This window comes from Schistocerca nitens, chromosome 2 (assembly GCF_023898315.1).
Source record: "Schistocerca nitens isolate TAMUIC-IGC-003100 chromosome 2, iqSchNite1.1, whole genome shotgun sequence".
In the NCBI taxonomy this organism is placed as follows: domain Eukaryota; kingdom Metazoa; phylum Arthropoda; class Insecta; order Orthoptera; family Acrididae; genus Schistocerca; species Schistocerca nitens.
The window spans coordinates 616,870,597-616,942,685 of NC_064615.1; positions in this window are offsets into that span (position 1 = coordinate 616,870,597).

The following is a 72,089-nucleotide window of genomic DNA, read 5'->3' on the forward strand; positions in this document are numbered from 1 at the left end:
GGACACTACGATAACGATTGCTCTGAAGGCAAGGCGAATCAGGACAGCGGTTTGGTGACCGATGCAGCTGGGTTTAAAGAAATATTTTTGACTGGTCTGACTGTTCAAAAAATGGTTCAAATGGCTCTAAGCACTATGGGACTTAACATCTGAGGTCATCAGTCTCCTAGACTTAGAACTACTTAAACCTAACTAACCTAAGGACATCACACTCATTCATGCTCGAGGCAGGATTCGAACCTGCGACCGTAGCAGCAGCGCGGTTCTGGACTGAAGCTCCTAGAACCGCTCGGCCACAGCGGCCGGCGGTCTGACTGTTAGTAAATGGTATTTTCAACATGCTGTAGCAAGAACGGAAGGTATGGCGAGAAAATGTTCTGAAAGCAGACGTCACGGAAATGAACTTTCTCGATGTCGGGCTCATGTTTGGATATTGTTGCCACAGTCCATGAACATTCCTACTACATACTTACATGGGGTCTGAGTGGACGGAGTCTGATTGAAATGCTTCCAATCTGCCAATCGAACTACAACGCTGTTCGTCCGGTAAGTGATGCCTCGACGCCATTCGCGCTCGGGATCTGAGGGCCACACTCGACTATCCATATCTGGATTTTCCTGCAGCCCCCGCAATGATTTCTTTGAGAAGAGCACGGCCAACACTCTTCCTCATCTCTGTTATACCCAAGTCACGCTCTGTATGCAATGACGTCATCATCAATCATACCCCAAACCTTCTACCTTCCTTTTGATGCTACTGCACGAAATTGACTTTCCCAGCTGCTTATTCCACTAGTTATATAGTTAATTATCTGTATACTCCACAGATTATAATTACAATCTCTCATTATAAACTGTCTATTGGTGTACAAATATAACAGATATTGCAAATACGCTGCTCCGGTTTGTCGCCGGATAACGTTGTGTAAGTGCCACAAGCCTTTAGCGAAGCAACTGTTCGATATCTGATTTTCCACTGGATGAGATCGCGTCAGTCGCCCATCTTGACAAGTCGAACAGATGCACCGATGAAATATTGTGGGACTTACACAATGTTCTTAGACGGCAAACCTAAGATGTGAATTTGCTATACATCCACAAGAAAAGCCCGGAAAGTCATATCACATAATGCAAAATCTTCGTGACAACTATTTCTACATGCTGACCATTTTCATCTTTGTGTTTTACAGCAACTTTAATCCTATTCTGAAAATGATCAACGTGCTGCAAGAAAACTGCAACGTTATTGTGGTCGTAACATGTCCAGCTTTGGTGTGAAAAGCTTTACTTTTCACTAATTTTCATTATTTTTGTGAGTTTCCCAACTATGTGCGCAAACCAGCATGTTTGAAAGAATATTCTGATACAGTGATATGGCTTCAATGTAAAGAGCAGTGGGACCACGGGTTACGATATTCAGTGCAGCCTTCTCGGACTTCCTTGTTCTACAAAAGTTAAGCCAATATCGTGAAAGCATATATAGACGAGGATAACATTGTGATGGGCCATCACTCGCTGAAGATTGTCTTCTTCGAAACTCAGGTTCTATTTGATCTTAAGCGATTGTGAAGGCCAATACTGGAGTTGCACCGTTTTTGTGGTCTTTCAACTTTTGTTTGACCATCTTTTAGCTGCGAATACAAAATTTGTTTTGGTAGACGGGATTCAGGCGTACTAACCATATGACCCGCCTAACGGAGTTGATGCTTGATGATCATGGCTGCTAGAGTTTACTTCTTCATGAACACTGACGTTAGTGAACCGATGTTGTCGTTTCATCCTTGGGATCTTCCGAGATTGTCCTAAATGCTTTCTCCGAAAATTATTTCGAGCATTTAGTCCACGAACCCACGCGAATTGTAAATGGTTGCGAAAACACCCTTGACCTCTTAGCCACTAACAACCAAGAGCTAATAGAGAGCATCATGACTGATACAGGGATTAGTGATCACAGGGTCGTTGTAGCTAGGCTCAATACCGTTTCTTCCAAATCCACCAAAAACAAACGCAAAACAATTTTATTTAAAAAAGCGGATAAAGTGTCACTAGAAGCCTTCCTAAGAGACAATCTCCATTCCTTCCGAATTGACTATGCAAATGTAGACGAGATGTGGCTCAAATTCAAAGATATAGTAGCAACAGCAATTGAGAGATTCATACCTCATGAATTGGTAAGAGATGGAACTGATCCCCCATGGTACACAAATCAGGTCCGAACGCTGTTGCAGAGGCAACGGAAAAAGCATGCGAAGTTCAGAAGAACACGAAATCCCGAAGATTGGCTAAAATTTACAGACGCGCGAAATTTGGCACGGACTTCAATGCGAGATGCCTTTAATAGGTTCCACAACGAAACTTTGTCTCGAAATTTGGTAGGAAATCCGAAGAAATTCTGGTCGTATGTAAAGTACACAAGCGGCAAGACGCAGTCAATACCTTCACTGCGCAGTGCCGATATTACTGTTATAGACAACTGTGCCGCTAAAGCGGAGTTATTGAACGCAGTTTTCCGAAATTCCTTCACCGGGGAAGACGAATGGAATATTCCAGAATTTGAAACACGAACAGCTGCTAGCATGAGTTTCTTAGAAGTAGATACCTTAGGGGTTGCGAAGCAACTCAAATCGCTTGATACGGGCAAGTCTTCAGGTCCAGATTGTATACCGATTAGGTTCCTTTCAGATTACGCTGATACAATAGCTCCCTACTTACCAATTATATACAACCGCTCGCTCACCGATAGATCTGTACCTACAGATTGGAAAATTGCGCAGGTCGCACCAGTGTTTAACAAGGGTAATAGGAGTAATCCATCGAACTACAGACCTATATCATTGACGTCGGTTTGCAGTAGGGTTTTGGAGCATATACTGTAGTCAAACATTATGAATCACCTCGAAGGGAACGATCTATTGATACGTAATCAGCATGGTTTCAGAAAACATCGTTCTTGTGCAACGCAGCTAGCTCTTTATTCGCACGAAGTAATGGCCGCTATCGACAGGGGATCTCAACTTGATTCCGTATTTCTAGATTTCCGGAAAGCTTTTGACACCGTTCCTCACAAGCGACTTCTAATCAAGCTGCGGGCCTGTGGGGTATCGCCTCAGTTGTGCGACTGGATTCGTGATCTCCTGTCAGGAAGGTCGCAGTTCGTAGTAATAGACGGCAAATCATCGAATAAAACTGAAGTGATATGAGGTGTTCCCCAGGGAAGCGTCCTGGGACCTCTGCTGTTCCTGATCTATATAAATGACCTGGGTGACAATCTGAGCAGTTCTCTTAGGTTGTTCGCAGATGATGCTGTAATTTACCGTCTAGTAAGGTCATCTGAAGACCAGTATCAGTTGCAAAGCGATTTAGAAAAGATTGCTGTATGATGTGGCAGGTGGCAGTTGACGCTAAATAACGAAAAGTGTGAGGTGATCCACATGAGTTCCAAAAGAAATCCGTTGGAATTCGATTACTTGATAAATAGTACAATTCTCAAGGCTGTCAATTCAACTAAGTACCTGGGTGTTAAAATTACGAACAACTTCAGTTGGAAAGACCACACAGATAATATTGTGGGGAAGGCGAGCCAAAGGTTGCGTTTCATTGGCAGGACACTTAGAAGATGCAACAAGTCCACTAAAGAGACAACTTACACTACACTCGTTCGTCCTCTGTTAGAATATTGCTGCGCGGTGTGGGACCCTTATCAGGTGGGATTGACGGAAGACATCCAAAGGGTGCAAAAAAGGGCAGCTCGTTTTGTATTATCACGTAATAGGGGAGAGAGTGTGGCAAATATGATACGCGAGTTGGGATGGAAGTCATTAAAACAAAGACGTTTTTCGTCGCGGCGAGATCTATTTACGGAATTTCAGTTACCAACTTTCTCTTCCGAATGCGAAAATATTTTGTTGAGCCCAACCTACATAGGTAGGAATGATCATCAAAATAAAATAAGAGAAATCAGAGCTCGAATAGAAAGGTTTAGGTGTTCGTTTTTCCCACGCGCTGTTCGGCAGTGGAATGGTAGAGAGATAGTATGATTGTGGTTCGATGAACCCTCTGCCAAGCACTTAAATGTGAATTGCAGAGTAGTCATGTAAATGTAGATGTAGATCCTTCTCGGGCAGTGCTGAAGGTAATTTACCAGACATCGTATGTGCCTTCTGCAAGTGGTCCATTCTTCACACCCATGTGAAATAAATGGTGTAAGAGTAGCTTGGTGTACAGAAAGCTTGGTGTTAATGCTGATGTTATGTTTATTAACGATCCTTACCCGAAGATGACCAAAAGTAGCACGTGTGACGCGATGTTGGGTTTCAGCATCAATACTTGTATTCGCTGAAAGATGGCTACCAAGGTACGGGAAGTTTTCTATATTCTACAGGACTTTGCCTTGGACTGTGACTGTTGAGCGTGTGGCGAGAGGATCTACGTCTTCTGGATGTTAAGGCACAGTCTGATGCTCGTATACGCTTCCTCAAATGCAGTTAGGATTGCTTCTACATCTTCTTCTGAGTTGTCAAGAATGACATTATCACATGAATATTAACGTTCAATTCAATCTTTTTAGTCTTGGTCCGCAGTCAAACTGAGAGGAGTAAACCATCAGAGTCGTGTATTATACTGAAAAAGAAAAGTGGGAGAAGAACCATGCCATTCCTGTTACTGTGCAGCAGTCTGGCAATGTTAATGTACACAAATAGCATATTTTAGGTGAGATCTTCCATCTCTTTTGACTGAGTCGAAGTTCTTGACATGATCTATGAAACGACATACAGAGGATGTTGTTGTTCTTTGCAGTTCTCCTGCATTTGTCTGGCAGGGAAATTCATATTTGTGGTGCTGCAATTAGGTGAAAATCCTCACTGTGTTTCAACCAATTTTCAGCGACAGGTATCAGGCGGTTGGACAGAATTCGAGAAAGCATTAAAACGCTCATAACATTCTTCCGCATAAGAAATACGAATCCCCGGCCTTACAGTAGATTTCGGCAGCTCTGATACACACACACAATTTAGGGTAACGTGGCGTACTTCAAAGGAGGCACATCCCACGTTCTCCGAGTATGACAAGAATAGATCTCCAGCTCGCCGTGGCTTCTCGTTTATTCCGTGTGCCTTTCCCGGAGCGCGCATATTCGTTACGCTAAGCCCGCCTGATGTACGATTTCATTCAGTTTTAACTGGTTCCATTACGGCCGGCTGAGCGACGCGGCAAGCCCGCGAGTTTGATTTATTCGGTTAATTCAGTCCAGAATATAAATTTCTCGGGTACGCGGCGACTGTGATATACTGCGAGAGTTACGTCCGAGGCGGCCGCCGGGGCGAAGACAGCCGAGTTTATCCGAGGAAGGCGGCAGAGCCGCCCGCTCGAGTCGGTGAGGGCAGAGTGTATTTCCCATGCACAGTGTCGCCCGCCGGCGGACGCGGCTGTATCAAATGAAAGGTGAAACGTGATTTCGACCGCCTGACATGGCGGCGGGCACCCCGCTTAGAATTCCGTTAGCGCCGTGCCGGCTCCGGAATAAATAAGCCTGCCGGCGTGTGGCGAGCGACGGAGAGAGAGGTAGGCCAGACGGAGAAAGAGGAAGGAAGAGGGAGAGCGCGAGGCGACTGGAGTGGTGTTAGCCTTGGCCCGGCCAGTCCGGAGTCAGTGGACCACGGCCGGGAGATGGGATGCTGCCTCACCTGCGCAGGTGGCAACACTGCGGGCGCGGCGTGAGCCAGTCGCGGGCTGGCACACGTCCCGTACAGGGCCCCTCGCCAGTGTTTCCACGGCGCGGCGACTCATGGAACACACTGTTGGAGCGGCCCTCCGCCTACAGACTCATCTAAGGCCGAGCACAACCGCAGTGCGGCCCGTGTCACTTCTGAGATTGCAGCTGGAGATGGTGGACTATGTTTACACAGAACTGGAACTTAACTCTGCGCACAAACTTCTCGGTATCTAACGACCGTCGTTGTTTGATTACTCCGTCCGTCAACAGTAGGTTGAGTAGACTATGTTCTGCAGGGTGACGCAATCCAGTACCAGTAATACACGTTGAATGACGACCCATGAAAACTAATTCTCTATAGCGTGACGCACTTTGAAGGAAAGGAAGAAGGAACGAAGATCAGGTTTACTGTTAGTCGGTGATGATATTATTAGAGGGAATACACGCTGGGATTGGGAGGAGATAGAAAAGGAACTTGGTCGTGTCCTTTTCAAAATAACCATCCCAGGGACTGTGGAAAACCGTGGTGAACCTAACTCTGGGCCGACCGGTGTGACCGTGCTGTTCTAGGCGCTTCAGTCTGGCACCGCGTGACCGCTACGGTCGCAGGTTCGAATCCTGCCTCGGACATGGATGTGTGTGATGTCCTTAGGTTAGTTAGGTTTAAGTAGTTCTAAGTTCTAGGGGACTGATGACCACAGATGTTAAGTCCCATAGTGCTCGGAGCCATTTGAACCATTTGAACCTAACTCTGGACGTCCAGAGGGCGATTTCAAGCACCGTCCTCGTGAATGGGAGGACAGTGTTTCATCTCCTCGCTATCTCACTCAAAGTTCTTTTGTGCGATCGCTTCATGGATCTTGTCTATCCAGAAAACGTGCAATATCAACATTATTACGTAACTACGTTTACGAGTTTTCCGACGAATAACGTAAGGGAAATTCTTATCTGATGCTCAGACAGTTCAGTCCCATTGTTCGTAATACTATTACTGTAACGGAACTAGTTGGCATCTTGCGGTGACTCCTGATGGCTCTTGGTTGTTACAGATGGATGAAGTTGTCATAGAGGTTGTAAGAGGTCCATGACTAAGGAATTTCTTGCTAGCGCACTCGAGCAGATGTAATTTCGATGTATTGCTCACCCGCTGCCTGCGGTACGTGAGCTATAAGAGAATCTCAGACCTGAGAGCAGTGTTGGCTGCAGTAAGAGCAGTGTCAGTAGTAGTGGTAGTAGCTAGCAGTCGTGTTTATGGAGTTGGTGGGGCCGGTCGTGGGTAGCGATGACGGTGCCTGAGCGATGTAATAAGAGGTAAAAGCAGCTGCGCGCATATGTAGTTTGTTACAAGAAAATTTGTATTATTGTTATATCAAGTCCCATGCAAATGTTTCAAAAAATCTTTTAATAATAATCCTTTTTATAAAATTAAATTTTTGACAATCATTCATCTGAATTTAAAGAATTTATTAATTTCTGCAATCCATGTTCATCTCGATTATCGTAAAGAAAAATCAGTCGTTTCCTTTTGTATATGACACATCTAGCGGCCAGCATTGCACTGGGCTGTGTCAGAAAAATGTATTATAGGAGCCGATATATACGCGTTATCCGGCGACTTCATTCAGGTAAGAATTTTCAGTTTATTCAGAATGATCTTTCAGGGCCATGACGCAGCACTCCTGACGTCGAAATTTACCAATTTAGATTCACAGTCAGTTAATTATTGAAAGGTTATATGTGAGCCACAGTTTTATTGAGAGATAAGTCACAGTTTATTATTGGTAGTTTACGGAATTTATCTGCGGGGAGGTTACTCTGAATGTGAATGCTATACATATTATTTTATCTGTTGGGAGGTTACAAGGTGGTCGAAGTCCGGCTTCATACGAACTTCATGGACAAAGATGCAGGACTGACCCCAGGATTGGTATACTGAGGCTACAGAAAGGAGCTTCATTGTGGCAACAGGCGGCATTTGCCAGCAGATGCAATGTACCACACGCGAGCATCAGTCCACCACCACCCAGGCAGCGTATGTGGAGACTGGAATACTTTATTGGTATCTCTCAGTGCAGAACTGTTACCCACTAGAGGATACAGAGGCAGCAGATAAGAAATAAAAACCATGAACACTAAACGAAAGGTCACAATCACTATGGTCCCTATTGAGGTTTAGGCATATTTCACTGAGTACTAGGGTGAAAGGTAGAGTCGTCAATCTGAATTCTGGCTCCAGACAGAAAAATAAGGATACAGTATTAAATTTCAAGAAGTTTACACAGTGTTCCAAATAAAAAGAACGAAATCGGCATTCCGCAGGTTTAGTTAAGATGTCAAGGGCATTTAGAACGTCCCCTTCCTTGAGTGAGAACGAAGTACGAGAAAACTAGATAAGAATATTCTGCACAACACAGTACTCGACTTCGAAAGATAAATCAGTTATTACTGACAGTTAACAATAACAGTGAAGTGAGATATCTTTTACATGTACATTTTCCAGACGTATACTCCTGATGGCAAACTTGCTCATTTCCAGCCTGGAGCTTTTAATCTAATGCGATGTTTTTCTACAGGCGACATATTCGCTTTTTTCCTACAAGTAAAACTGTCTATTGGACCTGGATACCAGAAATATGTAGTTGGAAGTTGTTTTGTTTAGAGTAAAGTGCAATTAATATGCAGGCGATGAAGTACCAATTATGATTTTCAGTACATGGGAAATATAATCGTAATGAGTGGTTTATGTTCCTGAAGTTATGTTGGTATAATTGTGAGAAACTAAGAGATGGCTGTGATGTAGACCAAATGAAGCTGCTGGCGGTTTTGCTGATGCCAAATTTTGCTAGATACTGTCTACTTGTGACTTGCAGTTTTATCATTTAGAGATGAATGAGGTACTTCATTCCCAAATTGTGTAGTCGCTGAACCTAGAGGCCGTTGTGACGTGCCGTCGTATGTCTTCGCTGCGAAGTACAAAAACCAGCAGCCCACACGAGCACCTCTTTCATCCACACATAATGGGGCGCACAGATTACGACGTTCCCTGTAACAGACAGTAGGACGTCATAAATACGAGCAAAGTATCCAACACTGTTGAATACGGCTGTCGGATAGTGTATATTCATACCATATGACAACCGTATCGGAAAACAGGGTGGAGCTAAACCCTATTGTAGCACTGTAGTAGAAGTATCGCCCTTGCACGAATGTAAGGAATTTTAGAACGTCCTAGACAGCACTTTCACTAAATGACAGCTCTCCTTAAATGTCGACAAATTCGAAATTACATTTATAAAAATGGATAAAAAACCTCGATTTATTTTTAAGAGGCGGCGACCCATAGCTCGCAAGTATTTGAAAAATGTCATGATTACCGCTTCGAGTTGCTGATGAAATTCTTTATTTATCAAACAGTTCCAGTCGACAGACTATCATCAGGTTCTTAAAAGCGTTTACAACGTCATATTAGCCAAATATATAATCACTGACGTCAGATAACAAAACCATGAATTTGTCACTGTTGTCTCGTGATATAAATGAAATCGTCGGTATACGAACTGTGCTATCAAATAGCGCACTGCCTAGCAGTTTATATATAGATAAAAGTAATTCATAGTGATTCCTCCGAAGGACTTCAGTGATTTCATACTCGCCTAATAAAGAACCTGATGATGGTCTGTCGACCGACACTGGTTGTTAAATAGAGAATTTCATCGGCAGCTCGCGGTGGTAATCACGACATTTTTCGAAACATCTCGACTTCATCAGATTAGAGCATTAATGGTAAACTCGCGAGACACGTATTTCCGCTCAAATTACTTGGCGTACCACTTCGAAGCAACAGGAAATGGGAAGAACACGCAAAACTCCCGGGAGATTTGTGTATTAAAAAAGAGGAAGAAGAAAACCCAGAAACGTCTTTAAAGGAAACCTCTTAGAGACTTTAGTACTGCTATTCTAAAACACTGTACATATATGTAGAGCTCTTATTAAACTCACAACACGACGGATATTAGGGCGCATTGATGGAATCGCGACAGGTCGATATAGCTCACACGAAAGTGTAACAGCAAGGATTGTGCAACTGAAATATGGAATCATTAGGAAGAGCAGCACTGTTTTCTCGTCGGGCACATTTAGTAGACCGCTGTTCCACGGGAACTGTGCGACCGTTCTGTTGATTTCATTGCATAACCTCGCGTAGGGATGAAGAGACCAAGACAGGCAAGGGCGTGTGACAGACAGTAATTTCACCCTCGCTCAGCGAGCGAGTGGTATTTGGGGGTGGTTTTGGAATAGTAGCTTTGCAATCTATAACAAAAGTTTGTACCTAGTAATGATGAGCACTACACCTCAGCTTGCGGAGACACGTGATCTCCAAATCATTTGTGTCGCTTATGGAAGTGAAACATAGTTTAGACAAGAAGAGAATATAAGATTTCGGGATGTGGTGCTACAGAAGAATTCTGAAGATTAGATGGGTTGATCACGTAACTAATTAGGAGGTACTGTACAGAATTGGGGAGAAGAGGAATTTGTGGCACATCTTGACTAGAAGAAGGGATCGGTTGGTAGGACACGTTTTGAGGCATCAAGGGATCATCAATTTCGTACTGGAGGGAAGTGCGGAGGGTAAAAATCATAGAGGAAGACCAAAGAATGGGTACACTAAATAGATTCAGAAGGATGCAGGTTGCAGTAGTTACTCGGAGATAAAGAAGCTTGCACAGGATAGAGTAGCATGGAGAGCTGCATCAAACCAGTCTCTGGACTGAGGACCACAACAACAACAGCAACAACATGGCGACTAGCAGTCTCTTCCGTGCTGCTCCATTGCTTTCTCTTCCGAAGGACTTCCTCCTCATGTTGACTGCAGCGACTTTTGGAAACACTCTGGCGCGAATGTTTTCACGGCCCATGTTTTCGTGTTCTTAAAGGCGTTTCTATTGGTACGGGAGTCAGATCAGTTGCATGTTGAAAACAGCACTGCCCCTGGTTATCGTACTTTATTTTTTCTTTTTGAGTCATCAGTCCTTCTGAATGAGTCCTCTCCTGTGTCAAGTTCTTTACCTCCGAGTAGCACATGCACCCGTCTTCAGTAATTTTTTGGATGCATTCTAATCTCTTACAGTTTTTACTGCCTACTGCTCCGTCTAGTACCACCAAAGTTATTGCATGATGTAATACATGTCCTATATGTCCTATCACTGGTGTTATGTTTACCACTAATCTCGTATCTGATGCAACTCACAACTTTCATCTTTCTTCGGTTTACTGTCAGTCCATGTCTTGTATTGATTAGACTGTACAATTCATTGAACAAGTCCAGTAACTATTCTTCACTTTCTCTGAGAATAGCATTGTCAGCAGGGGTTCTGATTGCTGATATGCATTCACACTCAAATTGGGTCACACTGTTGAATCTTTCTTTTATTTCCGTCACAGCTTCTTCGACAAATAAATTGAATAGTAGGGGCGGAAGACTACATGACTGTCTCACACATTTTGTAATCCGAACACTTCGTCGATGGTCTTCCATTATTCTTATTCCTCTTCTTTACCTACAACTTACTCCCATTTTTCTAAGAATTTCTAAGTTATTGCACCATTTAACATTGTCGAATGCGTTTTACCTTAATATTAACACAAGTTCAGCTATCTGAAAACCCATGTGTAACTAAAGCCATAACGCGATGCTCTAACAGTTGATTTATTCAGTGAAACAATAATGTCATCCGTCCAAGATTTTTTGTGTGCGATGAGCTGTACGATGATCAGAGGTTATTAGGTGATTCCCATTTAATGGCGAAGCAGGGACCGGCATCGATGACGGTCGAAACCTGAGGTTGTTAGCCTGGCGAGATAAATAAGTGCAGTCTCTCCCACGGGCGGTAAGGGACGCGGGACCCTGAGAAAGTGCAAGGGGAGAGCGCGGGCTGGCCGTCTCGCACGGAGATCGCTTACACCTGCTGCCGCAAGTCGCCGCACCGCCGGCGTTGGGAACGCGACCTGTTTCAGGAGGCGATGCTTTCCTCTCGTGCACTTTTCACGAGAAATTACCAAATAATGTTATTTATGAACGGCAAGCAGTTGAAAAGTGTGCAAAAGTGGCGTGCAGAACTTAAGGACATAGGTAACTTTCGCATGATATGTCACTTCCAAGTAGCACAGCTCGATTGAAACTTGGACCACACGTAAAAAGAGATGCTACGCTATAGTACAGAAGGTAACTGGAAGAAATACGCAATGAGACCGACAGAAATGACACTTTAATTAAAAGACAATAATACATGGCAGTGCCCCGGAGATAGCTTGCTTATTCGCCTGCCGGTGTGGCCGAGCGGTTCTAGAAGCTTCAGTGTGGAACCACGTGACCGCTACGGTCGCAGGTTCGAATCCTGCCTCGGGCATGGATGTGTGTGATGTCCTTAGGTTAGTCAGGTTTAAGTAGTTATAAGTTCTAGGGGGCTGATGACCACAGATGTTAAGTCCCATAGAGCTCAGAGCCATTTGAACCATTTGAACAAATAGCTTGCTTATTACGAGTAGCGTAACATTCCCACCAGTCCGACGAACCGACAATGACAGTGTCACGGGACTTCACTACATGAGATACTGATAGAAGAGGATTGGAATTTAATACGGAACACTGGCTTAGGGTTTGGTAGTCAGAAGCTTCGTGCATCACCATTCTTCCGTTTCCAGCAACCATTGGAGATCCAAATTTCTTCCAGCACCACGATCACATCCGGAAAACTCTGGGTTAGGCGTTACCAAATGACGTGTATTATAGATCGCCGCTATTTACAAAGTCTATTAGAAGTTACACTCCTGGAAATTGAAATAAGAACACCGTGAATTCATTGTCCCAGGAAGGGGAAACTTTATTGACACATTCCTGGGGTCAGATACATCACATGATCACACTGACAGAACCACAGGCACATAGACACAGGCAACAGAGCATGCACAATGTCGGCACTAGTACAGTGTATATCCACCTTTCGCAGCAATGCAGGCTGCTATTCTCCCATGGAGACGATCGTAGAGATGCTGGATGTAGTCCTGTGGAACGGCTTGCCATGCCATTTCCACCTGGCGCCTCAGTTGGACCAGCGTTCGTGCTGGACGTGCAGACCGCGTGAGACGACGCTTCATCCAGTCCCAAACATGCTCAATGGGGGACAGATCCGGAGATCTTGCTGGCCAGGGTAGTTGACTTACACCTTCTAGAGCACGTTGGGTGGCACGGGATACATGCGGACGTGCATTGTCCTGTTGGAACAGCAAGTTCCCTTGCCGGTCTAGGAATGGTAGAACGATGGGTTCGATGACGGTTTGGATGTACCGTGCACTATTCAGTGTCCCCTCGACGATCACCAGTGGTGTACGGCCAGTGTAGGAGATCGCTCCCCACACCATGATGCCGGGTGTTGGCCCTGTGTGCCTCGGTCGTATGCAGTCCTGATTGTGGCGCTCACCTGCACGGCGCCAAACACGCATACGACCATCATTGGCACCAAGGCAGAAGCGACTCTCATCGCTGAAGACGACACGTCTCCATTCGTCCCTCCATTCACGCCTGTCGCGACACCACTGGAGGCGGGCTGCACGATGTTGGGGCGTGAGCGGAAGACGGCCTAACGGTGTGCGGGACCGTAGCCCAGCTTCATGGAGACGGTTGCGAATGGTCCTCGCCGATACCCCAGGAGCAACAGTGTCCCTAATTTGCTGGGAAGTGGCGGTGCGGTCCCCTACGGCACTGCGTAGGATCCTACGGTCTTGGCGTGCATCCGTGCGTCGCTGCGGTCCGGTCCCAGGTCGACGGGCACGTGCACTTTCCGCCGACCACTGGCGACAACATCGATGTACTGTGGAGACCTCACGCCCCATGTGTTGAGCAATTCGGCGGTACGTTCACCCGGCCTCCCGCATGCCCACTATACGCCCTCAAGTCCGTCAACTGCACATACGGTTCACGTCCACGCTGTCGCGGCATGCTACCAGTGTTAAAGACTGCGATGGAGCTCCGTATGCCACGGCAAACTGGCTGACACTGACGGCGGCGGTGCACAAATGCTGCGCAGCTAGCGCCATTTGACGGCCAACACCGCGGTTCCTGGTGTGTCCGCTGTGCCGTGCGTGTGATCATTGCTTGTACAGCCCTCTCGCAGTGTCCGGAGCAAGTATGGTGGGTCTGACACACCGGTGTCAATGTGTTCTTTTTTCCATTTCCAGGAGTGTATATTCTTGGTGAACATTCTGTGACCCTTCAGTGGTAGTACTGCACTACATTCTAGACATGCCTCATTGTTGTGGCTCACATTCAACGACACCAGCCGATGACAGATACCTCCAAATGAGGATGAGCAACGCAACGGAACAGCGCACTGCCGTTTTAGAGGCAACTGAGAGTGCTGTGTAGGCACAGACAGTAATCAACTGTGTCCGCGCGATGAATTTGACTTATAGGCGTCCATTACGAACAACAAACAGTATAAACGTCCAGAATCGTGATCTGTGAGTGGTGTAAACAAGAGAGCGTCTGAAATGGTGCTTAGATCAATGACGTTGGATTCTGTACACAGACGAGTGCACGATTTCTCTAACTCCGAACGTCACGGAAGAGTGTGGAAGTGGCAAGCTACCCACGCACTCATCAGGGACACAGCCCCGCGTGTTTCAGAAGCGATGGGTTCAGTTCTGTTTTGAGATGGCATCAGGTACGGGTTTCGGTAGCTCAAAAAATGGTTCAAATGGCTCTGAGCGCTATGGAACTTAACATCGGAGGTCATCAGTCCCATAGAACTTAGAACTACTTAAACCTAACTAACCTAAGGACATCACACACATCCATGCCCGAGGCAGGATTCGAACCTGCGACCGTAGCAGTCGCGCGGTTCCAGACTGAAGCGCCTAGAACGGCTCAGCCACCGCGGCCGGCGTTTCGGTAGCGTCTCATCGTTATCGAGGATAACTTGAGGGCTGCGTATTATCTGGATAGGAGCCTCCAGGACTCTCCAAAACTTTAGTCAAGTAATGGGTCCTTCTTGTAATAGAAAAATGCTCAAGCATAGCTGCTCATCGTCTGAATACATTACTCTACTAGAAAGAAGTCAACCAAACGGATTGGTCTGCCATATCTGTTGACAACAACAAGCACGAACATGCTTCAGACGAGATAAAACACACAGGGCGAGTCACGCGAACCATCTTCAGACACTGGCTAACCTCAGGAGGACCACCGTCGAAGAACGGGACAGGCGTGAACAGCTACGTCTCCATCATCGTCTGAACAGCAGGTCAAAGGGTATCCAATAACGTCAATAAGGGGGGGGGGGCGTTCAGTACGTAATGCAACACTCTTTTCTGACGCAATTTCGGTTGAAAAAATGTGGAATTTGCTGTGGAACATCGTGGAATATTCCCGCTTCAGACTCTATAGTTTCATGAAGTTCTGATATGAGGCGACTCTATATGTAGCCTTCAAAATGACGTCTGTAACGGAGGTGTTTTCCAAGCACAGAGATGTCACTGAGTTTCTTTTGGCAGAAAACCAGAGCATCGCAGATACGTAAAGCCCAAAGCAACGCAGATACTCATAGCCACTTCCAGAACGTCTACGGAGAACTGGCATTGAAGAAAAGCAAGGTGAGTCATAGGGCGAGCCGTCCGTCATAATCGCACCAAAGTCGTGCAAACCTGTCCGATGTCGCGTGTGTCGACCGACTGCACACTGCTGTGAGTACGGTACTCTCATTCGAGGTGATCGACAGATCACAATCAAACAAACGGCTTCACAGCTAGAGTTCCCGTTGCTGGTGCTGACACACTTGTCCACCAGGGGGGATGCTCAAAGGCGTGTGCCCGCTGGTTTCCTTGTCGCCTACCAGAAGTCATAAAGAGCACCGGACCATCTGTACGGAAATGCTTGCGAGTTACGTAGGTTATCGTGACAATTTTTTGTCGAACATCTTTACAGGCGATGAAACTTGGATTCATCACTTCAAAGTGGAAACAAAACGGCAATCCATGGAGTGGCGCCTCACTGCCTCTCCCCCTCAGCCATGGTGACAGTCTTCTGGGATACTGAAGGGGTTATTCTGTTTGATATCCTTCCTCATCACGCAACGATCAACTCGGAAGTGTATTGCGCTATCCTCAGGAAACTGAAGACATGACTTCAGCGTGTTCGTCGCCACAAAAGTGCAAACGAACTTCTCCTTCTACATGACAACGCAAGGTTTCATACAAACCAGCGCAACCGAGAGGAGCTCACAAAACTTATTGGACTTTTCTTCCTCATCCACCCTGCAGCCCGCTCTGGCATATTCCGACTTCCACCTCTTTGGCCTAATGAAGGACGCACTTCGCGGGAAGCAGGACGCGGATTATGGAGGGATTACTGATGCAGCAAGAAGTTGGCTCTGGCGTCGAACATTATACAGGTCCTCCCAGAAAGGTCGTCGCACTGAACGGAGATTATGCTGAATAATGGGGTTTTGAAGCCAGGAAAGTGGGGAATAATATAGTAGGTGTAATACTGAATAAAACCAACCTGCTTCCAGAAAAAAGTGTTGCATCACTAACTGAAACCCATCGTACCTAGTAACAAACATTTGCACTTTTTAATATAGTCCCTTTATTTTGGTTCTTGTTTTGTTTTTATTTCACAGTAAAGGTATTTATTTACTTTCGTAAGTCTTGTTCTTTTATTTCCTGCTCCCCTTGATCCTAGCTGACACATTCAAATAATGTGTGATGCATTCACATGGGATGATTTGAGGACTGGCTCGTTACCGTGATGAGGGTTTACGTGAGTACGGGGCTTGACATTGAGCGTGCATGCTGGTGGGAATTTTAGTGTCCGTGAACCGTGTGTCAATTACGAAACGTACGATTGTGACAGAAGCGTATTACAAAAACTCAGATGGTTTGGTTGGAGGTGAACGTGCTTTCTGTCGAGAGGTTGCTGTATTCCCGTGGACTGCGGCGCAATCTTCCACCGCTATCAAATTTTGATTGAGAAACATTGAACCCACTGGTAGTACTACAAAGAAGACAACTGGCAGTGTCATACCCTACAGAATAAAGATCGTGTGGGTGGAGCCTTACAAAGTCCAGTGCAGAACACGATAACAGGTGACGTTAAAGCGGTGACGGTAAACGCTAAACTCGTACTATATGCTAACATGTTAAGATTATCTCTCCCTTATCTCAATCCCTATGATCCAGATGAACAGACACTCTTCAAGCAGGATGAGGCAACAAGCCGTACTGCTTCAGTGTCAATCGATTTCTTTAGACTCAGATTTACTCGTTGTCTCATCCGTAGAAATGGTGATATTACGTGGCCTCTCCGTTCACCACCCGGGTCGGCTCTAGACTTTTATCTTTCCTGTTACCTCAACTCCAGAGTTTTCCACTGAACAGCCAGAAATGATTTAAAAGAAAGATTTATCCAAGAAATAAACAACATTTCGCTGCAGATACTAAGCAACGTCATGGCCAGATTCACCCTGAGACACGGTTTGTGCGAAACCAAGGACGCCATCAGAGTGATACCTTATTCAAAAAACGGAACAATTGCGATTAAAAATGTCGCGGTGCAAGTCTTTCTACTGCACGCCATTTCGATGACTTTTGTGTTCCTAACCTATCTCAATTATCTAACCAACGAAAGGGGACCTACAGTTTAATGTTTAGTCCGAACCACGTGTTGTTTCTGATGACTCTTATCATCGTTGAGAGGAGAAAGTAAAGTTTAACTAAAAACTGAGAGTTCCTTCTTTCGACCGACATTTGATCCCGCAGCCTCTCGTTTTCTAGGTAAGCGGTTTACCGCTGTTCCACCAGAACCCAGAAGTATGTAGATAACTGATCTATAGGTTTTGATGAGTAAGTTTGCGAGTATGAAATAGGTGACATAAATGGCGATATCTTTGGATTGTACTGACCTAGACGCTCAAATATTGCACATCACCAAGGGACCGCAGATCTTAGAATGCAACATACATTCGAACTTGATACCTCCACACGCTCCTGAGCAACAGAGGTCTCGACAGTCGGACGGAAAACAGGCAGGCAGACAGACAAACGGGCAACAGAGTGATCCTATGGTGGCGTGTTTTCACTGATTGAGATAGTGAACAGTAAAAATTATTACTTCCAGGGTGTGGTATTAATTTCCACTCATGTACAGTAGATTCGCGTCAAAAAATATAATGTGTTGAAATCTCCACTTTGCGGGAATTTTTTTAAAGTTCCTGTATCACTGCCTCATCCTGTATCAGCAAGTGGCGCAAGAAGGTTATACAAACTGAAGAGGCAAAGAAACTTGAATATCCGTCTAATATTGTGTAGGGCCACTGCGAGCACGCAGAAGTGCCGCAACACGATGTGGCCTGGCATCGACTAATGTCTGAAGTAGTGTTAGAGGGAATTGACACCATGAGTCCTGCAGGGCTGTCCGCATATCCGTAAGAGTACGAAGGAGTGGAGATCTCTTCTCAACAGACGTTGCAAGGCATCTCAGATACGCTCAATAATATTCATGTCTGGGGAGTTTGATGGCCAGAGGAAGTGTTTAATCTCAGAAGAGTGTTCCTGGAGCCATTCTGTAGCAATTCTGGACGTATGGGGGTCCTGCTGCAACTGTTTTAAGTTCGTCGGAATGCACAATGGACATGAATGGATGCAGGTGATCAGAGAGGATGCTTACGTACGTGTCACCTGTCAAGAGGCGTACCTAAACGTATCGAGGGTCCTATATCACGCCAACTGCACACCCCCACACCATCACAGAGCCTCCACCATCTTGAACAGTAGCCTGCTGTCATACAGGGTCCATGGATTCATGAGGTTGTCTCCACACCCGTAAATGTCCATCCGCTCGATACAATTTGAAACGACTTTCGTCCGACTGGGCAACATGTTTTCAGTCATTAACAGTTCACGGTCGGAGTTGACGGGATTAGGAAAGGCGTAAGATTTCGTGTCGTGCAGTCATCAAAGGTACGTGAGTCAGCCTTCGCGCTGCACCATGGATAAAGCGGCTGGTCCTGGCGGAGGTTCGAGTCCTCCTTCGGGCATGGGTGTGTGTGTTTGTCCTTAGGATAATTTAGGTTAGGTAGTGTGTAAAGCTTAGGGACAGATAACTTGGTAGTTAAGTCCCGTAAGATTAAAAAAAAAAAAAAAGTCGGCCTTCGGCTTCGAAAGCCCATATCGATGATGTTTCGTTGAATGGTTCACACGCAGACACTTGTTGACGGCCCAACATTAAAATCTGCAGCAGTTTGCGGAAGGGCTGAACTTCTGTCACGTTGAACGATTCTCTTCATTCGTCGTTGGTCCCGTTCTCGTAGGATCTTTTTCCGGCCGCAGCGATGTCGAAGATTGTTTTACCGGATTCCTGATATTCACGGTACACTCGTGAAATGGTCGCACGGGAAAATCCCTGTTTACATGTCTCTGTATTTGAATACGCGTGCCTATACTGGCTTTTATTTCTTTGGCGCTTCAGTGTAGCTTGTAAATACTTACATTCGAGATGCCTTGAGCCTTAACCCTTGGTATGGAATCTGCCTTTACTCGTGCTGATACTCGCCAGTGCTTGTGCGAAGCAAGCGCAGCTGCGCGGTGCTGGCAGGTAGCCGCTACGTCCAGCCGCTTGTCCCATCGGTGGCTCTTCTGGAGCGTCAAAACGTGGCCCTCCCGTGTCCGGTGGCGGCCAAAGCGAGGGTGCCACGTAAGCTAGAGGTGGTCGGCGCCGGTCCACCGCGTGCAGACGAGGAGGGCGCGGCGCGGCGCGGCGTCGTGTGTCCGGCTCGGGTTCTCGGGCGGCCCCTCACACACGGCTAGCGTTACACAGGCGCGGCCGCCGGCCGGGATCGCTTCCAGGGGACAGCGCCGCTGGCCCAGCACCGCGCGGCGCACGCCGAGGCACCTACTCTACAGGCTGCAGCCGCCTTTGTGTGGAGTAGACCGCGCACCATTTGATCCACGCGAGCGTCTGCTGCCACTCTTTAGTGGAGGGAAGGGACAGCTCCGCCTCGAATACCGGGAAAGAGCAGTCAGTTATTCCGCCTATATAGGATCATCCTCCTACGGCGCAATGTTCGTCACAGCTGTTTTCCTGATGTACACCGTGTTTCAAAGTCATTGCATCAAACGTTTAGGTATAATAGATATCATCAGGGGAACAACTACTGTCAGAGACAAAATGCTCTCTGACACTTACCGCCATTTTGTCATGGTTATGCCCTGAGAGGATCATCACGGCTTACCGTGCATACGTATGCCTTGTGTGTTGCCTACAATCCAGTCATCTAACACTCATTCCTCACGTTTTCTTTTTGAAAATCACTCTAGCAATCACCGGCTTAGATTGTACGCAGCATCCCTGGTTAATCAGCCCTGCTAGTTCGAAGATATCTCGTCGTCCGTATTTTTTTTTTTTTTTAATATTGGTTGTAAAGAGTAAGGTAAGTAAATGTGCGAAAGGACGATTATAACTTTGACAGGAGAAATCAAAGTCGACGAAGCCTGTATTGGCAGCCTATGTTTAACACGATGATGTGTGGTCGTGAACAGTTAACTTAAAAATTTTGTTTCCGTATTGAATTTGTAGTAAAATAATTTTCTAAAGCGGAATTGACTACGTAATGGGACTTTTGAGTGAAGATGCGTCGTAGCAATAATGGTGCTATATGCACTTACACACGCGACAATGGCAGGTAATCAATTGCATAATCATATTAACTCTTTCAAAACATCAGATTAGGACAACGAATGAACCAAATGACAAACGATTAAATTAAACATTCATAACAATGTAATTTAAGTCAACACTGTAATCAAAGTCGTAAACTGACACAATCTTTTATGATCAACCCGATCAGCAGGAACGCTACGATGCAGGAGTGTAGAAGACGATGCTGAGGCACTAGCATTTGTCTTTAAAAGAAGAAACTAATGGTATACAGTCAGAGGGCATACTCTTATAAAATTCATGCTATCTTTGAGATCGGGAAGCTGTGTGGATGATAATAAAATGTCGGATTAAACAAGGTTACCGAAATCTAAAAGACGCGTAGCGTCGCCTGGAAGAGTCAGCGAACATTTTTGTCCTTGCGAAAGGTGTTCCAAATGACGTAATCTATCACCCCTACGAGTTAGATGCAAAGTATGTGAAACATCCTGTATATAAACCCTTCGAAGTGCCTTTACATTATAGCTCACCCGAAACATTACGTAATGTTTAGCGCCACTGAAGCCGAGATGTCAAAACAAAGGATTTTACACTCAGTGATGTCGTGCCTAATAAATGACTTTCGGTTCACTCGCGTCATGACCATGTAATGATATTTACCCTATGTGATCAAAAGTATACGGACACCCTCAAAAACATACGTTTTTCATATTTGGTGCATTGTGCTGCCACCTACTGCCAGGTACTCCATATCAGTGACCTCGGCAGTCATTATACATCGTGAGGGAGCAGAATGAGTCGGGTGATTGGGTGGCGCTTGTGTCATACGTCTGTACGCGAGTTTTCCACACTCGTAAACATCCCTAGGTCCACTGTTTCCTGCCGGCCACTGTTCGCCGAGCGGTTCTAGGTGCTTCAGTCTGGAACGGCGCGACCGCTACGGTCGCAGGTTCGAATCCTGCCTCGGGTATGGATGTGTGTGACGTCCTTAGGTTAGTTAGGTTTAAGTAATTCTAAGTTATAGGGGACTGATGACCTCAGATGTTAAGTCCCATAGTGCTCAGAGCCATTTGAACTATTCCACTGTTTCCAATGTGATAGTGAAGTGGAAACATGAAGGGACACGTACAGCACAAAAGCGTACAGGCCGACCTCGTCTGTTGACTGAAAGAGACCGCCGACATTTGAAGAGAGTCGTAATGTGTAATAGGCAGACATCCATCCAGACCAACACATAGGAATTTTCCAAACTGCATTAGGATCCACTGCAAGTACTATGACAGTTAGGCGGGACGTGAGAAAACTTTGATTTCATGGTCGAGCGGCTGCTCATAACCCATACATCACGCCGGTAAATGCCAAACGCATCGCTTGGTGTAAGGAGCGCAAACATTGGACAATTGATCATTGGAAGAACGTTGTTTGGAGTGATGAATCACGATACACATTGTGGCGATCCGATGGCAATGTGTGGGTATGACAAATGCCCGGTGAACGTCATCTGCCACCGTGTGTAGTGCCAACAGTAAAATTCTGAGGCAGTGGTGTTATGGTGTGGTCATGTTTTTCATGGAGGGGGCTTGCACCCCTTGTTGTTTTGCATGGCACTATCACAGCACAAGCCTACAGTGATGTTTTAAGCACCTTCTTGCTTCTCAGTGTTGAAGAGCAATTCGAGGATGGCGATTGCATCTTTCCGAACACTCTACCACCTGTTCTTAATGCACGGCCTGTGGCAGAGTGGTTACTCGACAATAACATCACTGTAATGGACTGACCTGCCCAGAGTCCTGACCTGAATCCTTTGGGACGTTTTGTAACGCCGACTGCGTGCTAGGACTCACCGACCGACATCGATATCTCTCCTCTCCCCAGGAAACCTCCCAGCACCTGACTGAACGTATGCCTGCGAGAGTGGAAGCTGTTACCAAGGCTAAGGGTGGGCCAACACCATACTGAATTACAGCATTACCGATGGAGGGCGCCACGAACTTGTAAGCCATTTTCAGCCACGTGGCCGGATACTTTTGATCACATAGTGTTTGTCATTGAACAGCGGCACCTGTAGCTGCAGAAAGCGGAACTGTGGAAACATTAGAAAGTGGAGAATTAGAGCAGACCAGTGAAAATTTTTTTACTAAGTTTGAAAATTATTAAATTTTGACTCTTGCAGGTGGTCTTCTCAATTCCAGAAATACCGTCCTATCCAACTGCTCGAAACCGTAAACCAGGAGTGTTGGTAATTCGTACGTAATAGATAGCAAGAAGTGCGGTCTTATAAATTTCTCAAAGAAGTGTTTCCAATAGATAGTTAACTATTCAGTGTCTCATGATTAAATATTATTATTGTGATACTTATTATTAATCGTAGCATATGTGCTAAATTATGAGAGTGTACACACCAGTAGTAATTACTCCTATCTTACACTATAAAAAGAAAAAAAAAGAGGAAGAAAAAAGGTAGTAAACCCATCTTGCATTCACCTACATTAGTATAGGGAGGCTACGAAAAACCGACGTCTGGGTGGACACACAGTGTATGTTTTGTATTCAACAGTGATTCGGATTCCCCACCTGACACGGGCGTGGACAAGTCAGAGGTACTGAGGCTGCGAGCAGCGGCTGCGGGCCGCCTTCGTGAAAGGAGATACCGCCGAGATATGCATGTCACGTGGCGCCACCCGCAGGCGGCTGTTTGCAACGAAGCCTGTGACCAGGGCTCGCGGCGCTGCTGATAGCTCGCTGTACTTGTAGCTATACTTATGGCGCCGTTGCACAGCCACGCTGACTTAGCTTGTTTACCGGGCTCGAGTGGTTATTGATTTTGGAACTGTTGTATTTCTACGCCGACTTTGCTACGTTCTGGACTTGTTAGTGCTTCGTGAACTCGAGCTGTTGCTGGTTTCCCTGTGGTCTGGTTAACGCAACGGAGAAAATGCCGATAAACAGTTTACCTACGCCACTCAGCACAGAAAAATTTGGGCCCCTCCTTCCGAATGCAAGTCCAGAGCCGTAACTACCTCACTCGGTTTCCGATTCAAGTTAGATGACGTATGTAATTACGTATCAGCAACAAGCAAATAAGATAAAATTAAAATACATATGTTACCTATCTTCATGGAGCCCAATGCATGATCGAAACGCTTGTTGGAGTTAAACTAAAATTTGTAGGCTGATAACCTACGCGAAATTATCACAACCTGGAATCACTTGCAAGGGACGGGACGCACCAATAACAGATCTGTTATCAAGCTTGGTGAAACTTCAGAATTTCGGTAATGAGATTTGTACTAGTGTTCACTGAATATAAAGCAAAAGTGAAAACTGTTTCATCAGTTGTGGTGCAAAAGAGTTTAGCAAATGTGGAAAGTTTAATAAACACCCGTTTTAACCCACATTAACGAATACCCTCAGTCGTAACGAGAGAGAGAGAGAGAGAGAGAGAGAGAGAGAGAGAGAGAGAGAAATATAAAGAGAGACAGACAGGAACGAGGACCCCGTTCATAATGACATAGCAGATGTGTTTCACGTCGAATACGTGCGAAAAAAAAATTGTATTAACAAATAACGAAAAATTACAGCAGAGAAATATCGGTCAATGGAACTTGTCGATTTATGCCGTTTTCCTCTCAACTGATAGGGTGTTAAGTTGCCACGAAATACAGTGTATACCAGTATTACAGCGTGATAACTGTGTAGCTTTGCCACTACCGTCCACTCCTGTTTGCAGCAATTACACGATTCGCGAAAAGGATAAAAAAGGCTGGGATGGTAATAATTATTTTATGGTACTTGATTGACAGCTCTCTACCCGTGAAACGTTACCAATCCATAACAAGTCCTCAATTACACTGGCCTGAGCCCTCTCTGGCCACGCTCCCCAGTTTTTTGATGCAGCACATTGAAATAAAAAGCTGAGTCATCACTGGCCCCGTGACGCGAAAGCGCAGAGCGACAGCTCCTTGCGATTTCCAAGCAGGCACCGCCTAGCGACACACGGCCACGCGGCGCCGGCTGACACAAAACTCGGCCGCCCGCTCAGCGGGTTGTCTGACGAGTGCGGCTGCCGCAATTGCTGTGGCCGCGCAGCACGCATCGCTGCCCACGGCCAGGCCCGCAAGAAGGAGCAGGAAAAAAGTCACACTTCCAGGCCGCGGGATGCGGCGCGGCTGCGAGTAACCTCCTGCTATTGTGCGATAACAAAAGAAACTTCTGCGAAGTCAATGTGTCGTCACAGTCGGCGATCACAGTCCCAACAGAAGGAAACCGACGAAGGCGAGACTGGCATCGCGAAGGGAGACGTGAGCAAAGAGCTGCAGATCGGTCTTATCCTTTTCATTTGGCACTGAAGCTCAGTGCGTCAGTCGCTCTTCATATGGAGCAAACGAAAATCTTGCAAGTTTATAAATAAATAGCATTATTTGTCGCTAAATTACCAGGGCCGTTCGATAGTCAAAACTACACATCTTTTCTCGGCTGCATTCGGCTGAAAAAATGCGGAATTCGTTGCAAGGCATAGCGAAATATTCCAGCTTCAGCTCTTACAGTTCCAATAAAGTTATAGGTGGTGACGCTACACGTAGGCTTCAAAATGGTTTCTGTAACGGAGGTGCGTTCCAAGTTTAGAGTTGTCACTGAGTTTCTTTTGGAGGAAAACCAGAGCATCGCAGATATTCCTAGGCACTTGCAGTGTGTCTAAGGCGACCTAGCAGCTAAGAAAAGCACGGTGAGTCGTTGGGCGAGCCGTCTGTCACCACCACAACAAGGTCACGCAAACCTGCCCGCGTGCCGGGAGGCCGCACACAGCTGTGACTCCTGCAGTGTTGGAACATGCCGAGACTTTCATTCGAAGTCATAGACGAATAACAACCGAAGCCGCACACAGCTGTGACTCCTGCAGTGTTGGAACATGCCGAGACTTTCATTCGAAGTCATAGACGAATAACAACCGAACACCTCGCTGCACAACTGGACGCCTACGTTGATAATGCTAACACAGTCGTCCACCAGTTGGGGTACTTGTGCGCGGTGGATTCGTCGCCTAACAGAAGATCATAAAGAGCAACGAAGGACCATCTATGCGGAACTGCTTGCAGGTTACGAGGTTGATCACGACAATTTTTTTGTTGAACATCGTCACAGGCGATGGAATGTAGGTTCATCACTTAGAAACAGAAAAAAAAGTGGCGCCGCATCACCTCTCCTCCGAAGAAAAACTTCAAAGTCGCACCTTGGTTTCCGAGTAAACTGAAAAAGACATATATAAGCTACATTCGAAAAGAAACGAACCGCTGGATGTAAAATGAAAAACCGCTAGAGGAACATGGGCGCATTCCCACGTAACGACAGAGGGAGCACTTGCACACGTTGACAGCCCAAAGCACTCAGTGGCATTGAAAACAGAGAAATGGAAGCTTCAAAAGGAAATCAAAGGGGTGTAGTGCGGTTCTTACAGCGGATGGAGTGTGGGGAACAACTCATCACTGAATTGCGCAAGTGTAGAAGTGCACTACACGCCTATTGCAAGGGTCTAGGCGTACCACGAGCAATTCAAGGAAGGATGGATGTCGTTGGCCGATGACGCACGATCTGGAAAGCCAAAGCGCATTAGCCATAGCATTGAACAGCAGGTGGGTGCCTTCATTACCGAGTGTTACCGTAGTATGGTGGCAGGCTATTGCGTCGGAATTGCAGTGGACGTACAGTGCTCTCCGTACAGTAGGGCCATTCTGCGATGAATTTCCGTCGCCCGCACTATTTCCGCTGTCAGGAAACGCACTAGACCCCCTGTTCTTCCACTGGAGTCGCAGTTTCATCGTTTTCAGCATTACTGAGTGCAGTGGATAATCGACTCGTGCACGTCCCCGCTCTGTCGTTAAGTGCGAGTGCGCCGAAAGTCCCTCTAGCGGAGTGTTTGGGGCCACAACATTCTTGTAGGGACCACGCCTTCTTCCCTGTGCAGTGGCGCTACTATCTCCTCAGCGGTTTTTTATTTTACAGCCTGCGGCTCATCTCTCTTAGAATCTGCCTCAAAAGTACTTTTTATTTTACAATATCCGATTGATTTTATTGTTATTTTTCACGTGCACAGATGTGATAACATTACTTTGGACCTGTCTCCCTACGTCTAATAGCTTGGAATCCTATTCCGAATACTTCTTGTGTGGAAATGTGCCTTTCGATACGTATTCTTAATTTACTTAGCTGCATGCTAAAACCTTTTCCGAATTCATCGATAAAACTTGTTCATTTTCCCCAATGTAATTTATTTACTTTTGATTATGATTTTTGCATGCGTTCAGTATAACTGTCTAAATACTATTTTTGTGTGCATTCAGTGGAACAGTCCAAATACTATCATCGCTTTTAGAATGTTCTTCCCCTTGGCTTTTATTAATTCACAATGGACGTAGTACCTTCCACATAATTCTGTTTTCCCTAGACATAGACACTCCTACCATGACACTTCCTGGAAGATTAAAACTGTGTGTCAGAACGAGACTCGAAGTCGGGACCTCTGCCTTTCGCGAAAAGCAAAGGTCCAGAGTTCGAGTCTCGGTCCGGCACACATTTTTTATCTGCCAGGAAGTTTCATATCAACGCACACAACACTCCGCTCTCCGCTGCAGAGTGAAAATCTCATTCTGTCTCTCCTACCATGCTGACAAGTATGACATTCTACCCGTTCTGTTACCATCTATCAAATCACCTTAAAGAAGAAAAAAAAAGTCACGGTCCACGGAGTTAAACTGATGTTGTATAAGAGATGATCTGATGTTCGGTGCCAGTTATCGCGTTACTTCATGCTTTTTACGGTTCCGTACGTCAATCTGTATAAACGGAACCTCCTATAGGATCACATTACCGTCAGTCAAAAGATTAGGCGATTTATGGCATATAATTTGATTCTCACAAACTCACTCAAAAAATCCAGGCGCGGAATTTGGCAAGATGAGATGTTTCACAGCGCAAGTAAAGGAAAAAATTAGAAAATTATATCGACCGAAAAATTTTTCGTTCGTAATTTGCTATGCGACTTCAAACTTAAAACATTCTGGGATAACTTGAGACATGTGGGACCGACATTTTGCCAGTATCAATGTCGATATCAGGTAAAAACCGTCGAGATCCTCGTTTCTCGGAATGGAGTAACTGTGTATATACGTAACTAAGTTTGTACCTATCCTCGTACGCGTGTCATACAAGCACCTGGTCAGTTTTTCAAAATCTATGCAGCTATTTAGGCAAAATAAAAATCACAGTCAAAATAAATACTCCAATTTATTGCTATCATGACTGCACTCCAAGACGGTCCCTAGCACGTAGAACACGATCAGCTTGCACTTGATCCGTTACAAACGCGCGAGCTTGCACCACCGAAATTATATAAGCAGTTACCCACCCAGTACAATAAGTGTAGAATTTTCCTACATTATCATTTTCTAAGATTAATCATAAACGGTACATTTAGTATTCCTTCATGCATACAATCATTCTAAATTACTCATAAGGGAAAATTCTCCATCAAGTGCGACAAACGAATACTACCAAGCTTGCAATGCTAATAGCTCTGATCTTGCAATGCAGACAAGGGACTTGCGCAACTAATCTGTTTGAGATCCATAGAGTTTCTAGAGGAGCCACCTGCTAGAAACCAAAGATGCTGTTGTAACGTTGTATAAATTCTGTGCAAGTGGCAACATACTATCATTCACTTTTCCATTACTGTTTTCGTTACCTTTTCTTTATCACATAATAAATGGACCTAATGTCTATCTCATAATTTTTTTCTACTCTTTTTTTTTCTTTTGACTGAGCGTCAGACACGCCCACGATATTTATATGAACCTGTCTTGTCGTCCCTCGTACCTTCCGATCCTTCTCCGTAACTGGGTTCGTAAAAGAGAAGAAGGCGAGGGAAGGCCATAGTCATTACCAAAACATTACCTAGGAATCACTTACAGAGGCTAAGTATTTAAAACACGACAGAAAATTGTCTGAATCGAATCTGAACGCAAGTTTCCTTGATAGCTAGCGTATCACTCCGCTGTTGTACTATTTCCCTCGGCTCGACTGTGCGCTGTAACAGCCTCAATAGAAACTGATTGTTCGCCAGCTGAAGAGGACCGAAGTAAACGGACGTGTTTGCAAATAATTTATACAGAGAGCGCCTCCCCGGATCAACGGCCCAGGCGCAGCAGCGACGTAGTAGGAACGACCGCTGCCGCGGCGGGGAATACAGGGGAGGCTCCAGCGAGACGATCGGTCCATTTTGCGCGCGAGAACGGTCGAGGAGTCTGATTAGACCCCCGGGAACGAGGGAGGTGCTTATCGGGTGAGAAAGCGCTGTCCACGGCGAGTGGGCGCCGGAAAATGAGAAGACTCGCGAGAGCTCCCTGACTAATGGAAGGCCCGCGCGCCCGGCACTACCCCCCTCCGTCCCTCTCCAGCCCCACACCCTTTCCACTGCCCGGGAAAATAATTGCGAACGCGCCACGGCAACGGCGCCGCCGCCGTTGCTGCTAAATTCCGAGGCATGGCGTCATTAGTCCAGTCCCCCGCAGGCAATGGCGACGGGGCTGGTTCGTCCACCTACAGAACGCAGCCGCGCTTGCCGGAAGCTGAGAGCACTTGCGAATTGTCAGCAAGAGCCACGTCGACAAACGCGATGCGACCAAACAGCTGATTTGTTTCCCTTGGCCTATACGTGAGTACCATGTAGTCGTGTCTAAGCCAACCTATAGCGTGTCTAGATCTAACCACACGTCCGAACTCTTCGTAACGACCTTGGTCGTGAAACTCCCATATCGACCATGGTGCCAACTTCTTCGGAAGACTCACACCTGTTGTTCATTGTTGTATCGACTAGTTTTTCGTGCTGAGGGGACGTGAATTTTCAGCGGCTACACAATTGGAGCCGACAGCGGATTACGGAAGCGTGACGCGAAGATTGGTAGGAATAACCGTGGGTGAGACAAGGTTATACTGAATGTCGTGATTATTACAAATGAGATAAATATCGACGAAGATAAAACAGCAAATGCGATAAAAAGAAACAAATCAATTTAAAAAATCAGTGGTAGGTAACGTAATAGGAAGTTATGGAGGAAGTTGCGTCTCATTCAGGCAGCTCAAGTTGTGGAATTTAATGGCCTGAAAGATTGACTTTGATTAACAACTATCCCGAGGCCCCGTCCCAGAGCGTTAAAGTTCACAAATAATATAGTTTTTACTGTTCTATGTCGGGAGAACGGTCCATCAAAAAGAGGCCTAACACAACAAACACTCCCTGACTACGCTCAGCGGATAAATAGGTACTTAAAAGTGTTCTTAGGTCTCTAAATGTGTATCTGACTGCTCAAAGTAGCGCGATATCTACAAAAACAAAAGTATCGCAGCTCGATGGAAGTACCATTTTCAAAGAACACACAGCAATATTAAGGAATAATTAATTACCACATCCCATAACATATCTCTCGCTTCAATCACAGTCTGTTACATAGAATCGCGACGCTCTCTGGTGTGAAGTGTATTACGTTTAACACCTGGAGTGACACTAGCGCTCCGAGTGGTGAGAAAGCAGAGTATCATATGCATCGTTGAGATAATGTTTGTTTTTCATTACTTTTTAACTTAACTAACAAAATAATTGTTATACTTACGTGTTCCAAGCATTAAGAAATTACCGAGAGACATGAATTAGTGAAATACAAGTAAACACAGCAGAATATCACTGAGTCATTGATCTAAACTACATCCAGAAGAAATGCTGTAGAATGCGTGTATAATTGCACCCTACTCTGCTGACAGCAAGAGAATATAAACTCATATTGCATGCACGAGAAGCATATATTTCTATTGTTGTCGGTTCTTATTGTGATGAGACTCTTTCCTTGACACGTAATATGGATATGAATTATTGAAAGATTTATATATTTTTACCAACACAAAATGCAATCCAAATTTCATTGCATGTGACATCAAATGCGAATTGGAGAACGTGCGAACGTGGGCGATCAAAAGCAACTGTATGCCTGAAGATGCGGGTCAGTAGGTATTTAGACGGCAATTTCGACGTTGTGGTACCTCTAGTGACCTAAGTTCGAGAGAAGTGTGAATCTGGCACCTCTCTTTGAGAAGGAGGCTACGACCAAAGTAACGTCGCCATTAATTGAATTGGTAACAGACGATAGAGGAAAATGCGTATTGCGGTTCTCACATGCTTAACTTGGAAGTTACCGCAAGTTCCTTAATAGCGAAAATCACAGTAACCAAGGAAGCAACGATAGATTGGTGGGTGGAATGAAACATACTGCTTGTACCCATCACCTGACTAGCTGATCTGCAAGGAGGACATGTTTCAGATTTACGATTAAAGTATAAACTCCTCTGAATTATTTACTTTGGTAGTCAAACCTAACGGGTTTACACATTTAATGCGTGGTTTCATTGACACATTAATACTTATAACAGCTAGAATGATTACATACTTCAACCAATCACTTAGAGAGCATTTCCTTCTCCAGAGTTATTTAAAAAACATCGATAAAATAAATGTAACTTTGTTTTTAGACGACATACTTAGTCTACGAAGTATGTCTGCGGCGACCTAGCGAAGGAACTAAAAAGGATATTTTGAGTGTTTCAATAGCACTTACTTCACACAATCTCACGCGATTGCCCGATTTATCCTGCTGCATCGTAGGACGTGATACAAACTAAAGTTTTCCCTCTCTGCGATAGACGGTAACGTGTATTTATAGTCATTACTGATGAAATGTAGACTTATTCAATCTTACGAGTTGATACAGAGCACGTTTAGGGTCACTAGAGACCCATAGTATTTGAGTGGGGGCTGTCGTGACGTTTTATATCCAGGGTTCCTGGTGGACAAACTTACAAATGAGAGATAAATATAGAGAAATGGAGAAATAAGGTAAATTTCCGTAATTTTGGTAGAAAGACACGCTGCGGAAATGGTGGTCGCGAACCGGAGATTCTACTTGTGGCGTTTTAATAAACGTCTGACCGGGCAGCTGCCGTGGCGTTGGCTGGAATAAGGGACGGAGCGCCGAGAAAGGCTGCCCGCTGGTGCAGCTACTGCTGTGGCTGTCGTTAAAAGTTGCCAAGTCCTACGGACAACTAATTACCAAGGGCGGGCCGGCAGCCGCCAAGGACAGAGTGCGGCGCCGTCGGAAGACCCTTTGTTCTGTCTGCATCAGGACACGTAATAAAAACTTTAAAAGTAGAACAAATCTGTGTTACGGCGGGGCTTAAAAATTTAATTTGGGAGAAGATAGGTCAGTGCACACCAAAGAATGCACTGGGGTTGGCGGGTAGAACCACTAAATGAGAGCAAACGTTTCTACTGACTGTCAGTATTTAAATGAATGTTAATTCTCTTCCTTTCGTGGCCTTTTTACCCAGGTGTAATCCTCTACTGTGTCTGATTCCTGATGCTAAGAAAGAAACGCTAAAATATTTGTATCTTTTTAACATTTAGCAGTGATTACGGTCGTCAAAGAACTTCTTCGTGAGACGTATAAGAAATATCTGGAGACCGTAATAATTTGGTGCCCCAGAAATATCATGCACGTTAAGAGAAGATTAACAAATAAAAACGTGCATCTAAGATGACCCTGGTGACATTAAAACATGTTTCTATCGTAAAGCAAAACTTAAAACGGTTAGGTTTCACTAATCGGAATCACCAACGCTACAAGTTTCATCCAGGAAGCTCCAAAGACAACAAGAGGCTAATTACCCCACAATGACTGAAACTGTGTCACTTTCATCGGCGTTCGAAAGTATTTGAACGGCTACTGATACGGTGCTTATTGGTTTCCAGTGAAGCATTTTCCACAAAGTCTTTTAATGTATCTAGTACCACAAACGGTGAAATACGGTACTTTATGAAATGCCTAGGCAATACGTAAAGTTCCAGAAATCATTAGACGAGGTACGAAATGAATCTCTTTTAATACCATCCCTAGCCATTTAATAGAATGCCGTTTACGTTTAAGGCAAAGTATGAAAGAAAGATAATTTAGATATTTTGGCTCTTGCGAGATCTACAGACATCATTGTTTCAGTCCAGTTCGGCTGGAGTTCAGTTGTGTCAGAGTGTCACTTAAGATAAAATGGGGGCTGCAATCGGTAATTGTGAAAATGTTGTGGATTATGGTAGTGCAAATGCAATGCAACAAAGTTCTTGTAGAGAGTTAGAGACAATGAGTTTATTACACCTATGGTTTCAACATCGACTCAGACATCTGTAATACAGGAGTTCATATGTTTTGCATAGTCACAACCTGCAAATGGACCACACCAGCGTCCACGCTGTGAACACTAGATTCATGTCACTTCTGGGAATTCAACTCACGTAGGGGAAGAAGGATTTCGCACGCATATTAAATGCCCCCTTCACATGAATAACACTAACGCCGTTGTTAGTAACGAAAGTGCTATCGCACAAAATGACCCCGTTAGTTGAATCAGGATCTACACTTAGAGTGCCTGTTCCTGAAATTGATGAGGGCCGTGAGGACTCTCGCAACATTTTGGATGTTATGGTTGACGTGACAAATGATGGTTTTTATAAAGTAGGTACCAAAGAAGGTATTCTAAAGCAGTTGTACGCAAGCTCACAGTTCACAGCATACAAGAAATCTCTCCCAAAATCCGAATATATTCCGATGAACAAATAAGTATCTCTGAGGTTACCTGCAAATCAGCAATTCATGGGAACTGGTAAAGGTTTTGTGTAGTTGTTGTGCAAAAATAAATATCAGAACCTCAGGAGTTTTTGTGCAATTCAAAATGTCTTTACAGTTCTCCTCGCCGTAATAAATAAAGAATGAGAGAACAGCTCGAATGAATATAAAAATTGGAAGTTCGGATTCAGTTATTGTTTATTATACATTTGTAATGATTGTTAAAAACCGTTTTTATTGGTTATTCAATGTTAGTAATTGACAAAAAGCTATTAAAACACATCTACTTCAAGATACGCCAATTTTCAGACATACACAGTTGTGATAATTCAATTTAACCTTCTAGATAATTGAATTTCTGATTTGAAAATGTTATTTCATTGTAATTTTATGCTTTCCCTGTATCTATTTTGCATTTTACAAACTATTTAGGCATTCTATCCATTTCCTAGGAAGAGTATTAACTAAAATAAGATTAAACATCTTGTTCAATAGTTCTGGGCGTTCTGTATTTTTCCTAGGCATTCTGTACAATTCCTTGACTTGACACTTTGCCGGTAACAAATCCAATATAAGTAAAAAAAACGTCAATACATTGCGCTACGCCACGTAATGCGACTTGTACATTCAAAAGCAACTACAAGCATGCTGTGACAACAATCTTGGACTTCGCACTTAGAGCATTACCTGTAATTTATGTGAAAACATACAATGAAAACTGTGCAATTGATATTATACTCTCAAATATTACTGCTAATTGTATGACAATAGCTAGCGAGACTGGAAAGCGAAGCAGTCTTTGACTCATTCACTTTAGCGTTACAGCACTGCACACGTTTTCGTTAAGGAGTGGTTAAATCACTGACAGCGAATGTCGAGATTGCCCGTTAAACGTAGCAGGCTGTAGCCACATCTCCACCTGAGTTAGCGCTCCGTCTCTACTGAACTCGCAGTGGAAGTTAAACATACAATTTTTCCCCCTCCTTTCGCAGTCGTATCTGCGGGCGGATTAGTGACGTGTATAGTACACCGGTCAGACTGAGAGTGGGTCTAACGCAACTTCACTCAATAATCCGTGCAAATGGCGGGCTAGTTCTCCGTCTCTGGTTAATAAAAATTTAAAAAAGCAAAACCAATCTTACACCAATATTAAATCTCGACCACTATGCCCTAATCATAATTCGTTTTAAACAATATTTATCCAAACACTCATCGTTATGAACGCCTCAGTTCCATGTACTAGGTCATGCAATCAGCTGCATTCGTCTCTTGCGTTAACGCCAAACATGTTTACTCGCAAAAAAAAAAAAAAAAAAAAAAAAAAAAAAAAAAAAAAAGTTCAAATGTGTGTGAAATCTTATGGGACTTAACTGCTAAGGTCATCAGTCCCTAAGCTTACACACTACTTAACCTAAATTATCCTAAGGACAAACACACACACTCATGCCCGAGGGAGGACTCCAACCTCCGCCGGGACCAGCCGCACAGTCCATGACTGCAGCGCCTAGACCGCTCGGCTAATCCCGCGCAGCACTCGCAAAGCCAAGAACACTTCCACGTCAGCCACTTATTTGTACTAAATCAATTTTTCCCCACTTCGCTGTTAAGTGTTGATTATTTTCTAAGTTTCGTAATTGAAACAAAGCTGAAGGACAGGGTGAATCATCTATCTACCGTTCACTATGGGCGCTATGATGTAATTACCGTTCTTCAGTCACAGATAGTAGTGGAATCAAAAAAGTAATTTTACCTACGTTCATTCGGACATAGATCTCCGACAGTGGACTTGGTACGGTTCCTTCGCTCGTCCTACAAACACCGGTCACATGACGCGATTTTGTTTTACGTTCCTATGGAAACGCCTATCAATACTGTAAGAATTATAACGCCTGCCACACATCGAAAATCATTGTGGATCAACGAACTGAGCACCTCGCGCCTCTTTTTCCGAATAGTTCATTGTAATTTCCGGGATCGGGATATTTGCGTAGATTAGCTACAGAAATCCGTAATGTGTCGGTTCCCCGCAATATGCTGCTGCATATACTCTTACGGTTGACACCGAACTAAGACCATCCACCTCTTTCCCTCCAGTGCTTTTTAACTACGTTTTTAAGAACGATGGAAAAAACTATCTGCACCGACCAAACGCACTGTTTCCTTCTTCATGACGTCCGGCCCATACACCACACAGAGCTGATAATGAATGCTGACTAGCTGAATGTTAGAAAATTTTGCCACACTTATGAGCTGGCGACAGAAGAAATCTTAGTTACTATTTTCACTCACTAATCCAAGGTGGGTGACAGAATAAGTGGCATACTATGAATTCGAAGATTCAGAGCTCGATCCACAGGCGGGCCTAGGATGTTGTTCTTGTCACTTACCGCTTCTTTCGTCTCTGGCAACTATTTGTTTATCTGAAAAATATCCACTTACAGCTTGGTTCAGGGCTTACGTTGTATGTCTTGAAACTGACTGCGTAAGTCAGTTGAAAGGTGGGAAGAAGGCAGGGCTTACCATCCCCAATAAATACTGAAGATATACAGAAATTACTTATTTAAGCAGTAGAAGTGGAATATTTCAGAGACAGGACGGAGACCGTATCAGTTTCTTCCTGAGGTAGATGAAAGCCTTCAGTTCACACATTTTAAGTGACCTAGGGGATTTGTCCACTATCTTTCCGAACACGATCTATACGCTACACATCTGAGCAGAACTGTTGGGAAGGTAACGACCAGCCATAACTCGGACGAAATCGGCACACCAGCTCACGTCTTATGGGCACGTCCCCTTGTTAAAGATATAGCAAGGACTGCTACGCTGACGTTAAGAGGTAAAACTTCTTACGAGAGAATTATACAGTAAAAGAGCGCTTTCATGTTGTAAATTTTCTATACGATGCTGCTTCAGAAATAGCTAGGGGTAACGACAGCCAACATTCACCATGCCAAGGAGCAGCTGAAATTCCCAGAGAGCTCGTATAAAACTTTGACATCATGGGGTAGAGTAACGAAACAGTCAACTGAGGCGAGTACGGCATACCTAACGGTAGGAGAGAACCAAGGTTTCTCAGTGAAAAATTAGTCACGCTCTCTGATCCGGTGCCATATGGCTTGAAGATAGCAAGACGTGGCTAGATCAGTCAGAACGCCCAGTCTAGTATAGGACGTTCAAAGAAACTAAGATACAAATCAATAATTGTAAAATATATTTGTTCGTATCAGACTACATTGAAGACTAATCAGCGACGTAAGTCAGTATACTTCCTAACTCAGTGTGTGTCAACGACCCAGTCATTTTCAAAATTACTCATCGTAGAAGTATATACGAGGGCCGTTCAGAAAGTAACCTCCGGTTGATTTAAAAAAATACACCAAGTTAAATAAAAATATTTTAATATATACATCTTACAACTACATCTTTGCACTATTTTTCTACATAGTCTCCATAGCGATTGAGGCACTTATCGCATCTCTTCACAAGCTTTGAAATTCCTTCTGCATAAAAATCATCCGCTTGTGCCTGGAGCCAGCCTGTGACCGCATCTTTGAGCTCTTCGTCGTCATCAAACCGCTGTGACCCGAGCCATTTCTTCAAATGCATGAAGAGGTGATAATCACTTGGCGCCAGGTCTGGGCTGTAAGGTGGATGGTTGATAACGTCCCACTTGAAGGACTCAAGAAGGGCCGTTGTTCTGCGAGCAGAGTGAGGACGGGCGTTATCGTGCAAAAAAACGATACCGGAAGTCAGCATACCACGGCGTTTGTTCTGTATAGCCCGTCGTAAATTTTTTTATTGTTTCACAGTACACGTCTTGATTAATGGTCGTACCACGTTCCATGAATATGGCTGTAAAAAACCTTATGACAGCACGCACTTCACATTTGGCGGGTTTTTCTATTGCAGCACACATTTCAAACTGCCACAAAAACTAAACTAGCGCAGGTACGACGTTCACTCGACCACGGCTTGATGCCGACTGACCTGTTGAGTGCGTGAACGCACAGATGGCGTCGCTACTCCCCCCACAACCCGCACTGTGACCAATCGGACGTTACTTTCTGAACCGCCCTCGTAGTATTAATATACGCAGGAAGCGTGTTAGCAATAGTAGTAGTAGTAGTAGTATTAGCTACTGTTATTGTCTTGTATGTAGTTGTACTCATTGTTGTTCTAGTAACACTGATAGCAGCAAGTAATAAAGAAACAGTAAAATTAGTTAAACGAGAGTTAAATAACGAAACATGACTCTTTTCCTGTGACAATAAAGGAACACTTAGTTGAGATTGGGTAAAAAAAATCCCATAGGATTACTGCATGCAGAGTATCGTATTGGAGGCCGTCTAAATGTTAGTGTGAGAGTAGCAGTAGCAAACAGAAGTAAGGATAAATAACATGAGAGATATTGTAGATTCAGTCTAGTATTCAGAATAAAGAGAAAAATAATAATCAAAATATCCACGGGTGTACTGCCGGTCTACAGTGTCCAACGGGCACAATATTTCGGCGATCATACATGTCGCCATCATCAGGTGAACTGACGGACTGAGCTTCTGTGAACGTGCCGGCACGGAGATCCGTACACTATGGCTGCTCAGGGGGAACTGGGTTCGGTCGCGGCGGCGGCCGATTTAAATACCCTCCGCCCGCGGCGCGCTCACTCCGCCGTCCGCGCCCCGCGCCACGGTCTCGCGGTGGAACAGATTGCGACGGCGTATGAGATGACGTCGGTGTGATGGCTCTGTCCGCCGTGGTCGTCACAACTATACATTTGCTCGATTTACTCTTGATTAACCCAATCGCTGGTTCCCAAGCCTTGCTAAGATTATAGCCAGTCACGGTTTATGAGGTCGTCATTGGTGCGAATTTCGATGGCCTCTCTAACAACGCTGTCCCAGTAACTCGACGTCTGTACCAGAATCCTCGTGCGGTCATACTCCATAGCGTGATTTTCCGACAAACAATGTTTAGCGACCGCCGACTTGCTCGGATACATCAGTCGAGTGTGCCTCTGGTGTTCACGGCATCGATCCTCGACGGTACGCATCGTCTGACCAATATACGACTTGCCACATTGACACGGAATCTGGTATACGCCGGCCTTCCTCTAACTGAGGTCATCTTTGGCGCTCCCCACCAGTGCACGAGTTTTATTCGGAGGACAAAACACAGTTCCGACCCGGTGTTTCGTCAAAATGCGGGCGATCTTCCCCGAGAGTGCGCCTGTATATGGGATAAACGCAGTGCCTACCTCCTCCCTCGTGATTTCATCCATATCCACAGGTTGTGCTATAGTGGTTGGGCGGAGAGCACGTTGAATCTGCCACTCTGAGTACCCATTTTTTCGAAATACAGTTCTCAGATGTTCCAATTCCTGGGGTAGACTCTCTGAGTCAGAGATAGTGCGCGCCCTATGTACTAGAGTTTTAAGTACCCCATTCCTCTGTGAAGGGTGGTGGCAGCTGTCCGCGTGCAAATACAGATCAGTGTGCGTTGTCTTCCGAGACACCCCATGACCTAGGGTGCCGTCAGGCCTTCTCTTGACCAAGATGTCAACGAAAGGTAGTTTACCCTCCGTTTCAGTCTCCATAGTGAATTTGATGTTGGGGTGTATGGAGTTTAGATGTGTAAGGAAGTCAAGGAGTTTATCCATACCATGTGGCCAGATGACGAAAGTGTCGTCCACGTAACGGAAAAAGCAAGTAGGTTTCCATTCGGATGACGACAGGGCTTCCTCCTCGAAGTTCTCCATGCACAAATTCGCTACCACCGGTGAGAGTGGGCTACCCACGGCGAGTCCCTCCGTTTGTTCGTAGTATTCTCCATTAAAAAGAAAAAACGTGGAAGTCAAGACATGCCTAAAAAGTTCAGTGGTCTTCTCGTCAAACTTCTGACTAATCAGTTCTAGTGACTCTCGCAGGGGTACCCTCGTGAACAAGAAGACGACGTCAAAACTCACCATGATATCTGACTCACCCAACGTGAAGCTATCAAGGCGTTTAACAAAATCCACGGAATTACAGATGTGATGAGGGCATTTACCCACATAAGGACTTAATATTCCCGTCAGGTATTAGGCCAACAAATATGTAGGTGCCCTGATGTTGCTGACAATGGGGCATAATGGTACCCCCTCTTTGTGAACCTTCGGGAGTACATACAGTCTAGGCGGTACCGGACCTTGGGGTAACAATTTCTTAGCGTCACCCTCCGGTAAATCTGCGTCCTTGAGAAGCGACCTCGTCTTGTTGTCCACCTACTTTGTAGGGTCAACGCTGATCTTCCGGTAGGAATCGTCATTTAGCAGGCTCTGCATCTTATCAGTGTAGTCCTTATGGGAGACAACAACTGTAGCATTGCCTTTGTCAGCCGGTAAGACAACAATTTCAGAGCGCTCCCTCAGATCACGAATGGCCGCCCTCTCATGACTAGTGATATTTGACTTCATTGGCTTGGATTTCGTCAACGCACGACAAGTTTCACGACGTATTTCCTCAGCTGATTCAGGCGGAAGTCGAGCTGCAACCTGTTCAACAGCACTAACAATTTCTGCGACCGGAGTGAACTTGGGGGTGGAAGCGAAGTTGAGACCTTTCTGCAAAACCGAGACCGCATCATCACTCAACACCATCCCACTCAAATTGATGACAGTCTTGCCCGGAACCTGCAGAGATGGTTCGTCAAGGAGACGTGAGAACTTAGCTGTTTGACGTCCCGTTGCCTTCTTATGGGCGGAATCAGCTGCAACCCAGGTGACACCATCAGTCCAATCCCAGGAAAAAGAAGTGAAATTACTAGCCAGTTGCAAATGTAGTTTGAGTAATTCCTGTGAGATAAACTCAAGGCTCCGGCGGGTGAATTGCACTCTCTCACGTACCAATGCGAGGCTGGCTCGTTTCTTCATTCTCTTAGCTGCTGCAGAATCGATGTGATGCATAACCTTAGCAAAATTTGGAACAACGTTCTCGGAACGACATCTCTTTAGAAAGCCAAGAGTACTTAGCAAACGACATCTACGGTGGCGCAACTTTTCAAATTTCTTCAAAAAATGGTTCAAATGGCTCTGAGCACTATGGGACTTAACATCTATGGTCATCAGTCCCCTAGAACTTAGAACTACTTAAACCTAACTAACCTAAGGACAGCACACAACACCCAGCCATCACGAGGCAGAGAAAATCCCTGACCCCGCCGGGAATCGAACCCGGGAACCCGGGCGTGGGAAGCGAGAACGCTACCGCACGACCACGAGATGCGGGCCAAATTTCTTCATGCTGCGGTACATCTCCTCCCCGTAAAGGTGTATGATGTGATTCTTGAGTTTCTCCCGGCTTATTTGATAATCAAAATATCCACTGGTGTACTGCCGGTCTACAGTGCCCAACGGGAACCAGCGATTGGGTTAATCAAGAGTAAATCGAGCAAATGTATAGTTGTGACGACCACGGCGGACAGAGCCATCACACCGACGTCATCTCAGACGCCGTCGCAATCTGTTCCACCGCGCGACCGTGGCGCGGGGCGCAGACGGCGGAGTGAGCGCGCCGCGGGCGGAGGGTATTTAAATCGGCCGCCGCCGCGACCGAACCCAGTTCCCCCTGAGCAGCCATAGTGTACGGATCTCCGTGCCGGCACGTTCACAGGAGCTCAGTCCGTCAGTTCACCTGATGATGGCGACATGTATGATCGCCGAAATATTGTGCCCGTTGGACACTGTAGACCGGCAGTACACCCATGGATATTTTGATTATCAAATACGCCGAGAGAAACTCAAGAATCAGATTGTCATAATGATTCACAGGAATGTAATGGTAATATGAAATGGTGCGTTATTGCTACCAAGGATTTGGACTATAACGAATAAATAGGTAAATAATGTAAAAATGGATACATGTTTTGTAAAGCACAGTTCTATTCAAACAATCCATACAGTTGAAGACAGGTTTTTACTACGTAGGTACCCAGAGGAATCGTCATTTGCCACCTATGTCATACATCTATGTCGTGTTGCTCGCCGTCTGTAGTCTGTGGGCTGTCGTCTTCCGTCGGTAAGGTAACTGTGACGAAAACCTCAACACGCTCCTCTTGTAAAATCGGATAAATGTGTGACTGCAATCTAAAAACTACAAGGGTGACTCCAAAACAAATGGACAATGTTTTTTTCCAAAAACCCAACTTTTTCCGATACAAACTGTTGGTCCCGGCAGTTCCAAGACCGTATCAAAATCCTTACACCACTTCCTCAGGCTACCCCGGACATGCAAAATTAAGCGAGCAGGGGAATTCAGTTGATATAAGTAGAGAGAAAAGATTCAATAAAACATCTATTTATTTACTTACAAAAAAACATGACTACAGCTTACATTTTATGTGTGCATGCAGTGATGTTCGCCTATTGCGCTTTTGACGGATGATGAATGCAATGTATGTTCGAGTAGCAAAGTATATTTTTTTATATGGTGTAACTACAATTTAACAAGTTTTAAATTTCTTTACTTCACTTATAGTGTTAAATCTTGCTTCCCGTCGAATTTCACGGTTGTAAATCAACGTGAAATAGCGTACAAGTTTTGATGAGTCAGTTGACGAGTATCATAATACACTCCTGGAAATTGAAATAAGAACACCGTGAATTCATTGTCCCAGGAAGGGGAAACTTTATTGACACATTCCTGGGGTCAGATACATCACATGATCACACTGACAGAACCACAGGCACATATCCACCTTTCGCAGCAATGCAGGCTGCTATTCTCCAATGGAGACGATCGTAGAGATGCTGGATGTAGTCCTGTGGAACGGCTTGCCATGCCATTTCCACCTGGCGCCTCAGTTGGACCAGCGTTCGTGCTGGACGTGCAGACCGCGTGAGACGACGCTTCATCCAGTCCCAAACATGCTCAATGGGGGACAGATCCGGAGATCTTGCTGGCCAGGGTAGTTGACTTACACCTTCTAGAGCACGTTGGGTGGCACGGGATACATGCGGACGTGCATTGTCCTGTTGGAACAGCAAGTTCCCTTGCCGGTCTAGGAGTGGTAGAACGATGGGTTCGATGACGGTTTGGATGTACCGTGCACTATTCAGTGTCCCCTCGACGATCACCAGTGGTGTACGGCCAGTGTAGGAGATCGCTCCCCACACCATGATGCCGGGTGTTGGCCCTGTGTGCCTCGGTCGTATGCAGTCCTGATTGTGGCGCTCACCTGCACGGCGCCAAACACGCATACGACCATCATTGGCACCAAGGAAGAAGCGACTCTCATCGCTGAAGACGACACGTCTCCATTCGTCCCTCCATTCACGCCTGTCGCGACACCACTGGAGGCGGGCTGCACGATGTTGGGGCGTGAGCGGAAGACGGCCTAACGGTGTGCGGGACCGTAGCCCAGCTTCATGGAGACGGTTGCGAATGGTCCTCGCCGATACCCCAGGAGCAACAGTGTCCCTATTTTGCTGGGAAGTGGCGGTGCGGTCCCCTACGGCACTGCGTAGGATCCTACGGTCTTGGCGTGCATCCGTGCGTCGCTGCGGTCCGGTCCCAGGTCGACGGGCACGTGCACCTTCCGCCGACCACTGGCGACAACATCGATGTACTGTGGAGACCTCACGCCCCACGTGTTGAGCAATTCGGCGGTACGTCCACCCGGCCTCCCGCATGCCCACTATACGCCCTCGCTCAAAGTCCGTCAACTGCACATACGGTTCACGTCCACGCTGTCGCGGCAAGCTACCAGTGTTAAAGACTGCGATGGAGCTCCGTATGCCACGGCAAACTGGCTGACACTGACGGCGGCGGTGCACAAATGCTGCGCAGCCAACACCGCAGTTCCTGGTGTGTCCGCTGTGCCGTGCGTGTGATCATTGCTTGTACAGCCCTCTCGCAGTGTCCGGAGCAAGTATGGTGGGTCTGACACACCGGTGTCAATGTGTTCTTTTTTCCATTTCCAGGAGTGTATGTTACATAAATGGCCGTATCTTTCGATTTCATTGACTTAGGAGGTTAAAAATTTTACACCGCCAAGGGACCATAGACCTCAGTATGAGACATAAATCTGAACCTCATGTGCCAAACTGTTCCAGAGAAAGAGGGGTCTTTACTGATGAACAGATAGACAGACGATTAAAAAATTAAAAAAATACTTTCTTTCGTATTATATAATTATAATATAACAATTTTCGGTTTTTTATTTACTTGTAGCGTGAAACCTTGCTTCTCGCCAAACTTTATGATTAAATGTCAACGGCAAGCATCCTAAGGGTTATGATGAGTGATAAATGGTCGTATCTTTCGACTGCATTGACTTAGAAGCCTGAACTTCTTATACCAGATTTTTCTCTGAAACGCTTTAGTGTATCAACTTCATGTCAAAATTATGGTGTCATCTCCACTTTTAGCATAAGACGCAACGCGCCAGAGTGCGAGACACGGAAGTGAGCCGCACATAGATTGAATCCGCGTGTTGGACTGACAACCGGACCTCAGAGGCTACAGAAAGATTTAAAATATGATGCCAAACAGAAAAAAAGTGTCCACGATTTGTAGATAGACGGCAAGTACTACTTCCTTCACTTTTGTTAAGTGGACCTTGGGGTTCTCACAGGTGTGTGTCCGCCGCCTAATAGAAAACTATAAAGAGCTGCGAAGGACCAACTGAGAGGAATTTCTTGCGCGCTACGAGGCCGACAGTGACAATTTTTTGTCGAACATCGACACAGGCGATAAAACATGGTTTCATAACGTCGAACCGGAAACAAAACGGCAATCTGTGGACTGGCACCACGCCACTTTTATTCCCAAGAAAAAGTTCAAAGCCGCACCCCAATCCGAAAGGAAAGGATTATTCTGTTTGATGTCCTCCCTTATGATGCAAAGATCACCTCTGAAGTGTATTGTGCTACACTCAGGAATTTAAGAGAACGACTTACGCGTAATCGTCACCACAAAAATGCGAATGATCTTCTCCTTCTGCAAAATGCAAGGCCTCACACGAGTCTAGACACCCGACAGGAGCCCACAAAATTTCACTGTTCTTTCTCGTCCACCCTACAGCCTCGATCGCACACCTTTCGACTTCCGTCTTAGTGGCCCAGTGAAGGATGCACTTCGTGTAAAGCAGTACATGGATGATGAAGAGGTTATTGACGCAGAAACACGTTGGCTCCCACGTCGACTAGTAGAGCGGTGCCACGCCAGTAAGATGGCGTAAGGCCTTCACATCGGACGGAGATAATGCTGAAAAATAATGTTTGTGGCCAAAAGAGTGGGGAATAATATGGTGTGTTGGAATCCTAAATGAAACCAACCTGCTTTCAGAAAATATATATATATATATATATATATATATATATATATATATATATATATATATATATGTTGCACTACTTGTGGAACGGCCATCGTGTCTGACAATAACTTTTAAGTATTTTATTGGAAGTAGCGTGGAGGAGCAGACCAGTGGATTCCCGGTCCTCTGAAAGCAGACATCATGCATAATCAGCTAGTGTATTGCATGATTCCGTTGCTTCCAGGGTGGGTGATGTACACAACAGTGGCAGAGTCGGTCACAGCGCGGCTGATTCGCTCACACAAATCTCTGTAACGGAAGCTCTTTCGAGTTAGAGGTTACCACAGGAAATAAACGTAACGAAGGATCGAGTATGAAAGGTCCCCTTAGAAAAATTATAAATTACTGTGCTGATAAACCTCTTACATTATTTGATTTTCAAACAGCTCAGCAGAACTGAACGTACTTAGACATTTCGCTCTTTACCTATTCTGATCAACACTAAGCTGACACACAATATTTTTAGCGCAACGCAATCTGACTTTCAAAAATCCCTACAAAAGCATGGCCCTGATTAACAATAACCTATACCTTTCACAGATCACTTACCTCACAAAAATCTTCGTTACTCGAACTACTGCAATACAGCGAGCGCCACTACTGCCAGCTAAATAAAAGATTCAAACTACTGAAGGCACTAACTACTGATAGGCATAGTTAGCAAATGAAAAATAGAGAACAAACAATGTATTTACATTAATAGTGTTCAAAATCATAATATATATATCAGTTCATGACATGCAGTCTTACAAATTTACTATCTCTGATGGACACACGTCCAGATCATCCTCTCGCAAAACTCCGCCATCTCTCTCCCAACATCCACCACTGCTGTCGGCTCACCTCCAACTGCGCAACGCTACGCGCTGTTAACAGCCGACTGCCCAACACTACAATGGCGAATATTACAACAATGCTAACCAGCCACAGACTGCACAAAGTACAGCCAGTGATTTTCATACAGAGCGCTACGTGGCGTTACCAATATAAGAACCTAAACAGCCTACTTACAAAATCTCTGTAACGGAAGCTCTTTCCAGTTAGAGGTTACCACCACAGGAAATAAACGTAACGAAGGATCGAGCAACTCGCTCCAAAGCGTTTGGTTGTCTGGCCTAAGGAAATGGAAGAAGGATTTCGGTAAGACAGCCTTAGAAGGCACCGGGTTTCCTTACTATTCTTCCTCGCCCTTCCTTTCCCTGCCAGACATATCCATCATCCTGCCCGTTGGCGCAGCTCTCGTACATCTCGGTTTAGTCCGGAGCGGGGGCGCAGAAAACGTATGACTTAGACGCTGGCGGGGCAGCCGTATATTTAGTGAGGGAATTTCCCGCGCAGCGCGGCGATAAGGCGGCCGGCGGCCGCGGTAATTGAGTGACGGGCGGCGCAGGGCCCACTCCTGCGCCGGAGATGAGCAGCCGGCTTTACGTCGCGTTTTACAGCGCCCCGCCGGACACCGGCTCATCTCGGCGTGGCCGCGCCCGCGCACGAGCCCGAGCCCGAGGAAGCCGCCTCATCTCGCTGCAGAAACGCCGCGCCCTCCTTGCGGCTGCTTCAGCAAACTTAGTCGTCCGCACCACGTCGGCCTTCATCAACGGCCGTTCATCGCCTTATATACTCTTGTGAATTTCTCCTGTTTGTCCCAGGCTCCTTCTGCTGCTCGACGCGTCAAGTCAAGCTTCAGTGACGCTGTCAACGCTTCTACGAGGGTCATTCCAAAAGTAATGCACTATTTTTGTAGGGTACCGTGAGTCAGTCTGTAAAAGTGGAACATTTATAGGATCGCTTTGTTGTCGGTCTGTCTGTTTGTTCGTCAGACTGTTAATAACTCTTTTTCTCCGGAACGGGTAGATGTATCAAGTTCAAACCTGAATGTCATATTAAGGTCTTTGGTCACTTGGTAATGTAAAAATTTTAAACTACTATTCAGTGCAATCGAAAGATACTACCATTTATGTCACATATTCTGGTTATTGAAAACTTACTCATCAAAACCAGTAGGATACGTCCCGTTGGTCTAGAATCGTGAAATCTGGCAAGAAACAAGGTTTCACAGTGTAAGTAAAATATCTTAAAATTCTTAATTTGTTATTATATAACACGAGAAAACTTTTTTTGTCGTTTTGTATACGTCTGAATGTTTGTCCGTCTGCTATAAGAAGATTCATCGCATGTTATCAAGGATTAAATAAAGAAACAGAACCAAACAGTTGGTATTCTATGTGACCTATCCAAGGCGTTTGTCTCCCTCCCTACATCACTACATTTTGTTACAAAAACAGAGATTTCATGGAATTAACAATGTATCTAATACATAGCTTACGTACAGTTAACAAAATGAATGAAGAAATAGTGTTTCTCAATTCATCGATTGTAGATAGCAGATATGTTTTTCACTAATGGAGTCTCACAAGGTTCAATACAGGGCACTCTCGTTACTTCTCATATATGTTAATGGTCCTGTATTTAATACACATAAAACAGAATTAGCTCTTCTTGCAGATGGCACATGTATTATAATCAGTCCCAAGAAGCATAGAGCAGCAAACTAAATTCTAAATAATGTGTTTAGAAGCAATACTGATTGGTTTCCGTGCACATCAATATATTCACGTTTGTCAACGAATTTTGCAAAATGTTCCAATAAACATCAAGAAATATTTTAACGGTCAGACCGCCGCGAACGCCTATTTTTGCAGGAGATCCCAAATGTGGATAAAAATGGTTCATCCCTCAGTTTCTGTTTGCTTTCAGTAACACAACTTAATTATTTTGCTACGAAAAGGAGATGTCATGGGCTCAAACTCCATTAAGCTGCCAGTCTCTTACAACCGAGGTTCTTAAAATCAGCTGGTGCTTGGGAGCTCGAGCTGTTAGAACCTCGTCATCGCTTTCCAGAACAGAGCTCCATCACTTGGATTTAGTCGTCAAAGGGAGGAGACGTGGTGGCGAACTAATCGCCATCTCCAGCTGTGATTCAATGTGCAGGTAAGTTGCGTCTCTCCTCTTACCTCCTTATCAGCTTCAGATTCTCCTATTCCCGATGTTAATACTGTTTCGCAGCCTGTATTTTAACACGAAGATAACGGAATTCCAGAATAAACACTAGTAAATATTCTCTTAGTTGGATTATTTTTTCGTTTCCATCGTGGCCTTCTACTAGTAAAGAGATTCTGTAGCGTCGTGCTACTCATTATGAAAGAAAGCACCTGAAAAAGAGAACCCTCAAACTTTTAAGTATCAGTAAATAGCTTATCCTCTGGTGTTCGCTAGACAAGACTGTAGTAACAAAAGAAGAAGTGGGTTGTTGGTATACTGTAATTTTATTTTCTAACAAAGCAGTTTTCGGATTCTCGATCATTAGCATCATGTGATAACAAAAATGGAAACCACAGATAAAATGACGTGCGGGTTACTCAGATATTGGTGATAATACATAGACTTCTTACAAAGTAAAGCGTTACATGAAATAAAACATACGTAGAAAATGGTTGCATTTTAAAAATAAATAATGGAAGTTGCTTTTTCTGTTGCTATACGGTTCTGCCGCATAAGCATAGGTGAAACTTGTTTCTTCCCTATGTTAAATCTATTATCATTGACTCATGTGTTATAGAACACGACTACAACAGTAAAATCATCAGTTAACATAGCAATTTCCTGTGTATGTTGCCGCATCAGACAGTAAAATAGCTGTCGCACGCTTCGGCCTCGATTACAGTTATTTTACAATATAACACGGCACCATACCCAGAAAACGTTTATGCTGATTCACTGGGTGCGGAAACCTACGAAATTATATAAGCGAAGAAAAATTTTACAGACATTCTTTTCCCACCACGAACTGTAACAAAAATATCTTTGTAAGTTGCAACGCACTTTTTATCTATGGCTGCAACATGGAGCTGTCATCCAGTGGTCTGACGAAAAATCGATGCGAGGGAATAAATAATAGTACCAGAACATCAAGAAGCTGTTACCCGCTGAAGTGTTATCCTTTACAGAGGGTCACTGCTAATTCTTTCGTGATTAACATCTATCACCACTACAGTGCCACTTCCGATGCCTAGCGTTCGGCCGAATACCAATACTCGGGTGGGAACTGTTTGGCGCGCAAAGAGTCACCTCGTGCCAGCACAGAAGCTGGGACAGCCATTCGCAGAAGGAACGGCGGAACTATAAAAAAACTTTTAGGGTAAACATTAAGGGTTTCATTCTGCGGGTTTTATCGCTCGGCAGAAGTTGCTCCGGCACGGCGTTACGGCGATGATTAAATAAAGTAACTGCTGGCCCCAAGATACTGCGGGGTTAGTTAGTTTTTAAGCTGCGGCGGCTCCTGGGAGGGGCCCTTCGCGTCGGGACGGCTCTGTAATGCCCGCTGTAAACTTCTCCCCCCCGCAGAATGGCAGCCGCTGCGACGTTAATTCGTCGCAGGCTCGCATACACGAACAGACCCTTTTATATCGTGGAGATGGCTGAGAATGAAAGATTCTGCCGGAAGAGCAACAGAATACCTCAGCAAGCTCCGCTGGAAGTTTCGGCAGTTCACGGCAGTCTCCACCATTAAAAAGAGATAAAGGGTACTCACCTCGTGGGAAGTTAGTAAACAGTTGTTCTGAAATACAATGAAAGCAGAACCGTTCTTTACTACAAAGCGACACCGCACGGCATACGAAACGACCGCAGGCGGCGAGATACACGATCTGACTTCGAAAAATAAGTTACACGTTATTATCGCGGGCCAAGAAACTTTTATTCAATGTGAGTGACATCGTAGGCTTTTCCTGCGTAATAAGTGTCGAAAGTGTCCTCAGGTTTGCTGTCGGATCCTAAAATCAACATGATCCAATATTTCGGCGACCCAACTGTCCGCCATCTTCAGGATAACGCTGCTGTTGCTGAACTCCAGGACTTTTTCACATGGACGTGTCCATTTGATTAGTGGAAAACTGGATGAAGAATTGGTGGACCTTCGTAGTCATGGACTCACACCCACCTATTTTACGTTTAATTATAAAATTTTTGAACATAATGACCCGGAGTTGTCCTTTATCGCCCAAAGTCACCAATTTATTAATGGAGGACTTCTAGGATACAACACTGAGGACCAGCTTTGCAACCGACGTGTTCTGGAGATATGCAGATGCCACCTTTCTCGTCTATGGATATCAAATCAAACACCTTTCAGTCGTATAGTGTCCAACTTATTTTAATTGGCTGTTTCGGTGATTTACTGGGCCATCTTCATGCCCCTGGCCGACGTGTAGAAAGATTTCACTTAGGTTCTGGTCAAAACAGGGGCCAGCAATACTGGTATTAATATATTTCTGCTTGCTATAGCGATTTGGTGATCGCTATAGCAAGCAGAAATCTACTAATACCAGTACTGCTAGCCCCTGTTTTGACCAGAACCGAGGTGTAATCTTCCTATACGTCGGTCAGGGGCCTGAAGATGGCCTAGTAAATCTCCGAAACTGGTAGCTAAATAAAATAAGTTTGAAAACTAGACGGCTGATAGTTGTTTGATTTGACGTTCTGTACCGAACAGCCGAGTCCCGCAACCATCTCTGAAAAGATGGACATACAGAGATCTTTTTATTCTGGCCTCATGGACGTTATGCTCTCAATATAATTGTGGACCACGTGAGCTGTCTTCAGCCCAGCATTAAATTTACCATGGACATTGAGAGTGATAGGAGGCTTCCATTTATAGACGTCATGTTTTACAAGAAACACGATAGTACTCTCGGACATAGTGTTCACCGAAAACCGACACTCACCGATCGGCATCTACATGCTGAGAGTTGTCATCCGCCATGCCAACGCAGTGGCGTCCTTAGGAATCTGGTACGCGGAGCACGTGCCATTTCCGAGTCAGACGGAAACACGCACCTTTGATGACTGTGAACAACGATAATGGAAACTCTGTAAAGAGCCGTGCGGTCTGAGGCGTCATGTCACGGTTCGTGCGGTTCCCCCCATCACAGGACCGAGTCCTCCCTTGGGCATGGGTGTGTGTGTTGTCCTTGGCGTAAGTTAGTTTAACTAGTGTGTAAGCCTAGTGACCGCTGACCTCAGCAGTTTGGTCCCACAGTCCTTACCACAAATTTCCAATATCCAACTCTGAGAAATACATTCATCGGGGTATGAAGTTTGGACCATCCCCGGAGGTGCTTGAAGAAGAACATAGATCTGTCTTCTTTATTCTTATGGTGTGAGCACAACATTCAAGACTGGAAGAATTTTAAGTTGTTTTAATATTAAGGGTGTGTTCCGTTGACGCTCCAAGATTAGGGCTCTACTCGGCTCTGTCAAAGATGATTTGGGGCTTAGGAAACCTGATACATATATAAAAGTCTATGTCAATGTGGGAGGCTTACATCAGCAGTACGATTCCCACAATTCAGGACAGGTGCGTGAAACGTCGCCGTCATACGAGGCTACTACACTTGGGAAAGTCGGAGGGGGCACAACAATGCTTAAACGAGAGAGACAGCGCCAACATTTCCGATTTTTGGAACAGTGTTTATAAAGGGGCAATTGAAATTTTCTATCTACTCAGGGCGACGCCATCAGCCTAGTCTTGAAAGGCAGCAACTGTCATGGAAGGCGCATGCGCCGTGAACGGCCGTGAACCCTATGTAAGGACGACGGATTTGCAACCTTGGCAACAGTCTTCAGCGGGACTCAGCAGCAGTAGCGTTCTCCTAAAGATGACCGGCAGTTGACTCGCCGGAATACTGAATCATGTTGATTTTAGGATCTGGCGGCAAACCCGAGAGGACTTTCAAAACTTTTATTGAATGCTGCACTACTCTTCAGTGTGATAGATAGTCACCAAGTCTCGGTAAATAGCGGTGGAACGTTCTACCAATCGTTCCGTTTCTCAACGATAGAGATCCGTTCCTTGGTCACGGAACTATTCGAAGGAAGGAAAACTTGTGTTAAACGTCCCATCGACAACGAGGGCATGACAGACTTGAAACGAGCTCGGATTGCGGAAGGATGGCCGGCCGCTTCAAAGGGAGCATACCCGCCTTTACCTGAGGCGATTTAGGGAAATCACGGATAATCTACATCTGGATGGCCAGACGGAGATTTTGAATAATCGTCTTCCTAGATGTGAGTCCAGTGTGCTAGCCACTGTGCATCCTCGATCGTTGAGGCATTCGAGATCCGCTCTGTGAAGTCCTAATAGTCGGAAAGTCTCTCATTACTGCGAATCAGTTCCTCCACTGCCCTGACACTGCATTTGTGATCGGTGCCACGACCTTCCTTCCCGATCTCCATCAACGACTTCTATGTGGTCTTTGTCAAATAATTGGCTTCATTTCACTACGGCTAGCTACAACACTGCATTCAGTCCATATACCGACACAATTTCATTCTGTGCGGAATTTAGATGCTTTGCCCAAAGAAATCGTACTACTGCGCGTACTTCAGCTTTGGAGAACGTTTACAGCTGCCGTGCCGTTTCACGCCCACACTGTGAAGAACCTGATGTTCGTACGGCGGTAGAACTGTGTTTCCGCAGGAAGCCCACAACATGTACTCTCTTTTAACAACGCGCCGCCTTGTTACGCAATGGTACTGGCGTAGGACGACATGTGTAACTTACTTTTTGAAGTCCAGTCGTATTTTCCTGTAGTGATGGACGCAGTTTCGCATCAGAACTGTACGTACACTTAAAACCTACTAACTTTAGCTAATTGCCACAGCGTCGTTTTCCGTGGTGTCAGGTAACGTAATCGTACTTATTAGAAAAATAGATGTAACTATATATGTATGCATGTATGTATGTATCTTCCACATCTCTTACTAAACCAATGGACCACTTGCAATGAAACGTGGTACACGTATCAGTTACTGTCTGGAATGAATCTCCGTGGGAGTAAGAACCAGTGTAGCCCACGACGCGCGAATATCCATACTTTATTGGCTCTGAGCACTATGGGACTTAACAGCTATGGTCATTAGTCCCCTAGAACTTAGAACTACTTAAACCTAACTAACCTAAGGACATCACACAACAACCAGTCATCACGAGGCAGAGAAAACCCCTGACCCCGCCGGGAATCGGACCCATACTTTATTCATCCAGTGTTTGAGAATAAGAGCCCTTAATGATTTGCAACGAATTTATAATCTCAAACATTTACGAAACCTTTTCTCGCTGACCACCCACTCGTAATGATGAATGGAAAAAGTTAATCGCATACTACATTTTCCCTGTTCATGCAGTAAAAGTAGCACATGAAGCATGACGTTACAAGTTATTACTTCTTTACCACCAACTGAATTCGCGACTCATTTTGGATACAGTGTTCGCATATACCACCTGAATGTACCAGCAACCTTGTAACATTGTACGGCAGATAGTTCTGGGGATGTGATGTCCGATACAGAGTTGTGTAAAAAACTACTGCATCATGCACGACGTTTTAATTTCTTACATCTTCACTACTAACACTATTGACAACACATTTCGCATACTGTTTCTACATATACCGCTGAATGTTCCTACAAAAAAATATCAATGTACTATGTATAGCTCAGGAGAACGACGTCATAAAGACAGAGCCACATGAAAATGAAACTGAAGGGAAAATTCGCTACAGATATACGTAGGTGAAACATGTAAGACGAACGTGTGAAATATTTTAAATATATATGAAATATATGTGACATGTGTGTATGCGGCCAAAGCCACATGTTAAAAGCTTATCCAAAACCCGTGGGACGATTTCAATCAAATTCGGTACACATTTTAGCTACAATCCGAATAGAAATGCTGTGAGGGTAAGAACCGTCAGCCTTCTACAGGGTCGGGGGCGAGAACGTGGGTAGGTAACGGTGGAGGAGGAGGCTGACAGACAGAATGGGGGAAGAAGGAATTGGACACTGATAGGAGGAGGAGGAATTGCCGCGCGGGATTAGCCGAGCGGTCTAGGGCGCTGCAGTCATGGACTGTGAGGCTGGTCCCGGCGGAGGTTCGATCCTCCCTCGGGCATGGGTGTGTGTGTTTGTCCTTAGGATAATTTAGGTTAAGTAGTGTGTAAGCTTAGGGACTGGTGACCTTAGCGGTTAAGTCCCATAAGATTTCACACACATTTGAACATTTTGAGGAGGAATTGGCGAGAGGGGGGGATGGGCAGAGAGTTGGGACAGAGGGATATGGACAGGCAGAGGAGGGAGGAGGACAGAAGACGAATAGTGGGTGGGGGAAGGAGGACGTGGAGAGGGAGAGGAGGAGAAGATTGAGAGGAAGAGGGGGGAGAAGGAGATGGAAAGAGATAGGAGGGAGAAGATGGAGGTCGAGGTGGAGATGGACACAGGGGAAGGAGCAGATGGACAGCCCACTGCTGCTTTCATGCACGGCTCTCTTTCTTTCACTCAGTTTATACTGACGTAACAGAAGCTATGGAACAGCGATATACACATATACAGATTGCGGTAGTATCGCATACGCTAGGTGTACAAGATCAGTGCAGTTGCGAAACTGTCATTTGTACTCAGGTGATTCAGGTGGAACGGTTTCCGACGTGGTTATGGCCTCACGACGGCAATTAACACACTTTGAACGCGGAATAGACATTGAACATTCCATTTCGGAAATCGTTGGGGAATTCAACACTCCTGGATCCAACGTGTCAAGAGTGTGCCGAGAACACCAAATTTTAGGCATTATACCTCACCACGGGCAACGCAGTGGCCGACGGTCTTCACTTATCGTCCGAGAAACGTGGCGTTTTCGTAAAGTTGTCAGTCCTGTATGCAGTCCGGTATGCAATAACCTCGGAAATGAATGTGGGACGTACGACGAACGAATCCGTTGAGACAGAGGGGCGCAACAGACGACCGACACGATTGCCTTTGCCAAGAGCCCGACATCGCCCGCAGCGCCTCTCCTGGGCTCGTGACCATATCGCTTAGACTCTACGCGACTGGAAAACCGTGGCTCGGTCAGATGAGTCCCGATTTCATTTCGTGAGAACTGATAGTAGGTTTCGAGTGTGACGCAGGCCTCACAAGTCATGGACCATCGCTGTCAACAAGACACTGTGCACGCTGGTGATGGCTCCATAATGGTTAGGGCTCTGTTTACATGGAATGGATTTGGTCATCTGGTCCAACTGAAACGATCATTGACTGGAAATTGTTATCCTAGGCTATTGGAGACCATACGCTGCCATTGATGACTTCGCGTTCCCAAATAACGATGTATTTTTATGGATGACAGTGCGCCATGTCATCATAGTTTGAAGAACACTCTGGACAGTTTGGGCGAATGGTTTGGTCACGCAGATCACCCGACATGAATCCCATCGAACATTTATGGGTCACACTGAGAGAGGAGTCCATGCACAAAAACCAGCACCAGCAACATTTTCGTGGTAATGGTTATAGAGGCATGTCTCAATATTTTTGCACGGAATTTCCAAGGACTTGTTGAGTCCACGCCACGTCCAGCAGTTGCACTACCCGCAGCAAAAGGAGATCCGACACGATATTAGGAGGTGTCCCATGATATTTTATCACCTCGTTACCATACCATATCACTCACGAGCGAAACACATGTACCCTCCAGAGTAACACATCTTACCTCCAGAGGAGCCGGAACTGAGCAGACTGCAGCAGAACATCTTGTTGTCCTTCAAAGCACCTGTGGTGAACACGCCCTCGTTGGACATTGGACGAAGCCATACGCGCCTCAGAGACTTCAGGTAGATACACTGTGAAGCCGAAGCAGCGGTTAATACGCGGAAATCCATCAATGTGCTACAGCTATAGTAGCTAATACTGCTCGCGGGACGAAGCTGCATAAATACGGAATATAAGGAAGATGTCCGATTATAATAAACACCTTTCAAACTGTGATGCGGTAATCATCTTTGAGCACGTGGAAGAGATTCATTATGGAGACTACTGTTTTGTAGGAGCGTGAAATTATGTGGTCGTATTCCTTTACCCTTGTGCTCGGTAGTACGTAGAAAACATGTTGCCATACGGTTGACTAACTCAGTTATGTCAGAATCCACGCGGAAAGAGGACGCGCGTGCTGGTAAGCCATTATCAGAGACGAGAGATTCCCAGGGACAGCGTGTGGCGGTCGTTCGGTTGCAATTTCGGCTTTGTGATCCAGTTGATGGAACCGATTACTACTGAACTCTGACCAACGCGCGAGCTTACAACGCTCTTCAGAATCAAAACAGTAGCGCTCAACACGACCACCGCCAATAACACACACCATACACTAGCTGCTCGTCAAACGTTGCAATGCACATAACACTAATAAATCAGACGAAACTAACTTTTCCTCCATAAGTACGCTTAGCATACGATACACACACCCGACTTTACAAACTTATCGAGTTGTCGATTTATGTACTGTTGTGCGCATATTTAGGTCACTCAACATTAGGAAAAAAATGTAGGTGAGCATACAGAAAACTTGCAAAGATCGAAATTTGTGACAAAGTATTTGCTCAGTTAGAGAAGGGTAGTCGGAGAAAGTGACCTTCCCTTGTTTAAGCTTATCACCCGAATTCAGTAACCTCACAACATACATAAATTAGACCCGAACAGCAGACCACTCTGTCGCTTCTATGTGTCTTAGCGCATGTTATTTAGGGAGTTTGCTGCTTATATGGGAACACTGCTCTGCTCTGAGGCAGATTTTGCTTTAGCGGTATGGCAATCAGATTTTCAGGAGACACTCTGATTAGGAGACTGATGACATTAACTGTTTGGTCTTCTTAAACACTTAACCAGCATCAGCAGCTTTGGGCGCTGCTCTGATGGATGTTCTGCACCCCTCAAGTTATTATTATGCCAGATTTTGTAGTTTTTCGAGTTATTGAAAGAAATTTTTCTTTCACACTGATGTTAACAAGTGATGTAATATATAAATGAAACCACAGTCCATTCCCGCTAGCTGAGTGGGCAGTGCGATACAATGTCAATCCAAAGCGCTCGGTTTCGATTCCCGGCTGGGTCGGAGATTTTCTCCGCTTAGGGACTGGTTGTTGTGTTGCCCTAATCATCATCATTTCATCCCCATCGACGCGCAAGTCGCCGAAGGGGCGTCAAATCGAAAGACTTGCACCTGGCGAACGGTCTACCCGACGGGAGGCCATAGTCACACGACATTTACATTTATATAATGAAACCACAAATATGCACAATACGTAAAGTCTGAAGTATTTCGGAGAAAAAAAAATCTGTATGGAGTAGGGTGACTGACATGTATGACACACTTCTTCGTAGGTCTCGTAGACACATTCATAGAACATCTTATTAACAGCGGCGATCAACGCATCACCATTTTAAGAATCAGTCCTTCATTCTGACACGTGTTTAGTACGACAACGCATTTTGTGGATACGTTATTCGCCAAAATCCGCCTACAACATATGGATTGTGAAGATGGGCAAATTATGGGCGAAACCAGTCACGAATGAAACTGAGTTCTATGATTGTGTCTAAAAGAAATAAAAAGAAGTCTAAAGCTATAAGTGTCACAGAACTTGGTACAACTCTGTGTGTTATTTTTTCTACAACTGTACGTTGCACCAGAGTTTGCTACAGTTGTGACTGCTATACTCAGATTCAACTGCGGATCCCAACACATTTCATCGATCCTCCGCAAGTGTTCCTGCATTTCGCTACAGCCTTCTGGCGTTTCAAGCGCGCTGCAGACAACAGCATCTTCTGCGAACAGGTTCAAGGAGTAAACGGCCTTTAGTAATCCTTTGAGGTACTTCCGAAAATACTTATACATCTGTCTATTCCATCCCGTCAGAAAAGGTCTATCTGCTATGTATTCCTGCATCCAGTCACAAACCTGGTCCTATTCTCGATAACCACGAACTCTGTTCACCAAAAGACAGTGTGAAACTAAATCGAGTACCTTCTGGAAGTCACGGAATTTGACATCAGCCTGCGTGTTCTTGCCTACGGTTCTCTGGATTTCATGGGCGAACGTAACGTGCTGTCTCTGACGAGATCGCGCTTACGAAATCCTTTATGATTCTTGCAGAGATTTCTGTTCTCCAAAATTCTCAAATGGCTATGTGTCACTAAATTCAAACTGCACATGGTACAGCGAGGTGCGGCTACGTCAGTAACTTGTATGTATCTGGAGGAGCACTAACCCTATACCAACAATGAAAACCAACCATACGAGTGCAACAAATCACATAACATATCGTAAACAATACGAGAATACAAGATGATTTCTTAATCAGAAATTTAATTTCAGTTGACCAGTCGGCAACTATCTCACTTCCTCTTATGCATTTCATTGCCTACAGATTATTTCCGTATAGAAACCACAATGTGAGATTGCTCGAGACGGCAATGAAGGCGGAGAGAAACGCACCCTTGACTTGGACTGATGTACTTGAATAACGGCAGAATAGGCGGCGGCGCGGCATCGAACACGCGCGCGTCGACAGCCCGTGTTGGCCGACCCGCCGCTGTAATGAAACAGCACTCGAGGGGCACAAACGGCTGACGCGTCTCGGACGCCCCTGGCTGGATGCACGCGTAAATTCCAAATGGCCAAAGTTTGCGCGTAACCCAATTAAACAGGCGTAATTCTGGGCCTCGCACAATGGCGAGTCCCATCCGCCATGTAGGAATTACATTTTTTTTTTGTCGCAGCGGCTTCACTAATTAATGTAATACGAAAACTTTGCACGGTGAAAATGGTCTGATTACTCGGTAGCAGAGCACTTCGTTTAATCCGCAGGAGTGTGGTGACAATTTAAAATGCATGGAACCGCAAACCGCGGGAAATTCGGTTCTGTCGTGGGCTGTAAATATGCAAGGCGCAAATAAAATATCTGAATACATACATCTGACAGCGACAGTCTTCTAATGGAAGATTTAATGTTCTCTCAACACGGCAAATCAGGAAACATCGGCCTCTGCTGTTGAGCTGTATCCGAGTAGTGATTTCATAATGCTCGGAACGATCAAAATAAATTTCTGGACGGAAACTGCAAAAAATTGGTTCAAATGGCTCTGAGCACTATGGGACTTAACATCTGAGGTCATCAGTCCCCTAGAACTTAGAACTACTTAAACCTAACCAACCTAAGTACATCACACACATCCATGCCCTAGGCAGGATTCGAACCTGCGACCGTAGCGGTCGCGCGGTTCCAGACTGAAGCACCTAGAACCGCTCGGTCACAGCAGCCGGCAGGAAATTGCAACCCATGTTAGTCCTGTTACGCGCTGAGTTTCACTACTTTAGTGCGGGGCACAAAATAAAGGAGGGATATCATTCCATGAAGAAGCAGAAGTCTTCTTCTTTTGTTTTCTTACGACAAAATCACAAAAGCGTTTCTCAATGTGTGAGTTGTTGCGATCAGCCAGTGGTCATCACGAGATTGTCAGAAGAAAACATAAAGGAAGAAAACGAAGTATCATAACATAATCTATAAATCTGATGAAGTAACAGTTTATGTAATAGTAAAAAAATATATCTAAAAACACATACTGCATTGGAGGAGCTTGTGCTTTTAGGTATAATGCTTTGTTTTATCATACACAGATCTTATATCTTCTATAATGATATATTGTCTCTTTTTTTATGTAGCTACTGTCCGATGATGACAATTGATTGGCCGAAACCGCTTCGACACTGTGAAACGTTTTTGTAAATCTATCATTAGGAAAGAAAAGAAGATAACCAGTCAATGACACATCTGCAGTGAAAATGTTTTTTTTTTTTTTTTTACCAAAGGAATCAGAAGCATTGTGGTTCTACGGATGAAGGTGCTTTTGCTCATTAAAGATAACATCCTAGCTTCTGGTATGGAATACAACCAATAACGGATAACACGAAACACCAGTGAGTGTCTAAGTTCACCCTCATGCTGTTTTTCCTCCCCACATCCGCCTCAGGACGGCGGCGCTTAAAATGATTCTGGTTTATCCCATTATAACACCTACAGTTGCAATAATTGCTGCATTACCTGGTAAGTAATGACTTGCAACTCTCCTACAGTTGCTTTAACTCTCAACCACCGAAATAGGTGGCGCAGTAGTTAGCACACTGAAGTCGCATTCGGGAGGACGACGGTTCAAACCCGCGTCCGGCCATTTTGATTTAGGTTTTCAGTGATTTCCCTAAATCGCTTCAGGATAATGTCGGGATTGTTCCTTAGAAGCGGCACGTCCGCCTTCCTTCCCCATCCTTCCCTAATCCTATGGGACAGATGAGGTCGCTATTTGGTCTCCTCCCCCAAAACGAACCAACCTCTCAACCGTTGTTACGTCTGGTATTGTAAAAGTTTCCTCTTTAAATATGGACTTAACGTAAGGAAGCCCTTCTGTTCCGAAAGCAGAAGTCATTTCTCCCTGAACGTCTGTTATCACTTCGTTTCACCCGTAATACACTCCTGGAAATGGAAAAAAGAACACATTGACACCGGTGTGTCAGACCCACCATACTTGCTCCGGACACTGCGAGAGGGCTGTACAAGCAATGATCACACGCACGGCACAGCGGACACACCAGGAACCGCGGTGTTGGCCGTCGAATGGCGCTAGCTGCGCAGCATTTGTGCACCGCCGCCGTCAGTGTCAGCCAGTTTGCCGTGGCATACGGAGCTCCATCGCAGTCTTTAACACTGGTAGCATGCCGCGACAGCGTCGACGTGAACCGTATGTGCAGTTGACGGACTTTGAGCGAGGGCGTATAGTGGGCATGCGGGAGGCCGGGTGGACGTACCGCCGAATTGCTCAACACGTGGGGCGTGAGGTCTCCACAGTACATCGATGTTGTCGCCAGTGGTCGGCGGAAGGTGCACGTGCCCGTCGACCTGGGACCGGACCGCAGCGACGCACGGATGCACGCCAAGACCGTAGGATCCTACGTAGTGCCGTAGGGGACCGCACCGCCACTTCCCAGCAAATTAGGGACACTGTTGCTCCTGGGGTATCGGCGAGGACCATTCGCAACCGTCTCCATGAAGCTGGGCTACGGTCCCGCACACCGTTAGGCCGTCTTCCGCTCACGCCCCAACATCGTGCAGCCCGCCTCCAGTGGTGTCGCGACAGGCGTGAATGGAGGGACGAATGGAGACGTGTCGTCTTCAGCGATGAGAGTCGCTTCTGCCTTGGTGCCAATGATGGTCGTATGCGTGTTTGGCGCCGTGCAGGTGAGCGCCACAATCAGGACTGCATACGACCGAGGCACACAGGGCCAACACCCGGCATCATGGTGTGGGGAGCGATCTCCTACACTGGCCGTACACCACTGGTGATCGTCGAGGGGACACTGAATAGTGCACGGTACATCCAAACCGTCATCGAACCCATCGTTCTACCATTCCTAGACCGGCAAGGGAACTTGCTGTTCCAACAGGACAATGCACGTCCGCATGTATCCCGTGCCACCCAACGTGCTCTAGAAGGTGTAAGTCAACTACCCTGGCCAGCAAGATCTCCGGATCTGTCCCCCATTGAGCATGTTTGGGACTGGATGAAGCGTCGTCTCACGCGGTCTGCACGTCCAGCACGAACGCTGGTCCAACTGAGGCGCCAGGTGGAAATGGCATGGCAAGCCGTTCCACAGGACTACATCCAGCATCTCTACGATCGTCTCCATGGGAGAATAGCAGCCTGCATTGCTGCGAAAGGTGGATATACACTGTACTAGTGCCGACATTGTGCATGCTCTGTTGCCTGTGTCTATGTGCCTGTGGTTCTGTCAGTGTGATCATGTGATGTATCTGACCCCAGGAATGTGTCAATAAAGTTTCCCCTTCCTGGGACAATGAATTCACGGTGTTCTTATTTCAATTTCCAGGAGTGTACATGAACTCGATCATTTGCTATATGCGCATGCACTTCCAATTCGTTTCACTCGTTATACACCACCTCAGATTATCTAAGAGACATGCTTTTCAGCTTACTTGGAAACCAACAGAGGGTTAATTCGTTTCACTCCCTAAACATCAACTGCGCATACCGTACAAAATGGTTCAAATGGCTCTGAGCACTATGGGATGTAACTTGAGAGACTATCAGTCCCCTAGAACTTAAAACTACTTAAACCTAACTAACCTTAAGGACATCACACACATTCATGCTCGAGGCAGGATTCGAACCTGCGACTGTAGCGGTCGCGCGGTTCCAGACTGTAGCGCCTAGGACCGCTCGGCCACTCCGGCCGGCGCATACCGAACAGACAACACCTTCAACTTACTTAGAAACCAAGTGAGTGTTAAATGTTTACCCTGTCCATTCAATAACAAAGCCCAGTACCCTGTGAAGAACACGTAGGACAGCGGCATTACATTTCTGGTTACTTATTACTGCTATTTTTTGAAAAAAATAGTAAGCTGCCATATTGCCGATGTACTGACAGCAATAAGACATTCAGAATTTCTGTGGATGCTCCCGTTTCGTGGAAGAGAAGTGTTCACATAGCGCTCGGCCACAGAGATTTTCCTGAACAGAATCTGGCTTTGACGACCATGCCGCTGAACGCCCTGAAACCATCTAACAACCATCTAAATACAAGCGACAAATTACTTCCTCGTCAGTCACTAGCGCAAAACAAAATTTTGTTTTGAGGACAACGGATTCCACACGCATCTTCAGTCTGCAGACATCACCTTAATCGTCTTAATAGCTGAATAAATTAAACACACATTTTTGCGGGATTGAGACAGTTCCACCGATTGTCGTGGGTTTGTGTTTAATTGAGAGAGAGAGAGAGAGAGAGAGAGAGAGAGAGACAGAGAGCGTACGCTCCTAGATGTGTCAACAGATGTATTGCTTCCTCCTACGCATACCTCGTGAAAAGACGATGAGGATAAAACTAGAGAGATTGGAGCTCGCAGGGAGGCTTACCAGCAGTCATTCTTCCCATGAACCACATGTGACTGGAGCAGGACAGGGGGGTGGAGGGGGGGAGGGTAGTGACAGTGGTACACAGAATACATTCCGCCACACAGGACATTCTGTAACAAAATTGGGTAGCTAACGTACCACTGGACATCTAACAATTGTAATTAACTAATGCATAACCTATAAACATGTCTTCCTTTGAATAAAATGTGGAGTAATAAACTTTACGACGGTTTAATAGCATTGTAAAATTTTCCCCATTATAGTGTACTATGGTCAACGTGGAATATTCTTAAACATAATTAAATCATTTAACTAATTATTGTTCATTTTTTTTTAATATCAGTGTCGACATCGTTGGGTATATGCAAAAAGAGCACTAAACCCTCAGACGGTTCTAGTACATGACTTCGAGTTCGTAAACAGGTTCACTATGGCAGAAATCACTAGGTCAGCCGTTTACTGGAACTGTCTCTCTGCATCCTGCGCTGAACAGTAAAAGAGCTAACCTTCGCCTCGCTGCCTACAACGAAAGGAAATACATATAGTCCGGCGCAAGTGGCGGAGGCCTTGCGGATTCAGGGTCAGTGTGCTGGAATCCGCCGGCGGGAAAGGCGAACCGCCGCAGGCAATCAAATTTCACAGAGACGCGGGGGAGAGCACGGCCAGGCCACGCACGGGCACGCCCGCTGTTTATAATGCAGGGAGCGGGCCGGCGCGCTATATCAACCCCCTTTTTCCTTTCTTTGACAGTTACGCGCGCAGCCGGCAGACACTATGGATTTTGCCCTCCCGAATACGAATGCGGCAGGCGGCGAGGCGGCGGAGAGGGAAGAAAGGGCGGCCCGGACGCAGGGCCCGGCCTCTCGAGGGTCTGAAGTGCGGCCGTGCCCGCGCGCGAGCGCCCGCCCTCATCGCGTATTCGCCGCAGGGCGTCCGGATCGAAGAGGTGGCATTCATAATTTACCGGCAGCACAAGGGAAGATTAGCTAAGTACCGCGTCCCCGAGGAGCGCGCCGCTCGCAAGATGCTCCCCGCTGTGTGCCGCGGAAGTGATGGCAGCCGAGTCCCGGGTGCGGCCCAGCACCGCCGCCGCCGCCGCCGCCGCCGCCGCCGCTCCACCCCTGCAGACTTGGACGCCGCCGCACTGGCTCCTGTCGCCGCACCGCGCAAGACCCGCCATAAAAGCGCCGACACCTGCCTGCCACGCACCGCAGTACAGCACTTACACTCATGTGTTCCACGCTGCCCGACTCACTTCTCGCGCTCTGGCACCTTCTCTCGCACACGGACAAATCACGTCCTTTTCACGTGAGCCCCTTCGCTCTTGGAATCACAATCACTAACACGTATTCAAGTATGAAGGGCGTTCAGTAAGCAACGCAACACTGCTTTTTATCTGAAAGCAGGTTGGTTTAATATTCAGGGTTCCAATACACAACATTATTCCCCACTCTTTTGGCTACGAAACCATATTTTTCAACACAATCTCGGTTCAGTCCAACGGCCTTACGCCATCTTGCCCCTGTAGGCCCCCATGGTACCTCCTTACTGGTCGACGCAGGAGTCAACGTCTTGCTGCATCAGTAACCTCCCCAACATCCACGTACAGCTTCACGCGCAGTGCCTTCTTCACTGGGCCACACAGATGGAAGTCCCAAGATGCAGGATCCCAGCTGTACGTTGAATGAGGAAGAGCAGCCCAATGAAGTTTTATGAGCTGTTCTCGCAGACTTGTGTGATGTCATGGACAATGAGAAGTTCGTTTGCATTTTTGTGGCGGGGAACACACGGTAGTCGAGTGTTCAGTTTCCTGAGGGTAGCACAAGAGACGCTCCATCGTGAGGGAGCACATTAAACAGAACAACCCCTTCAGAGTCGCAGAACACCGTCGCCATGACTTTAACGGCTGAGGGTGCGGCCTTGAACTTTTCCTTCGGAGGAGAGGTGGTGTGGCGCCACTCCATAAATTGCCATTTTGGTTCCAGTTATAAGTGATGAATCCACATTTTGTCGCCTGTGACGATGTTCGACAGATAATTGTCACGATCAGCCTCGTAACGGGCAAGTAATTCCACACAGGGGGTCCTTCGTTGCTCTTTATCTAAGGCGGTGAGGAACCCAGATGAAACATACCTTTGAGTACGCCAACCGGTGGACGGCTGTGTCAGAAATAGCAACCGAGGCATCCAGTTGAGAAGAGAGAAATTTGACTGTGGTCCGTCGATCACCTCGAATGAGAGTGTACGCACGTTCGCACTTTGCAGGAGACACAGGTGTACGCGGCTGGCCGGCACGTGGGAGATCTACCAAGTTTACGCGACCTTCATGCAATGATGACAGACGCCTCGTCCAACGACTCACCGCTTTTATTCATTACCAAATCACCGTAGACATTCTGCAAGTGCCTATGAATATCTGCGATGCTTTGGTTTTCCGACAAAAGAAACTCGGTGACAGCTCTCTACTTGGATCGCACCTCCGTTACAGACGCAATTTTGAAGGCTACATATAACGCCGCCACCTATTGGAACTTCCTAAAAGTATAGGGGCTGAAGTGGGAGTATTCACAATATCCCACAAAAAACTTATCATTTCCTCAACCGAAACTGTTTGAGAAAGAAAAAAAAAATCGTCCCATTACTTATCGAACGCCTATCGTTGAGATGCGTATTCTGGTTCGAAGGCTGCAGATGCGAGGACATCTTACGAGACGATGTCGGTTTAGTGCAGTGTGTGTATGTGTGTGTGTGTGTGTGTGTGTGTGTGTGTGTGTGTGTGTGTGTGTGTGTGTGTCCAAAACTTCCTGCTAACTTTTACAGAACATAGTATCGCAAAAACCAAATCTTGAAAATGGCAAGAAATTCTAAATGCTGCGTTTAACACTGCGTTGATTGTAGAAAACATTAGAGCTGAGAAAAGGCGCTTATCCACAGGCTGACCACCCTTGCTGCTAACAACACACAGATCGAACTGATCAACCTCAAGCTGGTATCTCCTCCAGACTCACGTACGTCAAAGAGGTAGTTGTTTGCGCTCGCGAGTCGGGGCGATCCGACGCTCCATCATAAGCGGCCAGATTGTCGTAGCTTTCCTAGTTGGAGCCATAGAGTTACTAAAGAAAACTAGACTGCTCACTGTCGCTAGTGTAGCGTTCTCATATCGAAACCACCATTTGCAAGCCGACGCTGTGTTTGCACTTAGTTTATGATGTCAGGTACTGTTATCTTCTGAGTCTTAATCATCAGTTCCCAAGTAGCCTCCAAACCATGATAGCATCCGGCGATACAGCATCCTATAAACTACTGTACGACTTTGTCAACAGTGCCGACGTCAAGAAATGGCTCCCTGGGCTGCTAATCCAGTATTTGTAACCAGAATGCCAGGGGAAGACCAAAGCTCAGTTAACTGCCTCTAAATCCAACGTGCTACTCAGACGAATATAAAACGCTCAGCCTCTAAATGTACGTCACTACGTACCTCTTGTATGTATGTGGCTAAATACTGGTGTAAACTATACCCATGGCCGTATTACCTAATTTAAGTCCCATAGTGCTCAGAGCTGTATTACCTAAATATATTTATTATAACCTGTTCTTCTGTTCTGTCTAGTTGGCACTTATAGACCTGCACAAATATTCAATTCTCCGTCTGCAGCTCTTCAAACAATTTTCGCAGGCCATACACAAGAACATTTTTATTGTTAATTTAGATATATAGTCATTAACGTAGATTTGATTGGGAGTACGTCAAATGTGTACCAGCGGTGGTTTATCATTTCTTGTTGTGTTACCAACCGGATTTTTTATAGCATACTACTGTGTGTATCCAGTATTACATTTTCGTCTTGTTCACATGTCTCAGTATACTGAGGTTATAAGACTTCTTTTATATCGGAATCACTCCTTTGTTACACCTACGTAATTTCGTACCAGTGTACGACTTAAACTAATGCCTAGTTTGACTAGTAAAAAAAAAAAAAAAAATTCCAGTGTTGAGATGTTTGTATGGGCACTTTCCGAAAGCCAATAAATTAAAAAAAAATCTGGTGAAACATTTCAAACATAATGATGTATCGTATACAAATAATGTTCAGAAGGACTCTGTACACCTATTGGTAAAAAGTATGAAAATGAAATGGCTAATTGAGGTATAGTGGGATTACAATTATTGAAGTTCAAGCTAATTTAAGGAAAAATACGATGAAATTGTGGGAAAGACGGTAGATAAAAACGTACCATACAAAAATAAATTATTAAAAACTGAAAAAAACGTAGTATGCAGTCGCAAAGGATTTACCAGAAAACATTAAACAAGAAACTAATGTGAAAAACTTAATGAACGGTACAATACTCTCACTAGTTGCTACGTCGAAAGTTTTATAAAACTATTTTGAATCTATAACAAATCGCGTTTTCGCTCATCCTTGTAAGAAACTAACACTACATTCTTGAATAAATAACTATAATTTCCCGTCTTTTAATGTCGACCTAATACAGAAAACTACGTTGATTTAAGACAGACTTGACTACTCAGAAAGGGACGTGAAGAAAATATCCACTTATTTTCTTCAGTTTCCTTTCGTTACCTCTCATACGCTTCAAATCATAACGCCGGTATTCTTAGTCGTCCCTGTAAACGGCGGCTTCAGTTCGGAAGAAGTTGCCCCACTCCTCCGCTACACCGACGTAGGGGCTTGGTCCGACCACGAGTCCAAAGCCAATCGCCAGCTAGCGCTAGCCCGGATCTTGTTTACACGGCTTACGCTCGCTTTCCAAAAGTTCGCGCTGTAGTTGTTTCTCGCTGGCCGTGCCTTCGGACTCCCTGCTCCACGGTTAGGTTGACACCCTGTGTTTTTTAAGGCGCCACGCGTCGTGGTAGTTCCGCTCTTCACAAGTCACTTTCGTGGACTCTACCATCTCGCTACGCCAGCTATAACATCATACGATGGTGAGGGAAGGATAGACAGAAGGAGAAAGACGCTCCTCTGACAAGAAAATAACGGAAAGTCTGACCTTCCCGAAATTAGGTGGAAAGATAATCCCTATTCAACCACCATTACACAAATTTCTCAGAATAAATGCTTCCCTGTCGTAATTAATCGAGGGTGGATTTGCTAGGACAGTCAGGACAGACCACGAAGTGTTCCATGTCTCTATATTAGCCTCAATCACATCTGTCGCCATATTCATTAAGGAAGCGTCGCTTGACCAGGTTTATCTTCCCTGGTGCTACGTCCGCAACGATGCGGTTGAGGCGTTCCAAGTCTTCCATCTTAATAGTTGCCACTCGGTGTCTCCTGTAGTGATTGGAGGCTGGATAAGTTCTTCGATAAAGAATCTTTCCCGGGAAATATGCGCGGCGTTCAATCGGTGTCCAAATGTATCGTCCCTAAGTGCTACTGTTGTGGTCTTCAGCCTGAAGTCTGGTTTGGCCTCTTCATCTCCTGATAACTACTGCAACATATATACATTTGAAGCTGCGTGCTGCATTCACCCCTTGGTCTCCTCTACATTTTTTACCCCCACACATCTCCCATACTAAACTGCGATTCCTTAATGCCTCAGGATGTGTCCTATCAAGCGAGACCATCATTTACCCAAGTTGTGCCACGATTTTTTTTTTCCGCAGTTCCATTCATTAGCTCCCCATTACATACAAGATCTACCCATCCAATCTTGAGCACGACGTTTCAAGAGTTTCTGTTCTTGACTCAGCTGGTAGTCGTCCACTTTTCGCTTCTGTACAAGGCTGCACTTCATACCAATATCTTTAGAAAAAGGTTCCTAACACTTTATATGGATGTTCGCAAATTCCTCTTTTCCGGGATGCTTCCATCCTGTAGCAAGTCTGCATTTAATAAATTCTACTTTTCTTAATTTATTCGTTTTTGGAAAGTGTCCAAGCAGTCATCTAAACTCAGAAAATATTGTATTGCAATTGGTTTTGACAATTTGTGGTTGATAAACTTGTAGCCAAGTACGATGTAACATAGGATTAATGAAGGACTGACTCGATATAAACCAAGATTTACAATCAGAGTGGACTAAAACAAGTAAACAAAACGATAATGGAACACAGGGCACAGAGTGGTAGTATACTACAAAAGTCATACTGTAACATAATAAGAAATGACAAATCGCTTCGCCGTTAGTACACATTTGAGATATTCCAAGTTGAGACCAAATCAACAATGAAATGTTCTTCCGTGTCCTGTGAGAACTGGTTTTTAAATACCATCCAGACAGAAGAGGACGACAGGTTACAAGAACCAGAGATGTGTATTACAGCCACAGATTTAGATGCACCAGTATTCAGACACGTAAACATAGGTTGTATATAGTGACATACATTTAGAGGCTGAGCGTTCGATATTCTGTAGAGAATATAGCCTGTTAATTGAGATTTGCTCTCCGCTCGGCATTCTAACTACCAAGAACATTGATGTTAGTACAGTTGACGAACTCGTACAGTAGCTCATACGTTGCTAAATCGCTGGATGCTAGTTAACAAGGCTTGGAAGCTGCTTAGAAATTGTTTATCAAGAGCCCGAAGATTACTTGCAAGGACGATTATGTTATATGTGTTCCTAGGACATTGTAGAAATATATGATGTGGATATTCTTCCTCTCCGCAAACACTTAAATGGGTGGCGCTTAGGTTGACACGATAGAGATGATTGTTGACCTTCAGATGACTAAGCTTCAGCCGTGCTAATATTGTCGTGAGGCTCCTTCATGTTTGTGGCTTATTCCACAGTAGTGCTCTTGGAATCGTGGAATGGACTAGTGCGTAGTGAACGCCTTTCGTTTTAAATGTCCGAGAGCATTCCTCTTGCCACTCCGATTACATTATCCTCTCTGCTTCGGCCATCACCAGTTATTTTGTTTCCCAAATAAATGAAATTGCCGTTATTAATTTCTTCCAGTCTTTTACCCATGGCTGTATTAATATGATCCTCTTGTATCCCATTGCAATACACATTGAATTACAACTTCAAAGGAAAGAAGTTGGAAAGAACGTAGTTCAGAGTTTATGGTTCGTCGACGTCATGGTCGTTGAAGCGTAACTTGTTGGACTAGGGCGGAAATAGAAGTAGCTATTTGTAGAGACCACATTCTCATCAAAGTTGGGCAATTTAAGGAAATGATGACAGGACGGGGATAACAAGCTGCTACCTCGCCGAGTCGCAAAATTCGAGTATATTCTACTTTTCTACTTGGTTCACAGAGAACACGCCTTTGCAGAAACTAGTACCACAATTCTGCATCAATGATAATGCCATAAACTGGATTCTATAAAACATGAGCCGTCATTGAGATAGCTACACAGAAAGTGAAGTGGGGATGGTGGTTGTCGCTGAACAACCAGTTTTGGGTTATACCGCTTTTTTCCAACTCCTGACTGTTAAAACCGATCAAAACAACCGCTTTCTAAGATAACCAATATCCGCTTTTTTGTTGCTATTATTTCCTGCAACAAACGTAGATATCGAACAATGTCTGAAAAATTCTAAGACACCGTACGACTTTTGCATATAGGTTTCAAGATATGTTGAACCAAAATAACGGATAAAATAGGCAAATAAAAGAAAAGTTAGTCCATCCACTGTGCGCTGCTTTCCTCGAAAACTGATAAAGGGCTGAATACTACAAAAAAAAAAAAAAAAAGAAAAAATCACCATATTCTCCTATTGATTCTAATTCTTTGAAACTCATCTCAAAAACCGTATTACTTGTGCCTTACGAATAGTCGGTAGTAATAGAGTGAAGACTGCGGCTGAAGAAATCTGTTTTTCGTGTTAAGTTATCCGTTCCCAAGAGCAAGAAACAGATAAAGATATATTATGTATACGCAGACAGTATTTCGTAATATTTACATTGTAAGCTATTGTTACGATTCAAGTTTTCTTCTTGTATGTGACTCCTAGCGTTTTTAATCTTTTAATGCAAATTGAGCATTATTGGTACAGTAGCATATAAAACACTTCCAGACTAGGGACGGTGCCATACTGTATTACAAACAGCCGTACTGATCAGATGCACACGCGTGACATCTATCAGGACGCGCCAAATGGCAACAGGTACATTACTGTTTCAGCAGTGATGTACCAATTCTTGCCATCTGTTTGTTCCTCGTCTCGTGATGTCGGCGCTGTTACGAAAATAACACTGATCGCTTTTCCCACTTTCTGTAGCAACCAAATATTTTAAAGCAATGGCAATTTTACAAATAAACATTATTCACTTTTTAAAGAAGTGTTATTTAAAAGCGATTTTTGAATCACTGCTATGGCAAACTGTCAGGCCAGTTTTTTTCTTCTCCCGTTATTAGTAAAAAATAAAAAGCACTTGTTAGAAACGAAACTAACAAACATCGGAAAATACCGGTTATTAAAAACTGAGACACCAATATCGGTTTTAACCGGCCGGCTTTTCCCGACCCTAAAGTGAAGCTGTAGGCTGGGTGAAGCAGCGGCGGCGGCAGGAGGCGTCACGATGCCGCAGTGCAGAACGCCGGTGCTGCGCAGGCAGCGGCGGCGGCGGCGGCAGGCGGCGCTGTATCCGCGGCACAGCGCGGCTCGGCGCGACCTCTTGACCTCGGGCGGCCGGGCGCGGGGCGCGGGCGACGGACGCGGCCCTCCACAGCGCGGGCCGACGCCCAGTAACGAGCACACGCCGGCGCGGCCATTGTCACCTCTCCACGGCTCTCTCTCGGCGGCGAATGGACAAGCGGCGGGTCCGCATTAAGTCGCGTGCCTCTTGCACAGCCAAGGCAAGGGCTGCACACATTTTCAGTTTGGCGACCAAGAGCGCATAACGCACGCACGCACACGCTCTCGCTTTCTCTCTCTCTCTCTCACTCACTCCCACACACACCCACATAATAAAAATGAAACAAAACAATGATACAATCATCAAATATATACAAGGTGTTAGGGGTACAAGTGTAGATACCATGATCATTGTTACCTTACAACGTATTCTCTTCAGTGTGTTAGTTGCTTTTTCTCTGTGTCTTACAGTCTTCCCACAAACACGTCACATAATTTACCACCCGATGTTTTATATATTGTCGTACCTGCACCACTAGGTGGACTACGCTTGTCAGTATAGACAAATCGTTTTTCATCCACAATTCAACATCTGACTTGATGCCCAGGGAAAAATAAGCATTAATGACTTGCCCCTGCCACATGTTATTGCAGACACTAAGAAACCTAGAAACATACTAATCGTAACAGCTGTAATTATTACCCTGCAAACGAAGTAAATACTAATGTTGAGTTGATCAGTACGCTGTCCTGAGTCACCAATAAAAATATCTGAACGTATAGCACACACAACTTACATGTACGTATATCTAAAATGAGATTTTTTAATAAGAATATCCATTATCGATACAGTGCAACGGAAAGACTGTATTTTACACGAAACTTCCCCGTGCAAGTGCCACAAGTAGGAGAATATCACGCAGGATTTAGGAACGGAATATCTTGTGCACAGCAGACACTAAATCTACGAACATAAAAGAAATGAGGAAAATCAGAAATTTGAAACATACGATAAGTTTCGTACATTTTAGAAATGCACATGACACAATTGATATAAATTCATTAATCATCATTGTAAAGGAATCCGCAATCGGAACTACAACAATAGAAGTAATTTAAAAAGACTTTTAAAAACACAACATCGAATGTAAAAGTTATGGGGAACCGTGAAAAACT